The 60,948-nt window shown below is 36.3% G+C and overlaps 2 protein-coding genes across 2 annotated transcripts in view; one reads left to right on the top strand and one right to left on the bottom strand.

Annotated features, from left to right (window-relative positions):
- Nucleotides 1–4,139: 4,139 nt before the first annotated feature.
- MS3_00005319 (uncharacterized protein) lies at nt 4,140–44,860 on the top strand. The gene is made up of 22 exons (XM_051213372.1): nt 4,140–4,462; nt 6,762–6,851; nt 8,918–9,070; nt 10,737–10,823; nt 13,227–13,313; nt 14,470–14,556; nt 16,272–16,358; nt 19,749–19,835; nt 19,960–20,046; nt 20,652–20,738; nt 22,548–22,634; nt 23,630–23,716; nt 24,534–24,620; nt 27,902–27,988; nt 29,009–29,095; nt 30,473–30,559; nt 33,309–33,395; nt 34,123–34,209; nt 35,559–35,639; nt 37,279–37,587; nt 41,867–42,241; nt 44,598–44,860. Exons 2-21 carry the CDS (start codon nt 6,764–6,766, stop codon nt 42,232–42,234), a joined length of 2,304 nt encoding a protein of 767 aa, XP_051072945.1. The 5' UTR covers nt 4,140–4,462; nt 6,762–6,763; the 3' UTR covers nt 42,235–42,241; nt 44,598–44,860.
- Nucleotides 44,861–49,269: 4,409 nt separating this feature from the next.
- The window catches only part of EBNA1BP2 (putative rRNA-processing protein EBP2), a 15,725-nt gene continuing 4,046 nt past the window's right edge, over nt 49,270–60,948 (bottom strand). Inside the window, exons 4-8 of the mRNA XM_012938138.2 lie at nt 58,389–58,546; nt 57,473–57,596; nt 53,836–54,007; nt 51,647–51,785; nt 49,270–49,911 (exon numbers count right to left, since the gene is read on the bottom strand). Coding sequence (XP_012793592.2) covers nt 49,695–49,911; nt 51,647–51,785; nt 53,836–54,007; nt 57,473–57,596; nt 58,389–58,546 — 810 coding nt within the window. The 3' untranslated portion in view covers nt 49,270–49,694. The remainder of the gene's footprint in view (nt 49,912–51,646; nt 51,786–53,835; nt 54,008–57,472; nt 57,597–58,388; nt 58,547–60,948) is intronic.

Here is a 60,948-nt window from a genome sequence, read left to right as displayed (position 1 = left end):
AAAATTTCGACTCCTCGTAAACTGTACCGTTCTTTTCCAGCCGTCCTGCAAAAGAAAAAATAAAATGTAAGTGCACGTCGAAATACACTTGTATGTGCGTAATAACACAAAGCCGGCGAAAAAAATGGAAAATATACTCAAGCACACGTAATAGTGTTAAAAAAATGTTTTTTAATGTTTTTTTGTTTGTTTTTTTTTTAAAAAATAAAAATAAAAATATCTAAGCACATTAAAATTGCTTTTTTTAAATATTATATATCGTAAAAAGAAAGATCGAGATAATATAAAATGTCGAGCAGTGCCTTACGTGCAATAGTCGTTTAAATGTTCTGGAAATCTTACTCTTCTTCCCGAACGCGTCGTTTTGAGTTTATTTTCAGATACATTCAAAGTGTTATCGCTAGTGTTGGTCGTCGGTTGAGGAATTATGAGTGGAGTCGTGTCGTTCGACTGTACCGAAGGAAAATCGACGTAGATAGGATTTCCTTCTAAATACGCTGCTTTGAGGCGATCGATGCTGATGTTATCGTTTGTTCCGCTCTTATCGACTATATAGTACTTAGATTCACGTTGAAGAATTTTGAAAGGTCCTTCGTACGCTGATTCGAATGGTCGTCCACGAATTCTCTTGGAAGTCGAAGTGTCGTTCCATAAACGAGTTGAGCCGCAGTGTATCCAATGTCGGCTTTCACTGCATTGCGGATACCTAGTAAGACGAGTGGAGGAGCGTCGGTCCACTGTGAAACGTTCGCAGCTGATAGTGAAGCTTTTAGTTGTCGGTGAAAACGTTCTACCAACCCGTTTGCTTGTGGATGGTAGGCGGTCGTTCGGAAGCGAGTGATTCCTAAAAGTGTGGTCAGACGACGGAAAAGTTCGGATTCTAACCGACGTCCTCTGTCTGTAGTGATGGTTGAAGGGCAGCCGAAGTTTGCTACCCATCGTTCGACGAAGGTGCGGGCCACTGTTTCAGCAGTGATGTCTTTGATAGGTACTGCTTCTGGCCATCGAGTGAAACGGTCTACGCAGGTTAAGAGATAAGAGTATCCATTTAAATCTGGTAAAGGTCCTACCAAATCCAAATGAACATGGTCGAAACGAGCATCGAGAGTCTTAAATGAGCATAAGGGACATTTATTGTGTCTGATAACCTTAGATTTTTGGCAGCTTACACAGGAGAGTGCCCACTCCCTCACGTCTTTATTCATGCCAGGCCAGCAAAAACGTTCTGCTATAAGCTTGATGGTTGCACGAACACCTGGATGCGAAAGTTCGTGCAATGTGTTGAAGACATTGCGTCGATAATGTTTTGGCACGATTGGGCGATCCCTACCTGTAGATGTGTCACAAAGTAAGGTTTCCTTACTCGTTCCCATTTGTTTGATGCGTAGTTTGAGGGTTGTAGACGATAACTCGTGCTGTAGATCAGTGTCTTCTTTCTGAAGGTGGGCGAGTTTAAGAAGGTCGATTTCTTGGAAACTGTTCAAGGAAGTTATGCGAGACAAAGCGTCTGCGACTACATTGTTTGCTCCAGAGATGTGTTGAATGTCTGAAGTAAGCTGAGAAATGTAGTCCAGTTGTCGAGACTCACGAGGTGAGTACTTGTCTGAAGGAGAGCTTAGAGGGAAGGTGAGTGGTTTATGGTCAGTGGAAAGAGTGAATTCACGACCTTCGATGTAGTAATGAAAATGTCGTACAGCACAATACATAGCTCGGAGTTCCCTACCGAATGTGCCGTACCTCGATTCGGTGTCTAGCAACCGTCTAGAGAAAAATTCCAATGGTTGCCAGGAGTTGTTAACCCATTGTTGTAAGACTCCTCCGATTGCTGAGTCAGATGCGTCTACTGCGATGCTAATGGGTGCTTGAGTGTCCTGATGTGCAAGCATTGTCGCTTTAGCGATGATTTCCTTAATTGTGGAGAATGCTTTTCGTGCGATGTCGCCCAACTTAATGGATTTCGCATTTCCACGAAGTTGGTCGGTTAGAGGTTTCATGAGTAAAGCGCATTTAGGTACGAATCGTCTATAGAAACTTACAAGGCCGTTAAACGTTCGTAATCGCTTGACGGTGATCGGTTCTGAGTAATCCGGAATTGCCGCCACATTGGTCCTAAGGGGGCGAATGCCTTGAGCACCTACAGTGTGTCGTAGGAAGTTTAATGAGTCGGTTCCGAATTGACATTTCTGAACGCTTACAGTAAGGCCATGTTTTTGTAGCCGATCGAAAACAAGATCTGAATGCTTGAGATGTGATTCTCCGTCCGGACTTGCTACTAGACAGTTGTCAACATACGCATGTACGAAGTTAGGACCTCAAAAAATGTCGTCCACGAATCTTTGGAATGTTTGAGCAGCATTTCTTAGACCGAAAGGCATTCGCAAAAATTCATAGATTCCGAAGGGAGTTATGATAGCTGTTTTCGGTATGTCGTCAGTAGCCATAGGGATTTGGTTATACGCTTCAACCAAGTCGATTTTCGAAAAGACAGTTGTACCTTTCAAGGTAGCTGTCAAATCGTGAATGTGAGGCAACAGGTAATGATCGGGAATGGATTTTGCATTCAATCGCCGATAGTCGCCAGTTGGACGCCAATCGTTGCTGTCCTTTTTAGGGACCATGTGCAACGGAGATGCATATGAGCCATTTGACGGTCGTATGATTCCTAAGTCTATCATGTGATCGAACTCGTTTTTCGCCAACCTTAGCTTTTCAGGAGCTAGTCGGCGTGCTTTAGAGAAAACAGGTGGTCCTGTAGTCGTGATGTGATGTGTAACGTTGCTGGTTGCACACGGTAGTTTCGGTTGAGTTTTTTGTATCCCAGGATACTTATCGAGTAGTGGTTGATAGAGTGGGTCTATCATATGCTTAATTGTGACTGGGGATAATCTGCAACCAGAAAAAGAAGTTACGCAAACGGATAAATTAGTGCACGTGTGTCGATCACGCCGTACTCGGAGAAGTCGGTTTCTGCGTAGCAGAACCAAGCTTCGATATTGTCGGGCCAGAAAGGCATCAGTTGAAACGAAGGCGGGGACAAAGTCTTAAGCTTGAGTACTTTGGGTGTCTGTTCAGTCATGATGAAATATAAAGTACGATAATGAACGAGGGGAAAAATATATATATCCAAGAAAAAACACGAAAAAAATCACAATGTTTAAAAAATAAGGCAGTGATATATAAAAATCCCAGAAACGAACAGACCCACAGTTGCAATTAGGTGTACCAGATCACGTCGGTCTCAGCAATGAAGATGACACGGGTATTCAGTGTTTGACAACGCTTTAACCAGCAACACCTTCTAATATAATTTGTTCCCACCAAGAGAAATCAAAAGACAGAGTCGAGGAGATCGGAAGAGTGTATTTGGCGATTAGCAATATATCGGAATTCTCTGATCTAATCTGGCTAGCGATTGCGGTAGATGTTGAGCACAGCGTTACCACAAGTGATCTGGTGCGGATGCATGACCGAGCGCCTTCAGCTAGATGAGTCCACTAAAACATATGGCCAGCATCCAATGTCGAAAACTTAGAGCTATTTATTTTGGGGACTTATTTACCGCTACGACCTTATCTCTTATCATCTCCGTTCGTTTGATATTTTCATATATTTTAATAATTTATATTCCCACCTAATTAATAAATTAATAGATTGATCGATTTATTCGCCTCTTCCACTGCCTCCTCACTGTTTATTTCTGTTGAAAGTTTCAAATCTTGGATACTGCGACCAGTCAGTTGACTGACTTTTAACATGATAGCTGGTAATTTAGGTTATCGAGAACAAATTCATTTATACTGAAAATTCCTTAACAGTCAACTTCACTAAGATTAGTACAGCCGGTAAGTCATACCGCCTAAACTGAAAGGCACCCGTCGACTTGAACTGTAGCTTAACATCAGGAGACGAACACAAAGAAATCAATCAGTTTACATTGTAGTGGTAAATAAAAGTGTTGTCAAACGCTGAACACCTGTTTCATCTTCAATAATAACTCGACACAAAGATATGGGATATCAAACAAACGACTAGAATATCAAAACAATTCATATAATCATTGTTGATGGAAGTCTTTAGAGAAGAACTAAGTCCTCTTGTGACTGCATGCTATGACGATTAATTCACATCAAACGACTACTTTTCATCACAAAAATTTAAAGTTTGAAAGAAACTTGTTGTAAATAGTCAAAGTTCTTAACTATGCACACTTAATAACTCTTGAGAAATTAAATATCTCGAATAATTGTCTAAGTTCCCCCAAATAGATAAAATGATATCTGAATATGGTTTGAAGGACATCAACCGTCCTTGGGCATTTTTCCCGTTTGATTTTTGTGCGTGTTGATACAAATCCTATTGACCTTTTTCTGGGTTTGTTCATTCATTTCTTCAGCCCATCAAATTGTGACGGTAATAGTTCATCATACTTCATGACTGTTTGTCTGGAAATCATCTGAAATCCGTAAGTAGTTCGCAGTAATTTTTTTCTGCTTATTTTCTGTTAACTCCTTCAGCACAACTATAGTCTTGTCTTATGTTTTGTGGAAGCTTATGGCTCTTCATATGTTGCTTAAAAAAGGTGTGTTTGCGGAGGCTAAGTATAAGCTTTTTATCAAGTAGCCCTAATAGATCTAGTAGTGCCTCCAAATGCCCTGGTACGGCCGAGAGGGTGGAGAGTCCTCTCTCCCCATCGAAATGCTCTCACATGGCCACGCGTATATAGCCTCTGCTAGGGAAGTCCTACTCACTGCCTTCTTGTGGCATTACTGTTGTTTACGAAATTGAGAGGACGAAAAGCGAATGTCCGGCGCTTTAACCGGATTCCAAATCAATGGTGCACATGGGCTCCAGTATCCTGCGGGAACAAATGGCGTATGAACCAATTGTTGGTCACTGGCTACCACGGGACTGCGTCTCCTTACGATGCTCCACTGCCTTGTGGATCAGACGTTCAGGTCAAAGGCTCGGGGAGTGGCCCCCTAGAAAAACCACCTGATTCTGTTTGGGCACCCGGGCAGTATCACAGCCCTCACACATATTGAATGAGATTTGTGTGGCACATATGTATTCGTTGCCTCCTTGTACCTGAGTTTACAACAACGTTAACATGCTATTAGGACTCACTGATTTGATTCGGTCCACAGCCTAACATATTCACTAGTACTGTTTTTAAGTTATTAATACTGCGCTAGTATCGCTCATCCTAGACCGGGTGTTATTTGGATGGAGAAAATTACGTATAAATTTTACCAGATTATGAATTATATATTGCATGGGATGACAAGAAGTCCCTGATCTGTTACTTATGTAGATGTAAAGATATATAAAATATATTTATAGTTAACATACTGATTAAAATCCGGCACCAGCGAATGTATCCACAGATCAACTGCTTCTTGTTGCTTAACCAATTCCCCAAATGAGGAACGAAATAACTCACCTAAAGAGTTGGTTGAGACAGGGTAGTTACAGCTGTAAAAAAGCAGCATTTAAATTGTATCACGTACATCATAGTTCTAACTAAGTCCTTCAAGCTTGGGTGTGTTTCAGAACGAAAGGTATCAGTAGTGTTCACTTGGACTCTGTCACTGGAATTTCTAACGCCATTTTAATAGTTAAAATTCTATTTATTCGTTTTCATAGACAGCCTTTACTCATTGTGATAAGTCGCCAGATAATGGAAGCCCCATTATGTTCAGTTTTTACCTCATTAACTGTATCTGACTTTTCGTCAAAACTCGTGTTTAAGTGGACAATTTTTGAAAGTAGTTGTGCTCAAATCACTCAATCTACTTGTTACAACAATTCAGTGGTTACTGTCCTCTTAATATAATTGGAACTACAGCTCAGTAGCTAAAACAGTCGGCCATCACTTGACTGGTGATATGCTCGAGCCCCTCCACTTCGGTTTGTTAACAGTATTTGTTATTGGTGTTTGTTAGTAGTGGTTATTGATAGCAGAACCCCTGAAAGAAAGTGTGGTTCAATCACTCATGTTCAGTGTAGAGCCTGGTACAGATGCATGTTGGGTCAATTTGTCTTACCATGTTAACACAAGATGAACATAACCAGACGAATTACAAGAGCTAGAGGTAATGTAGTGGCTGTGATAGTAGAAAAGACTGAATATTGAGAATACTGTTCGATAAGACAAAGTGGAGAGGTTTGCATAAACAAATACTGAAATGCAGGCTCTAACGTAGTATACGAAATGAACACACCTTTTCTGTTGTGATCGATTGTGAACCATGTTACGAATATTGTCCAAAAAGAATAAATCAAGTCGAGGAATAGGAAGTATAAAGTAAGGGTAAAACGTAAGGTTAAGTGAAAGACAAATAATTTTTGTACGCCACTACAGCTCACTTTGGCCCATGTCACCTAACGTTTCCACGAAGTCTGGACCTCTTACCACAATTCTGATCGGCGGTCAATAACTTCATGCTAATATTTATGGGGAGTTGTGGTGTGGTTGTCTAGTGGTCACAGCACTTGACTTTCGGGCGCTCCCAGGTTCGAACTGAGCTCCACCTACTTCGGTTTGGGCAACCGGCTAGTATCACTGTCCCTCACATTTAGTGTGGTTCATGTGCAAGTACCTAGTAATCAGTTAATTTTTCTAATGATAATGATTATATATATATATATATATATATATATATATATATATATATATATATATATATAACGTTTACTTGTTAATGAAGATCGACTATGTTGTCATTAGCGTGTCACTTTCTGTTTTATTTTTGTTTTCTAAGCGATGTCTGAGGAATCTGAAACAAATGATAGATATATGTCATACTCTCCAGAGGATAATTATCCTACAACCTCTAACAGTAATTCGGATGGTATGTCAGTCCTATGTACTATTATCTTACCGCACCTTTTTGCTTTATTTTACTCAATAATATTGAGTTCGGAGCTTGGGAACGAAAACAGTAGGCCATGTTTAGATAATTGATTTACTGTTATTAATAGGAACATTTTGCATATTGGATCGTTGCTGCTAGTTGTTAATAGAAAGTTTTGCTTAACTTAGACTGTACTTGTTTGGATACTCTTTTGTAAACTATTTTTTGGTACTTGAGGAAGCTGACATCTGACCAAGTAGCTGAATATGCATTATTCATTGAATTCCTTTGTCTGTTGACTGCCTTCTGTAAGACTGAAGTTTAGTTACTGGAAAGCAACTTGTTTCATATTGTCTACATTTTCCTTCCGACGGGATTTATTTGATAATTAAGTTTGGTGATTCAAATCTCTCAATCTACTAACCTTCCATTCATATTTCAAAAAATGCAATCAATTTTTTGAACACCTATAAACAAAAGCAGACGAAATAAAATAGGAACTGCGTTAAATTTATACATAAAACTCTCTGAGTAGGCATATTTTTCATTGGTTCACTGTGAGAAAATCAATAACATTGGAAGTACAAGACTAATGTGAGTGATGGCAACTGTAGTGTGTGACAGAAGCAATAAAAACCGAAAGAAAATAAGTAAAGATAAATTAACGGTTGATATAGATTAGTATAGTGTTACGAATATAGCAACAACTTTTGAAACATTACTTGCTGACCCCGTCGAGAAATCCTGCATCTTCTTATGCCACTGAAATCAACAATTAGTGAATCTATGGATCAATGTCATATTTCAGACACAAATCACATACCTCAACTAACTAATATTAAAAAACACAATGGACGAACACAGAACTAAGTGCTGTGACGCCGGGAAATGATCAGTAGTCGATCAAGAAGGGGGAGAAGTAAACACAAGGAGGGCTCAATTTTGTCACGCTAATATGAAGTCGTTGTTAAAGACAATTCTTATCATTAGTCAGACAACGATAAAAATTCGAGGAGTGTTGATATTCATTTCTCTTATTCTGTAACCCTTCAAATATACAGTGTGAATTGATGTATGGTAATCGTCCTAAGAAGATATTTTAGCAAACTGATTTGATGTCAACTTCATTCAGTATAGTACAAACTATCAATTATCTTCCATCTGTCTATCGAGTGGTTATTGATAAGTTTAATTGATAGATCACATGACAGCATGAAACATCTCCACATGTGTTAAGTTGATGTTTGGTTATGAGATTGGTTGTCTTTCAAATTGTCAGGAACTTCGTCTAGTTGGTGGTGAGCATCAGCTCATTCTGATAAACTTACCGATCAAAGTATTATCTCTATAGTTTCCTAATAATTAGCAGTCAATGAGTAAGGTTCTGTTGTGTCATTTTAAACATGATCTTCAAAAGTTAGTAACTGTTCATCAGTTGACTTTTCTCGATCAACAGCTTGTGTGACAAAAGTAATCTTCAGGCTGTACAAATTTCTCCATAAAATGCAGTTTGCGGTAACCGTTTACATCCAATCGGGCAACTTGCTGCGAAATAGATTTCCCGAAGTTTCCTATGGGACACCGTAACTGATAACGTCAACCAAGAGCACCAGTCACTTAAGGTTTCGGTTTATATTACTAATTGCTTAATTCAAAAGTTTAGACCATTGTGTTTCGCCTCACCATGGGACTTACAGTTCTGTAATTGATCTTGTCTGATATTTTGTATGTGGACAATCCTGCGGAGTTTTAGGCTAAGATGAAATAGCTGTCCAGTGCCCCTTTGATTTTATTGGTTCTTCAGTAGACGTTAGTGGTAATTTCTTGCAAAATATCATTTTCACACTCTTTACATTATCAAAGATTTAATATAAATTGAACTTTACGCCAAAATTAAATAATGAATTTGCAAGTTGTTTACATAGCTAAGGAGTTTTTCTTCATTTATGATAATAACAAAGTTTCTACTGGATACTATTCAGCTGGAAATATTGATTAAATATTTTTGACTTGTTTTTTTTATGTCGATGTAATTTATTAATTTCTTTTTCACAATATTGTAGACCACACAAATCATCATCCTGATGAGATTTCATATAAAGTTGAAACGTCCAGTTCATCACCTCTTGGTAGTTTTACAAATGTCACACGTGAGCTTCCAAAACCTCGTAAACAACGAGTACCAAATAGTGCAATGGATGAAGCTACTTTGATTGGTAGGATCCTAAAATACCTCTCCATTTACAAGTATTTTATTATTTGTTATGTTGCAAAATCGGTATATTCATGAGCTAAGCTACTATTTCCTAACTCTTACTTCAATATGTTGAACGAGACTATTACTATCCTCCTCTTTCCTGCTTCGCTAGTTATAGTAAGAAGTTAAGTTGTTGTTTAGAAGCTTTATTAATCAAGATCCAGTAGAATTCAAAATATATTTACGATAATTATATATAGATGACAATGATTATGATTCAGTAACCGAGTAATCGTGAATAAACACAAATCACAGAAAAAACCCATTGAAATTCCACGAACAGAATTCATGCTGAATAGATTTATCTCTAATCAATATTGATTTTCTTCCTTCTAATTTCTAGTCGACAATTCCACATCCTTAATAAATATGTATATATCTGTGAGTATATTGTTCTTTGAGTGTATTCAGTTTAAATACTAAGTCGACTACTATGTGAATTTCTTGAGGTGAGTTTTAAAAATCAACCAAGATTGCTAGTCATTTTGTATAAAAGTGATACGAAAGAACTCAGTTATTCACTCACTAACTTTTATTTTAAGTACTTTTTCCTATGTGGATTTATATAATTATCTATTAATCTAGTTATATATTTGTGTTATGTAGTCGATAGTTATAATAAAAGCCAAAGCTGGGTACTTCACTTAATTTTTATTTAATAGTCAACTCTCATTTATTTACAAATATGTAAAGGTAATAAGAAGAGTTGAAGCACGAAAAGTTAGATTAACTCTAATTAATCCCATGCTAATCTGAATGGGGCATGAAAAATAATAGTCACAGTGGTCGTTAACATAACATGTGGATTCGACTTTTTCCTGTCCAATTTGCCATACTTCATTTCAGGATAGCCAGAGCGGAGACTACGAAGATAAAAAAAAAGGCAATAGAAGTTAAAGATAATGCCAAACGCAATAAAAAAAGTCAACCATCCGAAACATAATTTAAAAGAAACGAATGAGATCAAAAAATGAAAAGTGTAGAACTACACTAAAGGTTTAGAGGAAGACAGCTGATGAGTACAATTACTCTACTGGAATGAATTTTAGATCTAGTAATTCAAGGTCGTACTCAGTGGTAGATTACGAGTCCCAATATGGAAGTCTGGGTATACCAGGACGCTAGTGAGACTTGCAACCAGTGGCCTGATAAAATTACTGACTGTCGGACTAAGCTATGCAGACTACCTAGTTGAGATTTGCGTGACTTGTAGGTAATGGTTAAAGAGGTTGGGTAATATGACTCAGAATCGATCACAATAGCACAGACGCATTCACAATTTGTCTCCGCCTAGATCTTGTGTTTAAAAATAATCTTGAACTTCCTGTCCCGGATATTCATGTTTCTCGATTCATATTTTCCGTCTAATCTTCTCTACTTTACTGATATTATTAACACTTTTACTACTCCTGTGTTCTTCTCGTTAATTTAATCTCATTGTGCTGATATAGTGTGATAATTTGAACTGACGTACGTATGTGCCAAATTCTACATTGATTATGATTAACTGACTATGGAATTTCCTATTATAAGTGAAATTTACTGTTTTCACGTACATATGATTCCCTTCTCTAATGATAATAATTATTTAATCGTTCATTTGTACTCATTATTTCATATTTCAGCTCTTAGACCATTCAAATGTGATGAATGTGGTAAACGATTGGAAAAGGCTCGAACATTAAGACTACATAAACTATCAGTACATGAAGGTAAGTTGAAAAAAAGGATTTACAAAAATTCGATACACTGACCTTCTTTTCTGAATAAATAGGTCTAAAAGTTGTGTTGGAAAGTATATTGTAGTGAATTATCTTCAAGATAATGACTTACGAAACAAATCTCAACTTTCTATGAATTTCAGAAGACGATATAAAGCGTCGATCACAGTTTGTTGTTTAACAGCGCAGATCATTAAGCCCGAAACACACAAAGTGAATTCGAGCGTAAATGTGAGTGCGAGTGAGCAAGCAAGTATAGGGGCGAACTACGAGTCGAATCGATAAGATTCAAGCACGTATACATAGGATGGTGAATGATTCATCGATCTATTTGAGCCAGTAAGATGGATATGTACGTAGTCTGTAACACGTGATCAAGCATACAGACATGATAATAATCATATAAAGATATAGACAAATTGTTACTGTCCGGATGACACTGTCATATATGTTAATTGTAAGGCTTGACAAAATTAAACAAATATCATTAAGTTTAGGTGAGGTGTTATAACGTCATCAAACTATATAACTCAAGTTACTGCAGGACTACCATCTAAAACAAGGGAGTAAACCATATCTGCAGCTATTTCATCAGTTTGTATGTTTTTCCCCCGACCACATTTCTACCTTGACGTGGTGACCGGACTTACATACCGTAACTTTTCCAATCAAATTATGTTGGCTAAAACACCTATTCAGATCCTGTCGTCCCAGTTATATAGGTTAAAGGACGTTAAGACTGAAAGAATAAATTAGGAAAATGGAATCATACTACTGACTGTACTGCAGTATGATCACAGTAATGTGTCTCTCGGAAAGTCGGCTTCTGTGGCGATTTCTCCTCACAGTAGAAGGGAGGAATCAGAGTACGTTGACCTTTAAAATTTCCCTCTGCTTTCCTCTTGGGTTTTCATACCTAGTGATAAGGCCTTTTGAGTATGGTGCTAACACAGAGAACTACTCGCAAGAGACCTTGGATGATGATCTTCAAATAGTTATCCCTTTGGCTCTGTGGTCGGCCTCCTAGGTAGACGAAACTATTGATAATCCAGTTTCTGCACCAAGCACCTCAAGAACGAGTGTTCTTCCACGGTGTGTGGAGACTGAGAGTGTCAGATGTCAACATATTTCCAACACCGCTTGACTGTACTTGCTAAAAACGACGTTAATTTTATTTCGCCCTTGGTTAGGAATGTAATTGTCTATTTTCCTAGTTTTAAACAAATCATAACCTGACAGTGTCACCAGTAGACCCCAATCCCTATTTATGACTTAGCTGGGCTTACTAGTCGCTTTTTCATCTAGAACCTTTGGAAATCTATTCTAAGTAGGGATTCATAAATAATCATTCACTTGATAATAAATACATCTTTTTGTTATATCCCAATGAGTAGAAAAACTGTATTTCTGACGTTTCGTGACTTAAGGTAAGTAAATAAATGACCAAATTAAATTAAATTGTGTTAATTTAATTCGGTTATTTATTTACTCTGAAGAAGTGGGTTACATTAAGTCACGAAACATCAAAAATACAGTTTTTCTGCTCATTGGGATAGAACAGAAAAATATATTTATTATTAATTTTCTACATAATGCTCAATTTATTTGAAACTATCAAGATCTTTTAGGGACTGAACAATTCAGAATACCTGTTTTGTATAATTTCAAAGTTATGTACATTGTAGAGCCTGATATGTGTGCATCGGGTCAAGTAACACCGCTTCAAAGCTGTTCAGTTGTAAACAAACGTCAATCCGATTCTATGTATTCTCATTTTATTTATCTCGAAAGGTCTCGTAATCTGTTTCATCTCTTTCGAGACTCGACCTTTGATGTAATGCTAAAAGAATAAAAGGTTTTGTCTTCTGATACGAAGTACGATAATACTAGATTGAGTGATAGACTGGGCAAACTAGATCACGTCATACACCGGTTAACAACTCCGCCTAACGGTTGAGAACCAGATTATCGATCAGACACTGATTTTATTCACACAAATACAAGCTGTCAACACGGTGTAACTCAGGTAAGAAATCAGAGTTACAACACAAAACCGTTGTTTGCATGACAAATTATAGACGGGCTCTCTGTTTTCGCTCAGTAACCAGTCACAACTCAGTTTCATCTGACATATAGTACACTTGGTATACCTGCATTCGTGTTGATTTTCCGGTGGAGATTGATACTCAATACTCATAGCTTCAAGCTCCAAAGCTACTGAACTGCGATGATCTGATAGATAACTCTATATTGTGATATTGGTCATCTACGCAAAAAACATTGATAGGTTTTGGATTGAACTTAGAACTTTCGGTCATTGTTGATTGGATATTCACTCTTATTAGTTCATTTACCGAAATTAAGTAAATGTTGATTTTATTTCACATTATTTAGGTCGTAGACCATTTGCCTGTGATATATGCAATGCTTGTTTTACACAAAATGGCCATCTGAAACAACATATTCAAACAGTTCATAAAGGTAATTTATTAAACACAAGTATATTGTTTTACTAATTTTCCATGATAAATAAACCCATTTTTATTAAATTTATTATAGCTAATGTGAAGTTTGTTTCCTCAGTGCGTTTTAGTACACGATTGATGTAATACAACTTAGTCAGTCAGCTACAACGTAGAACCAGGCACATATGTGCATCGGTCCAAGTTGCCATACCTCATTAGCACAACAAGATGAACATCGGATTCATGGAAGTAGTTGATTCAGTGGTGGTAATATATAAAAGAAAGAGTGCATATAAGGATATAGTACAGGAAGAAAGAATTAGCTGGTAGAAAGAAAGATATGAAGCGATTTTAATCTCATAGTTTAAGGGAAAACAAATAGTCGATACACTGACGCCATCGTGATCTATTCTAAGCCATGAACCAGATTTCTTGATATAAAGCCTGCCCAAACTAGAGTCCATGTTTTAGACTTATGACATAATAATATAAAGTCGTATGGTTTGATATGTAAGCTGTTGATTTACCACTAGTTTGTTCAGTTTATCCAGTTTTATAAAGAATATTTACTGCATTCATATCATATTTTGTTTTCCAAAGTTAGGCATTCCATAACTGCTATTGATCCGATAATAAACGATCGTTTTCATACTTTAAAAGGACTTAACACTTTTCATTCGTTTGTACCAGCTCTATCCATAGTTTTAAATCTCTTACGGGCTACAACAAGTGGCAATAGTTAATGCGTTGTTAATACATTTGTAGACTAAAATAATATATTCACAGCTCCAACTTCATTGAAGTGAACAAAACTACTTCTATCCTTTTCTTCCCTGCTTCATTAATTAGCGAGTGAAATTCTAATCGTAATGAAAGCTTTGTTGGCGGTGATCACCAATGATGAAGTTGCATAAGATTACTTATCGTAGGTTGTTTTTTAGTTCATTGATAGGATCGTAAATTGATCTCTTAAGAAAATCAAATACTTTAGTTCATTTAGGTGAAGTATATTGTAATATTCATGTAATTAATGAGCAAACAGGTAAGATTGAGATATTCAACTCATTGATCGAATCTATGAGTGTGTATACTGATTTACATTTTGTTCATTTAATTACTTAAATCGTACGTACTATTGTATACCGAATGACACATTTTCTGTCTCTATTCAGGATTACGACCGTATAGTTGTGATGTTTGTAATAAACGTTTCACTAAAGCCCGTTCATTGAGGCGGCATAATTGTGAAAAAAGTGGTCGTAAGTTGCCTTTTCGTTGTAATATTTTTATTTCATTGTGAGTTTCATTTAGTGTTGAGCATACGCATAAAACAGGGTTACTTGTAATTGTTGCCGTCCGTATGCTTCTAGTAATACTCTTGTTTGATAATAATTCTCTTCATTATTCTTTAGACTCTCATCTATCCATTATAATTCTTTGTTTTCTGTCATCATCTTCCTCATGTACAAACAGTTCTGACAATTTAACCGTAAAAAATATGTTTAACGTTAATGGGCTTTATAATAATGAATCTCTGATGCATTCTTGTCTCAATACTGATCAAAGTCTACTAGCTCGATTAAACTATTGAAGGATATAAGTATGGAACTTGGGGAAATCCGAGAGTTTTTACAATTACATTTTGAGATCAAGTCAAAAGTTTCCAAAATAGAGTTGTACTTGTTCAACAAAAATGCTAATTATTCACAGAAGATTATATTGTTCACACATTGTTAGTCGTAAGATATATGGCAGTTGACCGTACGGTTAATAAACTGAAGTTTAGGCTTACAGTATTTATCCCCTTCTTCAATGACTAACTTGTGTCTATAACAGAAATTGTTACTTTAACTATTCTCAATGAGTTTAATTGAGTTTATTTAAATCATCCATATTGTTATGTATTTATAATCCTTAGAGCTCTTAGAGCTCATGTGATTGAGCCGACTAATAATCTGAAACAGCTGAATATTCAAATCTATTTATCAATTATTTCGCTTATTGTCTATAGAACCAATGACCTTCTCTAGATCAGTCACTCAATAACCATGACCTTAATGTATATCATCAGCTCACGAGTTACTTTTATCCCAGTGTACAATCAAAAGATGAAGCTAACAAACAAAGTCATTCTATTATCTTATTGTTTTAAAAACTCAAATTTGTATACATTAATTACTTAGACAATCTTACAAATAGGAAGTTATAATATATATACAACGGAGCTATAAGTGATATAAAAACGGAGGAATAGGGAAATGACTAATTAAGTTTTTGACTGAGATCACGGATCGATTGATGTTGGATTACTATTGAAAACCTGGAAGCACTGGGACTCCCCAGCAGTGCGCATCCACGATCCCGCACGCGAGACTCGAACCCAGGGACCTAAGTCTCGCGCGCGAACGCTTAACCTCTAGACCACTGAGCCGGCCGGCTTCCAACGGTGTTAACGTCTAACTTCAACCAGTTCACGAAATTGCGCGACCATCTTCCATTGTACTGAGGTAGATGGCTGTCTCTAACAATAATTTAGGAATGATGAAACTTATCATAACAGTTTATGCATTAAATGAAAGTTTATAAAATGTGATAATATTGAAGTACCATAATCTATGTATTTAGTAGTTACACTGTAGTGTATGCCACTTATATCTGGCGACATAAATAGTATATAAGACCAATCGGCTGTAGAAACTCTGGCAACAGGAAGCTAAGAAGCCCAAGTTAAAGAGAATAGAAGTGAAAATAGAAAAGAATTGTGAACTGGAAAAACCATACAGAATGTAAAGGAAAAATGATGGAGATTTTCAAAAATTTACCCTTTCTCAATCTCACTTCGATACAACACCTTTTTTTAAAAAAGCCATTTCTGATGTAACATGTACGTTTCATACTTACCACTAAACTGATACACATCAATAATTCGATGAATTTTTTTCTCTCTCTTTTCCAATACTTCTTCATATTTCAGCATTAAAACCTTTTGTTTGTGATGTATGCGGTCGTGGTTTCTCACATATGCACACAATGAAAACTCATCGTGCTTCAATTCATGAAGGTTTGTTGAATTAAGAATCGCGACTAGTTTATTTCAATTCAATATGAATCATTATTTTTATCAGATCAATTATTTTTACCAATAAATGTGGGTCGTAAAGTAGTGATATGATGCAGATAGATGAATCTTATATCTTCTGTGTTAGATCTTGAGTTCCAGCATTGTTTCATGCTGTTTTCTTTCGCAAATTTATTCCTCCTCTTTGAACTATTTTCTCCAATATTTAGTTTTTATTTTTACCACTGATACTAGTGTTGTTTCAGCTCCTTTGGTAGTTATCTTGTTAAGTTCACCTCATCATGCTGATATAATGTAACAACTAGGGTGGATTTGTATTCCTGTCTCATCTTGTGTTGATTATGATGGACTGACTGAAGTGTGCCCCCAAAATTCCCTGGTACGGCCGAGAGTGGGGAGAGTCAGCTCTCCAAATGCTCTCACATGGATACGTGCATACAACCACTGCCAGGGAAGTCCTGCTCACTACCTTCTCGTGGCATTTCTGTTGTTTACGAAATTGAGAGGACGAAAAGCGAATGTCCAGCTCTTTGACCGGGTTGGTGGACATGGAGAGTCCACCTAGGGGAGTCGGAAAACCCTGATTCCAAACCAATGGTGTACATGGACTCCAGGATTCTGAAGGAACGAATGGCGTATGAACCAATCGTTGGTCACTGGTTACCATGGGACTGTATCTCCTGAAGTTGCACCACTGCCTTGTCGATTAGACCTTTAGGTCGAAGGCTCCGGGTGTGGTCCCTTAAGAAAACCATCTGCTTCGGTTTGGGCACCCGGGCAGTATCCCAATCCTCCCATAAATCGAATGATTTGTGTGATGTACATACATTTGGTGCCTCCGTGTACCAATATTTATGTGTTTAAATAAAATAAAAACTGAAGTTTATTTGGCAATAATAAAAAAATGCTGACCAGTAGTTTTATTATATAACGATCGTTGAATTTACCAACAACACCAAGTTTTATCATCGGAGTATATTTTTCGGGAGCTATACCCACTGACTATAGATACATAGTGTTACACACTTTGTCAATTAGTGACCATACTTGATTTTCAAACTATTGATTCACTCTATCACTTATTATTATTATCTGAACACATAAATATTGGTACAAGGGGGCATCAGATACATATGCGCCACACAAATCTCATTTGATTTGTGTAAGGGCTGTGATACTGCCCGAGTGCCCAAACCGAAGCAGATGGTTTTCTTAAGGGACCACACCCGGAGCCTTCGACCTAAAGGTCTAATCGACAAGGCAGTGGTGCAACTTCAGGAGATACAGTCCCATGGTAACCAGTGACCAACGATTGGTTCATACGCCATTCGTTCCTTCAGAATCCTGGAGTCCATGTGCACCATTGGTTTGGAATCAGGGTTTTCCGACTCCCCTAGGTGGACTCTCCATGTCCACCAACCCGGTTAAAGTGCCGGATATTCACTCTATCACAGATAGCGCTGGTCGAAATTCTCAAATCTCATATAATCACGGTGATGTTTAAAATGAATATGGGTTAATCTCAATGAGATTAAATAATTGTATCCATTCAAAGAGAAATGTAACTACAATTCAAGTAGAAAAAAATGAAATAGATGAATACGAAATGGGAAGTCTAACACTTAAGGGGATGGAAATCATGAATCTATCTCCATTACTGCTCCTGTTTATGAATCATTCCAAACAACATAGTAAACCATACATTACTGTTATATTTTGGCCTGGCAACCAGGTATTATACATCTCTTTACGTAGAAAAATAGCAATCCTCTTGTAGTAAGCATAAATGGAATCAGTCTGATTAACATGGTGTTTAAGATTTTACATCCCGTTTGTTTTATCGTCTAACGCAACTGTAGCTAAAGAATAGCGAGTCCCCTTTCCTGATAAATGCCGAATTTTTAAAACATATCCGTACACCATTCATCTGATTTTTTGATCATTAGCAAACCTATCGACTGTTTATTCATTGTTTACTTTCGATTTTCAAACTGCACAATATTAAACTTAATTATCAGTGTTTTTTGAAATGTAAAGTTCACCAATTGTAATCATTTCTGTGATAGCATTTTTGCTTTCAGATTAATTGATTTCCAATTATATTTGGATATGTCATCTCTCAAATCAGATAGAGTGGTTGCTTAGTGGTTAAACCTTTCGACATTCAATCACTAAGTTGTAGGTTTGGTTCTCGTCCCATGTACTTCGGTTCTGGCAACTGGATAGTATCATTAGTCTTCATACTTAGATTTTGGTTGGAAATCAAACACAGATCTACCTAGTAAATAAGTTGTTAACAAATTCGGTTAATCCGTCAGTTGAACTGTGAAAACGCTAAATTCATCATTTTTTCTCCCTTAAACATCGATAAATCCCTTCGATCTTATTACTTATTACGTTAACAGTAATCATTATTATCAACTCATCAAACACGTACAGATTCATATACTTGGCTTTGAATCATTCTCTAAGTTTGAGGCATAGGGATGCTACCTTGTTACTCAAACCGAAGTAGGTAGGTTGGGTCCGAACTTGAAACTTAGTGATTATAAGCTAAACAGTCTGACTAGTGTGCTACCATCCCACTTCTTTCACGCCAACAGTGTTAGCTTAGTGACGACAATTCACAATCTACCACCACTATATAGTAAGTTCGAAACTCTCTTCATTTACTTCAGTTAAGACAATCAGATAGTATCATTAGTCCTGATGCTTGTTATGAGTATCTGAAAGCCAAGTACATATACATTTTCTTGTTTTTAAATGAGGTGAATTGGAATTAAGCGGATAATTCTCCATAATCAGTTTATCATGGCAGATACATTTAAGCGATGTGAAAACTTATTATTTACTGTGAATAAACTCTGAGGAGCCTATCCAAGTGTTTGCCAAGACAAAAAATCTAATTTATTATAGAACACAATCTATCACTAGTCATATTCAAATGGTATTAGTACTTAGTATCGTTATGTACTTCTCTATATGTTAGAGCTTAGGGTTTTTTATTTATCGTGTCGGTTATCGTTCATTTCTGAAATGTCAAGAGATTGGGAGTAATTGGCACCAGAATACTGCAACTAAGTTTCGTGCTGGTTGGGACTCGTCAGCAAGACACAATTACAATCTCAAAGTCCCTGGTGTTCCCTGTGAGATTCAAACCCGCGTAATCCAGCTTTACAGTCTCAGACATTACCACTAAGCTATCTAGGCCGTTTATTTCTATTGGACAAATAAAAACAGTAAATATAAACCTGATCACCTCATGTGTAGTCGTGTTTTTCCTCTTTTCTATCAGTACAATAGTTCCATTTGTTTTAGCGATTTCAAATAAAAAAACCCACTTTAGATTGTTTTCTTTTATGATTCTATTAGGTTGTCTTCCTTTCGCTTGTGGAATTTGTGGTGCTCGTTTTCGTGAATCTTCTGAATTACAAAAACATAGACGTACATTTCATTCAGGTAAATAAAGTGACCTATTCGTGTATGAAACATCACTACATTTATTGTGTTAATCTAAGTTTGGATTCGCTATTTTCCATACTTTTATTTAATCACCAAATTCTTTTCTTTTGTTTATATTCAGGTGAAATTAGTTATAATTGTGGTGTTTGTGGAATCGCATTCCAACACGCTGCTGATATGCGTCAACATAGAGCTACTGTTCATAATTGTAAGTATTTGAAAAAAAGTTTTTTATTATTCAGTCGTAGACGTTTTTCGCAATCTAGTAAACATATGTCTTCAAGTTGTCTCATCTAATTTCCGCGTAGAATTAACATACTACGATAACGTCACACATAGTGCTAAAGATGGAGGATTTATATTGATCGATCATTAGTCTATTTCCTTTACGTCGATTAGATTCCATCGATTTTGTCGCAATGTGACCACTAGTCCAAATAAGTTGGTATTGCATAAACTATTCTTTTTATCTAAGTTTGTTGAAAGTAGCTAACAGAAAACCCTATTTGATTTTCGTTTCGTACAACTTGGCACTTGTTAGCAAAACTTACCTGAAATACTACAAGAATTAATGTTCTCTGTGGGATGCTAGCCGGCGTTTTATTTTCCAGTGGAGCAGTATTTCTAAGTGGTAACTTCTCAAACAGTGAAAGAGGGTGACCCGGGTTCTATGGGTCCAGGAATCATATTTGTCGTCCATTCGTGTGTTACAGGTACATATTTTCTTTCATTTTCGTAGTCCAATCCGCTCGGTCACTATTTTTTTTTACAAGACCATGTTTTTTTTAATCTATGTTTCCAATGTACAACTAGCTGAAAGACCTCATGTGTGCGATATTTGTGGGAAATGTTTCGGTCAAGCAAGTAAATTACTTCATCATAAATCTGCCGTTCATGAAGGTAAGTAACAGTAGTAGTAAAAGTTATGTTATTGGCTGGTAAGTTTGCTTCTTTAAATGTTTTCTTTTTCCATAATCAATTGACCCACTCTCTATAGATGAGTAAATAGGCACTGATGATGTAGTCGTCAGAAATATGAAAACCACTATTCTTAACCATTTAGTACTTAATTAATGTAAACCTATTCAGAAACCTGATTGTTTCTGCACTTAATTTCCAAAACTGTATTCATTGTCTAATAATTTGGCATATTATGCTAATGTATTAACTTCTAATTCAGATACCAACACTGAACGTCTTCAAATCCTTTAGCCATCATATATAAATAGACTTATTAATTCAACTGACATAATTATAAATATACCCTGCATGAGCCTAGTTTTACATTAGTTTTTAAGATAGACATAATTCAGGCTTTTACATTAAGACCTAAATAGCACAACTATGCCCTGTGGCTCAATGACACAGGTACCAAGAACTTATTAATAATCAATCACTGATTGATTATTAATCTAATAGCTTAAACATTTAATTTTTATTCACTGGCGTTTTAGGCGTTTGTTTTAAATTTCTTGGTTTATTAAATTACTGTCCGTTATGATTTATTTTTCTTATAATTTTTTTTTGAATGGAAGTCGGATTAAAAATTACCTTGTTGATGACCTTCAGTCAGTGATCTTGAGTGCTGTTAGAAGTATGAGGGCGGTTATCACTTCCCGGTCGCCCACACCGTGGAAGCGTTCTTTTGGAGGTACCTGAAAAGGAAATTGGATTAAAAATGTCTTAGTGGCCTGAGAGTGTGACCGCAGTACCCAAGGGAAAACTGCCAAAGGTCGGTCACACACGACCTTTTTGTGAGTAATAATCGTGTTAGCTCCGTAATTGTTGAGACCTCACCACTAAAGAGGGATATTCGTGGGATAAGGTGAGGTGTGTATTTTTAGGGTCAACCTTTTCCAACTCCACCTCTCCTTGTGGGAAGGCAGCACCGCTGTTATTCTGGTTGTCTGAAGGAAACACCTTACTGTCGTCACACCTCTACACAGTCATCAGTACGACTTCTCCCTCAGACGTTGGATTTGCTGCATTTAGTCTTACCGACCTGTTTGGCATGGTAAAACCTTGAGGAACGATTGTTCCAGCCGGTGTAGCTCGATTGACTCATCACGATAGACAAGCCTGACCACCACGTCAAGGTAGCAACAACGATCGGGATGACCTTCAGTAAAACTTAAAATGACTTTGAGAAACTAATGCATTACTTTTTTGATAATCAGAATGTTGTTGATTGAAATGATGGGTTTTTTTACAACGGAACTTGAAAAATAGATTACATTGGGGTTAGGATTAGGAGTTTAGATTAGTATCTCAGTTTAAGGCTAGAATGTAACAGTAATAGTCAAGAATAGAATGGTAGAATGCTGTTATAACCATATAGATAAATATGGGTATCCATACCAATGTTGGACTTGATAGTTTTGAATAAATTGAGCATTGGGTAAAGAGTTAATAATAAATATATTATTTGTTGTATCCTTATGAGTAGAATGCTTGTATTTCTGACGATGTTTCGTGACTTAATATACTCCACTTCTTCAAAGTAAGTAGATAACCAGCATTAAATTAACATAATTTTACTTATTTACTCTGAAGAAGTATAAGTTAATTTTGGGTGTTTTAATCTACATTCCTAATCACTATCACATGTCTACTACTACTTGTCATTCATTTAACATTCATTGGTTTATTTCTGTGTTTTTTTTGTTTCTTCCACTCTACGAAATTATAAAATAAATTATCATCTTTTAGGGAAACGTCCACATTTATGCGATATCTGTGGTGCTCGTTTCACACAAAGTGTTCATCTGAAACAGCATAAAGCATCAGTTCACGAAGGTAAATGCACCCTTTAGTGTTGTTGATTGTATCATGAATTATTATGGCAGTATATATATATATATATATATATATATATATATATATATATATATATATATATGATGTTAGTTGATATGAAGTCCCAATCAGAAGTAGATTAATGAAAGTGTCAAAATGGGTCAATCTCCTAAGGATGGACTGGTATATATATATTTTATTCGGTAGTTCAATACACTTTCTCGCTCAAGTAGTCAGTTTGTGAGGTTAGCGCATAGCATACCGTATATCAATATCAGATTTCGGAAAGCGCACGTCACAACAGTAATCCAGAAAAAGGTTGGTATGCTGCGAATTGGTAGCTGCGACACAGTATTAACAAGTATTTGTGTACATGGCTTAGATGATAACGTATGGTTGTTCAATTCATACCATTTATTATTCCCTCTCATAGTTCACCAATCCAAGTGAATTTCTATGATAAAAATCAATGGATAATGCATTGAACAATGCATATATCTAGCGGATACATTTTTTCAGCTTGACCAACTATTTCATGACAATATCAGAAGACAACACTACTTATAATTGATACAAATTGAAATTTATTAAAGATACAACTCTCTGTAGTCATTTCTGGGTCAATTTAAAAGTACAATAGAAAGTTAATTGAAAAGTTTTACGGTCATTGATCCAACAATGAAATCACCTAAGTAACTGGATTTTTCATATCATTAAGTATTATGAATTAAAATCTGAAGTGAACAATTTTCGACATCATCATTTAATAGTCTAGTGGTTTATTATCTAGTTCAATTCTTTCTTTCAATTATTACATTACATTTACCGACAAGTACCATTAAATGTGTAACTTAAACTTACTACTCTATTTTCACCTACGTTCTGAACTGTTATTACCCATTCTTTTCTCTTTATAATAACAACCAACTATCAGTTTGATAATTGTTAATATTTCCGTTTTTTTTTTCATTTATTTATTGTTGTGGTTAATTCAGGTAAAAAACCTTATCAATGCAATTTTTGCCAGCGAAGATTCACTCAACTTGGACATGTCCGTGTTCATAAGTGTGTTGTAGATCAAGGTAAAGTAGAAGTGTTTTATATATCAACCTCATTGGTATGTTTTTATTTGTCGATTGTTAATCAATCAACAAAAATCAGCGTAAAGATTCTTTATAATGAATCTGTTGTCTGTCCATTGTTTATCTCCTTCCTTCCTAATGTTTTCATGTTTAACATTACACTACTTAATAATACGTAGTAGTTTCAGTTTTGTTAAATCATGTTTACAGTTTTGGCGAACGACACAGAATTGCACTGATATTGTCCAAAGAAATACAAAAAACCCTCATAAAGTGGGAAACTCATGGCTTCAATATAGTCAAACTATCCTTCAAACGAAAAATGGGAGTTATTGCGGTAAATGTCAAAGTGCTACGAACTCACCGATGATATCAACGTTGATAGACCAGTTTTATGTAAGGCTGCAGTCCACCGTATAGAAATCCCAAGGAAGAAAACTTACCATCTTTATGGGAGATCTAAACACTAAAATAAGGATAGACAGTGCTAGATGTGAATTCATCATTTAGTGACATGAACTAGAAGAAAGTAACGAAAATTACGAGAGACTGGTAGGGATTCTGGGATATTCTCCCGAAAGATGATTGAGTGGAATGTCTTCGTTTCTTTCTAAGCTTCCTCGAATTCACCTATGGGCCGTCCTCACAGTTTGAACTTAAAATGATGTTTTATCTTGTTTTTCTTTGAGATTTTTGTCAATGTTTGTTCATGGAAGTTTCTTTTTGTTTGACTAAAAAAACTGTGAGATCTCGGAGATCAAATCAATTTTCTATAAGTTCTTTAGTTATCTTTTCTTGTAATTCTTTCCCTTCAAAGGTTTCAAACGTCACACCTGTGATGTATGCGGTAAACAGTTTACACAGTTAGGTACTTTGAAGAAACATATTGCTGGTGTACATGAAAGTAAGTTGATTAATAATACTTCTAATGTTATTATCCTCGCGGTTTTGAATTTAATATAACAGTTTGCATAGGAGATCTGTTATATTTGAACTCTCTGAATTTGACATTGATGACTTGTTTCAATATTTAAGCCACCTATTTTTTCAACCATCATTACATCTCTACAAATTACCAATTTTTGTTGTTTTTATGTGTCATTCATGTCAGTTAAACATTTAACTTTTTCATACGCTTATATCCATTGATATACGAAGCCCATCACCTTTCAAAGTACAGTAACATTTACTCTGTGACATTTCAACGGTTAATAAAACTCATTAAAAAGAATAAAAATTAAATCAATTCCTTTTTCGTGGATTATCTAGTTCTAACTCTATATCACTAATAAGAATGTCGCGAACTAGAACACAATTGGGAACAACCAAACGTATTTGAATACAAGATGACAGAATATCTTAGTAAAATCTATGAACCATACTTCATTCGCAAAATGTCAATCAATTGTCTCAGAGTTGATTGCACCTTCGTTTCCACACCAATCACTTTCTGTTCTCGTTCTCTTCTCTTTGAGCTTCTTAACCGTCTGTCGCCAGGCATTTCTATTGATGATACATACTACTTATATCTGTCGACATCAGTGGCACACACCACAGGAAAGGTAAATTATCTTTAATTGTTACTAAACCTACACATGTATATAATTGTTGTGTGATCTAAATTCAAGAATCCTGGTTAACAGATTTACATGATGATAATATAATTTCGCTACATAGTTTCAAGACTGGTCATCAGGAAAGTTCAAACAATAGGAAAAGGTGTGCTGATGATGCAATCACATTTATAAGTGTGAAATTGTGTCAATCTAGATACGTGTATTTAAAGTTTGCAATTTTCTTCTACTGTCTTTGTTCTCTTTCAATCGTATGCAGTAATTTCGATTCGTGTAATTGTAGACGATTTCCCTACCGGTTCTCATGCTCTCGTAGACTTGGATTTTATTAATGATTTATTTTTATATTCGACTCACAAACTATATCCTCTTCTTAGTTCTGATCATTACATAATTCGAGTTTTGCCCAAATTATATGGAAAGCTTGGAAAGAATACATATTCTTACTAGATGTGGAGAGATAACTTTAGAAATTATTCAGAGGAAAGCACCCAAAATGTAAAAACCATGTTTCCGTTGACAAACTGAAATTTATTTAAAAGTATTTCATTGGAAGACTCAGTCATTCTTATTTCTCGTTACCTTAAATTCTACTTTATTGTTCGTTGTATCAGTGAAATAGTTTTTATAAGATTCGATTGGTTTCACCTTCCAACAGCTAAAAGGATTATGGAGCGAAAAACAAATCTATTGAAGTTCAGTGGCTAAATGTCCTGATAAGCCAGAGAATTCAAACACTTCAGTTTAATATATTCTCGAAAAACTCAATTCAGTCGAATATACGGTACTTACTTACTTACGCCTGTTACTCCCAATGGAGCATAGGCCGCCGACCAGCATTCTCCAACCCACTCTGTCCTGGGCCTTCTTTTCTAGTTCCATCCAATTCTTGTTCATTTTTCTCATGTCTATTTCCATTTCTCGGCGTAATGTGTTCTTTGGTCTTCGGTACCTATACTTTTATCCAACAGTTGTCTCTCACAGATCACAGTATAACTAACTGTAATTAACTTTCAAAATGTATTATACATCGATAGCTAACAGATTTCTATGTATTAAACTGCATCTAATGTTTTAAAGCATGTTGAAATTCCATTCTTACTAATTATATTTGTATATAATTCATCAATGTTTCGGATGTATTTTATCAGCGTTAATTATATTGCTAAATAATTTCATACAAGTTCTTCGGCTATTGAACAATAAACATTTACTTTTGGTTAGTCGCTCAATTCTTATCTATTTCCTAAAGCCTAGCGTCAAAGTCACTACTCGATTTATACTATATTCTGTCATGTTTCAATATTTATTTGTTTGAGCACATAAATATTGGTACAAAGGGGCACCAAAGAAATATGCGCCACACAAGTCACTTGATTTGTGTGTGGACTGTGATACTGCACGGGTGCCCAGACCGAAGTAGGTGGTTTTCTGAGGGGGCCACACCCGGAGCCTTCGACCTAAAGGTCTAATCAACAAGGCAGTGGAGCAACGTCAGGAGATGCAGTCTCATGGTAGCAGGTGACCAACGATTGGTTCATACGCCATTTGTTTCCTTGGGATCATGGAGCTCGTGTACACCGTTGGTTTAGAATTAGGGTTTTCTAACTCACCTAGGTGGGTCCTACTTATCCACCAACCTGGTTTATGAACCGAACATTCGCTTTTCGTCCTCTCAATTTCATAAACAACAGTTATTCCACGAGAACGTAATGAGTAGGATTTCCCTGGCAGTAGTTGTATGCGCGTAGCCACTTGAGATCATTAGGAGAGGGAGAGCTAACTCTCCCCAGCATCGATCGTCCCAGGGAAATTTTGGGGCGGTTATAGTAAATAGAGCTCATGCTTCATGTATTTTATTCTTGTGTATACATCTAACCACGAAATTTATGTTATTGATCAGTGAAGACTGATGATTTTGACTGTTAATGTACTCGAATTTCAATCCTTGAACTATAAAACTTCACCCAATGTGTCAGTTAAGAGATAACATTGCTAGCCATCATATCGAATTTATGGTTCGCAAAATTCAGTGCACAAATCTGGTTTTGATAAGATTCACTCCTTAATGTATAATATCATTAAGCTTATTGTTATATCTAGAACTTGTGTTCTTGCTATAGCGCGTACAACGTGAGCACACGAATGTTAAAACCATTCAAGTCTCAAGTTAGAAGAAAGAAAGCAAGTAAGGAAAAATCTTATTCCAAACAGTGTGAAATATGGTACAAAACACTCAGGTATTTCTAGTTTTCAGTAAAAGCGAAATCATCATTTCGGTCATCCAATCCGTATGCAGTGGTTTTTAGCATTTGTCCAATCGGATAGCTACACATCGAGATTCCGGAATGTTCTTCCAAAAGATGATTAGATGGAGTGTCTTCGGCTCTTTCAGAGTTTCCTTGAGTTCACTTTGGGTCGTCCCTACATTTATCATTTAATGTTTGTCATTGAAGGAGTTAACCAACTATTGGCGAAATACTTGGGTGATATTGTCCTACTGTTTTACTTTTATTTAACTTACTATCACTATTTATTTTGGTGTCATTAATTCAACCAATTATTTTCTCAATATTTTTCACTGTTTTTTTTGTATTACACTTCTCTACAGAGTTACGTCCTTATCAATGTGAATCTTGTCCTAGTGCATTTGGTACAACTAGTGAATTACGTCGACACAAAGAAAATGTTCATGAGGGTGAGTTTATGTTGTGGTACGCTGTCGATTACTGTTTAAGCTCTGTATTTGTTCTTTCATTAATATGGTTGATGTGTCAACTTGAACCGATCCTCATATGTTTTACGTTTCACGTTGCGTATGATTAACTGACTGACTTTTAGTCAACCATCAAATCCCTTCAATGTATGTATATGTTATCGTGTTGGATATCTCATTTCTTGATGTTTGTATATAAGTATGACTTAACCTTTAAATGATTATGAGAAAGTAGTGACATTTTTATTTGGTCGAAAACAGATTACGAAAGTATTTAGTTTTTTATGGAAACGAATGAATAAGAATCAGAGAGTAATTAATATGATAAACTAACTTTAACTAGTTAGATTTTCTCAATACAACCTCATTATAAATGGTCTTACAAAGCATCTCATTATTTTTTCAATTCATTATGATGATTACATTTTCATTGAAATTGCCAGGTTTACTATTGATAATCCTACATACTTATTTGAACTACTTTTAGACCCTTGATTCTCTCTTCCCATTACTTTAGTCTTATTTGAGTACTTTTTTTTCTATAAATAGACCAATTTTTACAGGAAACAATAATGAATTAACTAGTAAGTTATAGTCAACTAAATTAATGAATATTGGGTTAAATTTTATATTTTCAACTTTGATATTCTCTTCACTTAGTATTAGTTGGCTTGTATCTTCCCATTGAGGTTTAAGACTGCAATTGATCAGTCTGTTTTCGGCATATGTGCATACTCAGTAGCTAAGTGGATAACGCGATGGCGTTTGAAGCGAATGGTACTGGGTTCGAGTCCCAGAGTGAACATCAACTCTGAGATGCAAGTATGTCCAGCTGACGAGTCCCAAATGGGACGAAACCTGCGTCCTGCATTCCACTGCTAGCCACTATCCATCATTGCTTACAAAATGTTTGGTATTCTCTTCTAGCTTCCATAAATTGTATTGTTATCCATTTGATTCTGTTAATTTTAAGATTTTTCCTACATATATATTTATTTCTAGGTAGAAATGCTCGAAAGTGTCGTTATTGCAATGAACTATTCAATACAGTTGATAATTTGAAACAACACATAACTTTGAAACATTCCGGTAGTTATTTCACTTACAAATATATGTATCTATTTAATAGTTGAATTCATGAGTTAATTTAAGCTAGATTACCATGATAAACTTGGAAGCACTGGACGACCGTCCGAGTCCTGCGTGTGGGATCGTGGCTATTCACTGCTGAAGAGTCCCATACTAAAACGAAACGGCCGCCCAGTGCTTCCAGTTTTTTCGTGGTGTGTTCTAACTTGAATCAACTCATGAATTTAACCGTTGAATTACTACAATCTCCACAAACCCCCATTCTGATAATGTGTTTGTATGTATTTGTTTATTTTTATCCTCGTTTGTTTAGCGATATATTTTTAAGATATTACTAACAGATTCATTTAATTATACTGTTGATAAAAGATTGTAATATTTAGTTGTCAATATTTAGAACTGCCATCGATCAGTTTCTGTGTATCCTGAACAGATCGCTTCGACATAACGTCCGTACGCCTTTTTAATATATTTTGCGCTTAACTAGTGGTATAATCCAAAACACGGGTTTCCTCCTTTATGGGACTCGTCATTTGAATGTACCTGCATCCTAGTGTTGATGTTCACATCGTATTCGTTGAGTAATTTAACGTCTATCTTGACTCAGTAGTTCAGTGGATAATGCGTTGGCATTTAGAGCGAAAGGTATTAGGTCTTAGTCTCAGTTTAAAAATTAACACTAGGATGCAACTCACGAGTGTCAAATGGAACAACAATCCTGTCCAGATTCCGCTATTAGTAATATACTGAATATGCAGTTACTTTATGTATATTTTTCTAAATGCCAGTTCTTTGAAAACACTCATGTCATTTAGTGGTATCGTAAAATATTGCGATCTACCATATGAGTTTTGTTGTGTGCTCTGATCCGATTGAGTTGAAATACATGCATAAACCTAACCAGCTATGCAGAATAAAAAGATTAAAAGTGGTAAGAAGCTTCATTTTCAAATTGCGTCTGTGAATGCACTCGTACTTATTACAAATTTATCTTCGTTGTATTATAAATAGACCAACTAAACTACTGATGAGAGAGATGTAAGTTAGTGTTATCGTTTCATTTTAATTTGATTTACTGCTAAAGGAATACACACTAATGAGTCATAGAATTCACTAACGATACTTCTTCGGAACCCAAACTTCTCACCCTTTAACCTTCCTCAGAAGTCAAAAATTGTGTAAATTATTCCTATGTTGTGTTTTTCTTACTTAACTCTCAGGACAAAAACAAATAATGATTACGTTTACATTATTGTAACCAATTCTTATCCATATCATCTAGTTTCTTCACAGATTGATCACTTCAGTCAAGTTCTAAGCTATCATTCAAGTAATAAGTTATGTGTCCTATCATGTTTATTCACTTTTTTTACGTAGAGAGAAAAGAATTCACTTGTGAATTATGTGGTGATCGTTTCAGTCGACAAGTTGCTATGACTCGTCATATGATCACTACACATGCCGGTAATGAAACTTTCTTTGAATTTTTTTTTACATATTATGCATACAGTATTGTTTATTCCAACTGATTAATAGAGATTTATGGGTTTGTACTTTAGTTATACTGACATGATCCTTGTTTTTTATGCCTAAAGTCTAACTGTTATTGGTTTCAGTAATATTATGGACCAACGTTTTGTATCCTTACAGATTAATTTCTAGCAAAGCTTTATTTAATCCAATCATTGTATACTTATAATTATTGACAGAGAAATAAGTATGGAGTTTAACTAAATGATATAATGAAATACTATCCTTGTTGTTCCGTTGTACTATTTAAACTTGAATTAATTTTAATTCGGTTATTTATTCTCTGAAGAAGTGGTTAACACTGAGTTACGAAACGTCAGAAAATCTAATTTTTCTACTCATTGGGATATTACAAATATTTATTTATTTTAACACATATTGGTACAATGAGGCACCAAATATATATGCGCCACATAAATCATTCGGTTTGTGTGAGGCCTGTGATACTGCCCGGGTGCCCAGACCGAAGCAGATGGCTTTCTCAGGGGGCCACTCCCCGAGCCTTCGACCTGAAGGTCTGATCCATAAGGCAGTGGAGCAACGTAAGGAGATGCGGTCCCATGGTAGCCGGTGACCAACGATTGGTTCATACGCCGTTTGTTCCTTTAGGATACTGGAGCCCATGTGCACCATTGGTTTGGAATCAGGGTTTTTCAACTCCCCTAGGTGGACCCTCCATGTCGACCGACTCGATTAAAGCGCTGGACATTCGCTTTTCGTCCTTTCATTTTCGTAAACAACAGTAATGCCACGAGAAGGCAGTGAGTAGGACTTCCCTGGTAGAGGCTATATACGCGTGGCCATGTGAGGGCATTTCGAGAGGGAGAGCGGGCTCTCCCCACTATCGGCCGTACCAGGGCAAATATATAATATCCACAAAACCCTTTCTGATATTAATCAACATATGCTCGTTAGTGATTGGCTTCAAGAGGTATGTCCTAGAGTTCTAGTGAGAAGCAGTGACCAGTGGAGTTCAACTGGGTCCGTTGTGAGATAGTAACTCACTGAAGACAATGATGAGTGTGTCGCTCAATTCGGTGGATTAGTTGAAGTTAGACATTAACACCGTTGGATGCTGGCCAGCTCAATGGTCTAGAGGTTAAGCGCGAGACTGATAGGTCCTGGGTTGGAATCTCACGAGGTGTGATCGTGGATGGGTACTGCTGAGAAGTCTCACAGTAGGACGAGACGGTCGTTCAGTGCTTCCAGGTTTTCAATGGTGTTCTAGCTTAAATTGACTCGTGATCTCAACTATTAGAATTATTACAAATATATTATTTATTTAAAATGATACAATTTTTAAAATATGGGAATAATTTTGACTTGAAAATGATATTTATACTGTTACTTCTTCACCTTATAAAACTTAGGTATTGTGTTTATTACAACATTTAGATGTGTTATGTTCGACTTCGTTAACCATTGTAGATGCATACTACTGATAAGTCAAGACACATTAAAATAGTTCTCTAAAACTGTAACGCAGCTGAGTATGTGAATTGTAACACTATGAATATATATCATCAGTCATAGTCGCTATTTTGATTGATACAAATATGCGCTACTCTATGTTGAGATGAAGTTTATAAGGTGATTAACGAACAAACCGTAATAATTATATTTCAAATTAATGTGAGTGGTGATTCTAGAATATGGAATGCGGTGGGAATGAAAGAACTCAAGATCTATAACGAGATAGAAGGTACATAAATCTACGATATTGTGACGGATTCTTAACTATATTATCAAACGTCTCCAACCACTGATGAGAATTATTACGTGGACCACAACCAGTTGGTACGCACTTACCAACAAGGCTTAGTTGAACAGTCAGTGACTCATCAGTATGGAGTTAGGTAGTTTGTTAAGGTTTTTATTGAGATCATGAATCAATCGATGCTAGATCACCATTTAGAACCTGAAAGCATTGTACTACCGTTTCGACCTAGTATTGGACTCCTCAGCAGTGCGCATCCACGATCCCACACGTGAGTTCCGAACCCAGGACTCTCGGTCTCGCGCGTAAACGCCTAACCTCTAGACCACTGAGCTGGCCAGCATCCAACGGTGTTAAGGTCTATTTTCCAGGCTCTCAATTGTTATCTAACGTCATTTGATTTATGATCTCAATCAAAAAATCAATGACTTCACTGACTGATATGTCTTGTTTTATCTCTTCTTCCAACCTATTCCTACACCAACCAATATAGCAGATGAAAGCACTCAGTGGTTAAGCATACGTAACATACCCCAATCAGGTCCGTCGATGAAAATTCACAATCTCATCAGCAAATTTTCGATCCCTACATAGTATCTGCATCTAAAATCAGCATTGGTCATTCACTCGTTCCGTAAATTTAGAAAAATGCTTTGAAAGCCTACAAATCTTTTACATCAGTCTTAAGATACCAAACGTTTATACACTTGCTTTACAATACGGTGTGAATCACCCGTCCAAATGACTTCATTATTACTTACTTACGCCTGTTACCCCCAATGGAGCATAGGCCACCAACCAGCATTCTCCAACACACTCTGTCCTGGGCCTTCTTTTCTAGTTCTGTCTCCATTTCTTGGCGTAATATGTTCTTTGGCCTTAAGGATCCCATGTGAGGGCCTACCTTGTGATGCAGTTGGGTGCTTTCCTCAATGACTTCATTATACACATATTTTATCATTTTAGATGAGAAACCCAGACAATGTGGTATATGTGGTGTTTCATTCTCATCGCTGGCGGAATGGAAATCTCATTCAACATTGTGTAGTAATGGTAAGAATTCGTTTCAATTTTTTTTAGTTTTGATTGACATTAGTATTTATTTATATTTATTAATTTTTATCCATGTTCATTATTTCGGTTAGTTGTAAATAATCCAGGTTCTAGCGCGGAAATGTGTATTAAGTCAAGTTGTCACGTTTCATATAACCATTTAAAGAGAAAAGAAGAGGTTGAAAGTAAAAACGTCCTGTTAAGAATCTGAAGCATGTCGAGAATAATTAATTATTATCAGAAGGGGTTTTTGTGGATATTAAAGTAATTTAATAGTTGAGTTCATGAGTTAATTGAAGCTAGACCGTCGTACTCTGGGACTCCTCAGCAGTGCGCACCCACGATCCCTCTTTGTGTACCTTTAGCAGCAAGGAGTAGGGTTGTTATGAAGAAGGATTTTATGAGAGAAGTTCCTAATGTCAGAATGAAAGAAAAGAATACTGATCGGATAATAATAAGCAATGATGTAGCCAAGTGATGACTGTTCAGAAGACCAAATTCTTGGCATCAGTCTCCAAATAGTTTATGATCAACCATAAAATCACTAATCCGAAGAATCATTTTTTATGTACTACAAATATTACCATAAACAAGAACCTAATAAAATATAATAGTTGGATAAGTAAACTGATTCCGTAGGTCACTCACTCTTCCCTTTTATATCCAGGGGTTAGTTATACTATCCATTCAGCATTTCTTTAAAATAATAATTTACATTTGATTTTAGATGCATTTAAACACGTATGTCAATTGTGTGGCGATCGTTTTACCACTGTCATTCATTTACGTTATCACAAACGAACTGTACATCAGAGTAAGTTGTTCTTAGTAAAGTGAAACTTTTTATTTGGATATATAAAGAAAGACGAAAAGAATGAAGAAGTAATTGTTTTAATCGATCTTTTGTTTACTATCAATTATGTTTTGGATCGAAATGATTGGCATTAGTCGATCATATGAGCTTGAAGGACTGTTGGAAGTCATGAGTTACTAACCTCTTATTTCATCCTAATTTTAGACTTCTTGAGACATTGCGCACTCAAAACCTTAGATAAAGTCAAGCTTCAAAACTTTTAGATTTCGTGGTGAACTGTCACGTTTTTGCTAATTGTTTCTTGTTTGTTTTTTATTGACTTTGATTTTTCATTAACATAATTCATAGGTGTCTTCGAAGCTCTTATATCCTGGGACCACCGAGTAAGTAATGTAGTTGTTAGGAAACGGGTACTAGGTAAGGATGGCAAATCAATTGATGAGGTAGTGAAACTTGATCAGTTGAGATGACTGGGACATGTGTTACGTTTGCCCAACCACCGACTGCCTCGACGTGCGATGTTTCATGTTGTAGGAGTAGATTGGAAGAAAACTAGGGGCGCCCAGACCAAAACATGGCGCAAATTCATGAAGTCACTAACAAGTGGACTGAGCCATGTTGGTAGGTGTGGACTACCTGGTTGGGATCCGCCAGACGATAACAACCGATGGTTAAAGACTTTAAATGACATGATTCAAAATCTTTTGCAAAGGTTCAGGTGCATCCATTCTTTGTGTTCTTAAAAATTCTGATCTTTTGTATTCTTCATGTCCTTTTTTCTCTCTTTCCAAATTTATTTCACTGGATTATACTCTTTGAATAACATCTTCAAACCTTAATGTTTCCGATCACTGCTTATACTTTTACCACCTCTACCCCTATGAGATTTGAATTGACAATTGTATATTTGTGCTAATATGGTATAGCAACTCGAACTGATGTACGTACGTACGAACTTCTACGTTGTTGATGATTGACTAACTGATAGATATTAACATAATATTTGAGTTACACAAAATCTCTACAAAACCACTATCCCTTATTTGCTTTTTTAAAACTACACCTCAATTCAACTTTATGACGCTTAATGTTTGTATATTAGTGATTCTAAATTTATGAAAAAGCTTTGCAACTAAATTAATTGGTTTTTGTGTTTTTGAATACTGTGAACTAGACTGTTTGATTCTGATACTTTTATTACTTTTCTAGGCAACATTATTATAGTTTACTTTGTAAACAACTAAGCTTCTTAGTTATTTCACAAGAATTAAATCATTTTGTTCTGGTGTCTTTTCACTTGTAATTTGTGTTCCATTTATATGTTGTCCTCAATATTTTACTTTTTGCAGAGACTCGAACATATGACTGTACACAATGTGGACAAAGTTTTCTTCGTCTCAACAGTTTCAAATATCATTGTTGTATAGAAAGTAAGAGTATTAAAATAAAAGAGGTTGAAATTATTCTTTTTTCTGTAATGATAATTAACTTTTGAGGAAACAAATTCACAGTAATATTCAGTGTAACTCGGTTTTGAGGCCCGCAAATGCTCTGGTACGGCCGAGAGTGATGAAAGTTAGCTTTGCCTTTCGAAACGCTCTCACATCGCCACGCGTATACAGTCACTGTCAGGGAAATCCTACTCACTGCCTTCTCGTAGTGCGTTTGTTGTTTGCGAAATTGAGAGGATGAAAAGCGAATGTTCGGTTCATAAACCAGGTTGGTGGATAAGTAGGACCCACCTAGGTGAGTTAGAAAACCCTAATTCTAAACCAACGGTGTACACGAGCTCCATGATCCCAAGGAAACAAATGGCGTATGAACCAATCGTTGGTCACCTGCTACCATGAGACTGCATCTCCTGACGTTGCTCCACTGCCTTGTTGATTAGACCTTTAGGTCGAAGGCTCCGGGTGTGGCCCCCTCAGAAAACCACCTACTTCGGTCTGGGCACCCATGCAGTATCACAGTCCACACACAAATCAAGTGACTTGTGTGGCGCATATTTCTTTGGTGCCCCTTTGTAACAATATTTATGTGTTCAGATAAATAAGTAATTACGGTTTTGAGGCATATTTTCACTGTGTGATGCCTAATAATGTCCACCTCTAGCTTTCTAAAATGTAGCTGATATAATAGACTTACAACCCATAACTCAGTAGCTAAGCATTGAGTCTATCGCTCTTAAACATTTTCTGATGCACTCATCGTATATACCCTCTACACTACTGAACTTTGTCAGTAACTGATTCTCGCTGGGATTCCTGTGATACTTCTTGAAGTTAATCACTAATCAGGCTGCGTGATCACTATTATTAATTGTAGTAACTGTTTGTGAAGATTTATCTATTCATAGTTTTTACATCAGAAATGAAATTTAGCTAGATATTTGTTCTATGCTTTCTTGTTTTTAGTAAATATTTAACTAATTGCAAACCATATTGTGAACTTGTTCTGGTTTTCCTATTTACGAACCATTAGGAGGTTCTTCTAATAGAAAAAGGACCTACACAAACTAGATATTCCAGACGGACGATTGCTACTGAGTCCTGATAGCCGCTGGTTTGTTCAGTGGGATGAAGTTTAAATTCACTTTGTATTATTTACTTGTATCTTCCCATTTTTATTTAGCACTGCAAATGAACAGTCTCTTATTGGCATACATGTACCCTGTGCAGATTGCCTCGATATAACCTTAAGTCACAATTGGAAGATACAAGTAAACAACACCAAGTGAATTTATTTAATGTATGGTTTTGATATTTTACGAAGATATTCTGTAATTTTCTATTGAATAATAAATTGGTCATCCCCATTTGAGTTCTCGTTCACTACTATGGCAACAAATATCAGGTTAGAAATATGAGTCTAAACAAAGTTACCACAGTCTTCTTTATACATTAGAATTTCTGTTTATTATGAGTCTATGAAAGATCTGAAAATTTTAGATCCTTCTTACAGAACTAAATATTAAACTATTCTCTTATAATTTAATTTGATTTTTGATGTTGTTAGGATGTTTATTTGTTCCCTAAGACTAGAATTTATGATTATGTTTTGTTTTCTCAGATAAATCGACCAGTGTGAAAACCGATGATAACTCCGTATCATCATCATCATTATTATCAACCTCAAATCAACTATCTACACTTCAATCACCCGTCACTACTCAAAAATCAACAACATCATCGGATTTGCCTACACCTTTATTAGGTATTGTGCCACCAGGGTCATCAAATAATCCAAATCTTACAGCTATTGCAGTTCTATCAGCTGTAGTCTCAAGTTTTGGTCTATCAGCATTGTCTTCAACTTCTGAATTTACGCCTAATTCACACAAGTCTACCGATAATACAAACAATACAGATCCTAATTGTGGTAAGATTGGATTATTTCAAACGAATTTAAGTATTTATTAGTAGTTATTGTCTTTTTTTAATCTAATCAAATAAACTAGTGTGTATATTGCATAATTTACTGTTTTAATTTCACTTTTAACACCAATTCTAAACAGTTATTTGAAAAGATTTTACTCCAACTTTCTGAACGACTCTTCACGGTGAGACTATAATTTATGGACAAACCAATCAGGGATAAGATAATATGTCACGGATTTTGGCGCGAAATTCACTCATCCATCTGGATAAATTGAGTTTTGACATTATAGCTGATGTCAATTCGTGATGAAAACCCTAAATCTAATTCCTAACCTTAACCATCAACTGTAAATCGTAATTCTAATTCCTCACACTGGTTTATAACCCCCATTCGGTTCTAGATATTAAGTGGACACTCATGGTCACTTTAGCGTCGCTCAGAGGTCGTCCATAAATTATATTCTCACCCGATTCACTCATATTGCATGAATTTTCACAACATAATAGCATCAAATTAACAATTAAATAGTGAATGTTAATGATTATAACGTTCTATTTTTAACTAGTGCCTCGTAGGTTCAAATCCTGCATAAACTATTTCGAATTAGATAGCTGAGTAATATTGTGGTGTATGCTAATTATGTCGACATAAGTAGTACATAACACCAATTAGAAATGGAATGTCCGGCAACAGAATGTTAAGAAGATCGAATCGAAGAAAACGGGAACAAATATTAGTTGTCATGGTGATGGATGTACTTTTCAATCGGAAGCTTGGAAAGTAACAACGTTATTTCTCTGATTTTGTGAATAAGCACCAAAAAGTATTCTTTCAAGTAACTTCCTTACATTAGTCGGTCTCGCGCCAGTAACTATAGCCATCTTACAAATTATATACGTGGGTGGAATAATAGAGTGATTACCTCCACTCACAATATCACAACAGTGTATAGTGTTACTTACTTACGCCTGTTACCTCTCGTGGAGCATAGGCCGCCCACCAGCATTCGACATCAAATTCTGTCCTGGGAAATCCCTACCATTTGCTATTCATCCTTTTGATGTCTGTTTCCGATTCCCGACTCACTGTATTCTTCAGCATTCCTCTTTTCCGTTTCCCTTTAGGGTTCCAAGTTAGCGCTTGTCTCGTCATACAGTTTAATGATTTCCTCAGTGTGTGTCCCGTCCACCTCCAATGTCTTTTCCTAATTTCCTCTTCATCTGGAATCTGATTTCTCTCCCATAGTAGGTTGTTGCTGATGATATCCGACCAACGAACATTCAATATCTCACATAGACAATTGTTTATATATACTTATACTTCTTTGTTGATGGTTGTGATAGCTCTCCAAGTTTCAGCTCCATACAATAGAACCGTCTTAATGTTCACATTGAAGATTCTGACCTTGATATTTGTTGAAAGTTGTTTTGAGTTCCATATGTTCTCCAACTGTGTAAATGCTGTCCTTTCTTTGCCGATTCTGGCCTTTTCGTCAGCATCAGATCCTTCTTGTTCATCGATGATACTTCTGAGATACGTGAACGTCTCCACCTTTTCCAGAGCTTCTCCATCAAATGCGATTTGCTTGGTGTTCTTGGTGTTGTATTTGAGGATCTTGCTTTTTCCTTGTGTATGTTGGGGCCCACTGATGCAGATGCTGCTTCTACACTGTCGTGACCTTCATTTGTTCGTGTGTATGAGATAGGATAGCTATGTCTTCTGCGAAGTCCAAATCGTAGATTTCCATCCAATCTGTCCACTTTATTGCATGCTTTCCCTCAAATATCGAGGTCTTCATAATCCAGTCAACGATCAGAAAAAAAGAAAGGGGGGAGAGTTAGCATCCTTGTCTGACATCGGTATTCACTTGGAATGCATCTGTGAGCTGTCTTCCATACACAACTTTGCATTGTAGTCCGTCGTATAAATTTCGTATGATGTTGGCAATCTTCTCAGGCTCATGATAGTGTCGAGGAAGGTAGCATAAGGTTCTCCTATCCTCACTGTCAAGTGCCTTCTCATAGTCAATGAAGTTGATGTATATTGACGAGTTCAATTCAGTTGATTGCTCAACAATGATCCGTAGTGTCGCGATTTGGTCTGTGCACAACCGACCCTTACGGAACCTAGACTATTGATCTCGAAGCTGTACGTCTACTGAACCTTCCATCCGGTTCAGCAACACTTGAAAACCTTTCCTGGTACCAATAGCAGTGTGTTTCCTCTGTAGTTCTCACATTTGTTGATATCTCCTTTCTTTGGTATCTTGATGAGGTGTCCTTCTTTTCAATCTGTCGACACTTGTTCCTCATCCCAAATCTTCCTGAATACAACGTGGAGTATGTTTGCAGCTACTTCAGTGCCTTAGGTGGTGTGTTGTCTGGTCCTTCTGCTTTTCTACTGTTGATTTGTCTGACGGTGATGCTGATTTCTTCAGTCGTTGATGGAGTGACACCTATAGGAAGGTTTGTGTGTGTTGCTTCGATGTCTGATGGGTTCAGTGGAGCTTGTCTATTTAAGAGTTCCTCAAAGTGTTCCACCCATCTGTTTTTCTTTTCTTGAATTTCATTAATTAGTTTGCCTTCTTTGTCTTTGACTGGTTTCTCTGGTTTACTATATTTCCCTGTCAGTTTCTTCGTCGTGTCACATACTTGTTTTTATATTTCCTTCTCTTGCAGCTTTTTACGCTGTCGTTGCCAGGTCTTCCATGTATATCTGCTTGTCGGCTCTAATGCTCCTTTTCACCTGCTTGTTCGCTTATATGTATTCAGTTTGTGCCTTGTCTTTCTCTCTTCTTGTTCGGCTGTTGTTGATTGCTATCTTCTTGTTCTTCCTTTTTTAAATATTGTCTATGGTTTCCATAGCGATCCATACCTTATGATGTGCTTCTCGAAGCCCAGAACCCCCTGACACATTGAAGTTAGTGTTTCTTTGATCCGTTTCCAGTTGTTTTCATGGTAGTTTCTTCTTTAAGTAGATCTTGTAAAGCTTGTAACCTGTTGTTGAGAGGTATTTTGAACTTGTTGAGTTTGTGTGTATTTCGAAGGGAGGCTGTATTAAACTTTTGTAGTGCTGTTTGTCCAGTTTTCCAAAACTTCTTTAGCTTCAGTTTCATCTTAGAAACCACTAGGTGGTCTTCCACTGACCTGAATTTTTCAGCGATACAAATATGATCTATCTGGTTCTCCGTGATTTAATCCGGTGAGACCCATGTAGCTTTGTGTATGTGTTTGTGTGGGAATATTTTGCCGCTGATAACCAATTTGTTGAATGCACATATATTTGCAAATCTCTTCCCATTTCCGTTGTTATCTCCAACTCCATGTCGTCATATCCGGTATTGTCCATTCCGACTTTGGCCTTTAAGTCTCCCATCAGTATGGTCAGGTAATTTTCCTATGCACTTTGCTATGATTGATTGCGGCCTCGAGTAGAACTGATCTTTATCGTCTTCACTACTACCATTGGTGGGTGCATAATATTGGATAACATTGATTGCGATTCCCTTCTTTGTTTTGAAGGATGCTTTTATGATCCTGGGTCCATAAGATTCCCACCCAACAAATGCATTTCGTGCTTCTTTGAATATCATCAGAGCAACTCCTTGAGTGTGTTGAGCATTTTCCTCTTCATGATCGGAGTACAGCAGCATCTCCCGAATTTATATTCTTCTGTCCAGCTTGTATCCGATGTTTCACTGATTTTGAGCGCTGCCAAGTTGTATCTCACCATTTCCGCGGCATCAGTCTCGTGAATTAGGAAGTATCTCGACTTTCACCACGAGGCGTTATAATTCTTCTGAATGAAGATCGTTCAACTCGGAGGTCAGAGGTTAAATGGTTTAAATCATTTATTCTGTTCAGCGTTTTTTAGCAAGGTCGTTTCTAGGGGTTAAGTTTGCTAACCCCATACCCGGCCCTCCTCCTCTATCTGGGTAACTGGCAGTAACCCTATAAGAGCTGCAGGTAGAGTTCAAAGTAATGTGTCCGACTGTAAACCTCGACTTTTTATGTGTAGTGGTTTCAGTGGGTTATAACTGTTAACTTGGTATCCATGCGAAATGGTTTCTCTGGTTTACCTACTGTATTATCCATTTTTAATATCATCCACTTTAATATAAACAGCAGGATGATTTCAGTAAAATCAGTCACACTCAACATAGAATGTTTGCGACTTATGACTGAAATATTTCCCGAGTATCCATAAATAAGTTAGCAAATAAAGTTGATTTTCTTGCTGATAACCTTGTATTTTCGTTTTTATTTTTTATTGTTTTCAGTGTCTACTGAACAATCTTCCACACTTCCTACTCCTTTACTTGAGTTGGCACAATCACTTCCCAACTTTTTCTTTAAAAGTCCTGCAATCACAACGGCGACATCTTTAGACTCTTCCTCTACTCCTAATGTTATTGTTAGCACTGCCGACCAGACATCTGCAATGAATCATACTACATTGACAAATGCTTTAGCTGTTCTCAACACATTCGCTTCTTCATTCCCTAAAAATGGATTTCATGTGCCAAGTATGCACAGTACTTCCAATATTAAACAATTAACTAGTAGTACCGACTCGAATACAGTTAAGACAGAACCAATCACTACTAGTACTACTATCACTGAAATTGATCCATCTATATTAATTTAATAAAAAGGTAAAATTAAATTCTTGGCTCTTTTCATTCTTTAATCTCCTTAAGTTTAAGTTGATATAACTGTTCGTATTTTGAATTGTAGTTTTAAGAAATAGACTATAATCTTCAGTCCAATTGATTCAGGTTACACATTTTGCTATGACTTCAGGCCGCTAACTAACGTGACAAAACCACCAATCAGAATATCGATTTCTATAACTTTCTCCATTACTCAACCAACGACATACCAACTAGCACTATTAGCATTGATTCACCTTCTAAATCCTTATTGGTCTTCGATTCAGTAACTTTTCTCCTTACCTTGACTGTTGAGTCCAGAACACAGTAAACACCCTCCATTATGCAAATATTATATTTCAAACATACGTAGTTTATACACAGACACGTGACCACATTACATCATAAAACGATAAGTGACAATTATGATATGATCAAGCCAAACAGTGGCTGTGAGTAGGGTAGACTGTAAATAACAAACTGTCAAGAGATTAAGAATAGTAGATCATATAACAATAGTTAATAGGTCAACTGAGAGCTTATGATAAAAGAAATATAAGTATCCATATATATTGCACATGTAAGGCTTCATTATTTACTGGAATATTGTTGGTGCTGGCTTTACACTGAACGGTAATCGGACAAATTGAGACCGTGGTAATTATTAATGGTTAGGAAGTCCTTTGAAACTTTGTCAACTCTCGCTCGTAAGTTTTAAATGAACTAATTCGGAAAAATAACGTCCACCATTTGGTTTAACAAATAAGTCATCTGGTAAGGGTAGTGGATATGAATGATTTGGTAAAACACCATTTAATTCAGTTGAAAAGCCTGTACAGAGACAAATACTTCCGTTTGCGTCCTGAATTACTACAATTTGGGCTGAGTTGTATGACAACGGGACTCTAGTCAGTTTAATTCATTGTCAACTCTATCAATGGGCGCATATGGTACTTGACGTTTTAGACGAAAGATGGACTTCTCATCTTGTCGTAAGTATAATTTTGCAGCATCCCAACTTATTCTGGAACAAGTCTGTATGTTTCCACAAAAGGTCTTCTATCGTCATGGCTTTCTTAATTACACGAACGATGGGCAGACCTCTTTGACTATTTGAACTTTTCATCGTGCATATTTCGCTCAATAGTACACCTCATAGAATTAGTTTGTCTATACAATCTATACCAATAAGGTCCAAATCGTGTATGTTCATTAAATAATTTCCTGTGAAGTAGTTATTTCGGAATTCAACAGAACATTTTGTTTTTCTAACAAGCTTTAATATATCTCCGGATACATCCAGAGTTGTATTCGGTCGGTAATACTTATAGACAACCAATTAAATTTCATATCATTTTAGAGTCTCCCTACTCACAACCACTGTTTGGCTTGATCATATCATAATTGTCACTTATCGTTTTATGATGTAATGTGGTCACGTGTGTCTGTGTATAAACTACGTATGTTTGAAATATAATATTTGCATAATGGAGGGTGTTTACTGTGTTCTGGACTCAACAGTCAAGGTAAGGAGAAAAGTTACTGAATCGAAGATCAATGAGGATTCGGAAGTGAATCAAGGTTAATAGTGCTGGTTAGTGTGTGGTTGGTTGAGTAATGGAGAAAGTTATAGAAAACTACATTCTGATTAGTGCTTTTGTCACATGATATCAGTCAGGAGTTGTAAGATATAACAAAGCAACAACCACTGAATACCTATTAATTCAGATAGTGTGATGTATGCTATTTGTGTGTTTGGACATAAGCAGTATGTAGCACCGATCATAATTGGGATACCTGGTAACAGAAGACTAAGAAGATGTAATTGAGGAAAATAGAAAGGAATTGAGAATCGGAAGAATCATACAGAATATGAATGGCAATTGATGGAACATTTGCAAATGAAGTATTTAATGTATGCTATGATGGATAGTGGTTAGCAGTGGAATCCATTTTGACTTGCATCTCCTAACGTTGCTCCACTACGTTGTGGATCAGACCTTTAGGTCAAAGGCTCCGGCTGTGACCCCCTAAGGAAACCACCTACTTCGGTCTGGGCACCCGCGCAGTATCCCAGCCCTCCCATAAATCGAATGATTTATGTGGCGTATATCTATTTGATACCTTCTTGTACCCATGTTTATGTGTTTAAATCAAATAAATAAAAGCACAGAATGTTTTTAACTAGGTTGTCACTAGTGTATAGACCACAGATCACTTGAAGCACTATTTAAAGTTCTAATCCATGGAATGGAATGTTGAATCCAAGTTTTTATTAAATTCCTTACAACATAATTGAAATTCATAAACCACATTACCAGATGTTGTTGTTTTTTTTCAATCTTTTTATCATATGTAGATATATCCAAGATTTTCACGTATCCTATAGGATCTACTATTCCAGGATCCAGGATCGTTTTCCCAATCAGACACTTATTTGTTCAACATTTATCTACATCATTTTTGTGTTCTTGCTTCTTAAAAAAAGTAACAGATAACTTCTTTACACTTATCCCTTATAATACATTCAGCTTAATTATTAACAAATTGTAATTCAATTCACCATTGTACAAATCTTTGTTTAATCTCTTTGTACATTGAAAATTAAAAGAATTAATGGAATTGCTTTATTTTTGACCCTGAAGCGTATAGACTAACGGTACATGCATAATGTTATAATTTAATCTGTTTGTATATCCTACTAACTATTAACCTTCTTATTGTAGTTCATTTATATGCTAAAACGATCGATAACTCCAAATCATGAAGATCAGATAGATCAGTGCATTGAACTATTTCTGTTGTTATTATCACACTTCAGATATATATTAGTCAATCTAGTCAGCTACAACGTGAGACCAGGAATATATATGCATCGATCCAAGTTGCCATACCTCATTAGCATAATAAGATGAACACCGAATTCATAGAAGTACTTAATTCAATAGTGGTAATATATAAAAGAAACATTGTATATAAGGATATAGTACAGGGGGAAAGAATTAGTTCGTAGAAAGAATCTCATAGTTTAAGGGAAGACATTCATATATACATTCAACACTAGCTCAGCCAGTCGTAGCATGTACATAATTAAGATCTTTTACGATTAGTAAACAATAATTTCTGATTGAGGAATAAAGGAAACATACGATTAGGACATTAGAATAATATAGGTTAACATTTTACTAAATATGCATTGACAATGCCTACGCTGATTTAACGGAGAATAGCATGCAAAGTTTCACATTTTCATTTATTTGCCTAATTATAACACGGAACTACCTAAATAAAAGTAAATGGAGCATTTTCGATATTAGTTGTTGAAAGTCAAGATTGTAGATACACTTTGTTGACGAATATCAACCAGCGAAAAGCCTAAATTTAAGATTTTCTGTCAACAACATTCAGCACCAAAAAGTAGTGCACACTATCGAAAATTTAGTTCGCACATCACAGCTTAGCAGATAGAATTCGATCAGTAATAAGGTCTGGATAAACATGTCATTAGTCATTGGTCAGTTATAAACATCTCAGTTCTATAGTTCAGTCACGGCCCAGACAGCTCGTGGAAAATGTCTCAGATTGTGTTGGTGGTTCAAATCCCACAAAGATCATTAGTTTCTTCGTGGTTTTAGTTGTGATTTGCTGACAAATGCTAGGTAGTAGACAACTTGGTGAAGCAGGCCCTCCTACCAACTACATCCAACCACCTTACATATGGACTATTGTTTATACTCAACTTTAGCAGACAGTCATATGATATTAAGCCATGATGATGTAATGAGAGGATTACGTAATAAGGATAATAACAATAGACTTAATAAGTTATAACGAACTATGATAAAGCAAACGAAACACCGCAAATTGAAAAACAGCCAAGTGATGTTAAAAATCTCATAATCACCCCAGACTTATATGGTCATATACGTCTAATAGGTTTGATCATCCCGCGCTTATATGGATTACCGAAAGTACATAAACCTGGTTTAAAGTTACGAACTATTTTGGATATATCGAATCCCCAAATGGTTGGCTGAAGATGGAAACCAGTTAGAAGGCAAGTATCTAAATATTATGTTCATGATACCTTTCAATTTACCGATACTATTAAAGAAGTTAATATTTCTGGAAAACTCATGTTCTCACTTAACGTTAGTTCACTATTCACTTGTGTACTTACGCCCGTTACTCCCAATGGAGCATAGGCCGCCGACCAGCACTTTCCAACTCACTCTGTCCTGGACCTTCTTTTCTAGTTCCACCCTATTCTTGTTCATTTTTCTCATGTCTATCCTCATTTCCCGGCGTAATGTGTTCTTTGGCCTTGAGGATTCCATGTGAGGGCTTGTCTTGTGACGCAGTTGGGTGCTTTCTTCAATGTGTGTCCTATCCACTTCCAGCGCTTCTTCCTCCGCTGGGATCTGGTTTGTTCTCTCCCACAGTACGTTGTTGCTAATAGTGTCTGACCAACCAACGGATCCGAAGTATTTCGCGTAGACAACTGTTAATAAACACCTGTATTTTCTGGATGATGGCTTTCGTAGTTCTCCAGGTTTCCGCCCCATACAGTAGAACTGTCTTAACATTTGTATTGAAAATCCTGGCCTTGGTGTTGGTTGACAGTTGCTTTGAGTTCCAGATGTTCCTCAGTTGTAAATATGCTGCTCTTGCTTTGCCGATTCGCGCCTTCACATCTGCATCAGACCCACCGTGTTCATCAATGATGCTGCTCAAATATGTAAAGGTCTTTACATCTTCCAAATCTCCGTCAAGTGTGATTCGATTGGTACATGCTGTGTTGTATCGGAGAATCTTGCTTTTCCGTTTGTGTATATTAAGACCTACTGCTGCTTCACTGGTCGTCTTCTCCTGAGTTTGTTGTTGCGTGTGCGATAGAAGAGCCAGATCATCTGCGAAGTCTAGATGTCCATCTATATTCTAGATGTTCACTGTAACCCATGCCTCCCCCCAGATGTTGACGTCTTCATGATCCAGTCGATCACCGGGAGAAAGAGTGAGAGTAGGCAATCTTTATTGAAACCGGTCTTTGCCTCGGACGAGTCTGTTTGGTGTCCTCCATGCATGATTTTGCAGTTTAATCCATCATAGGAATTCCGTATGATATTGACTATCTTTGCAGGTACGCCATAGTATTGAAGAAGCCTCTATAGTGTTGTCCTGTCCGCGCTATCAAATGCTTTTTCGTAGTCAATGAAGTTGATGTAGAGTGATGAGTTTCATTCAATTGATTGTTCCACAATGATCCGTAGAGTTGCGATTTGGTCTGTATACGATCTATCCTTACGGAATCCTGCCTGTTGGTCTCGAAGTCGAGCGTCTATGGAATACTTCATCTTGTTTAACAATACACTGTTGAAGACTTTTCCCGGTAATGAGAGAAGGGTGATGCCCCTGTAATTATCACTTGTGTACCTTTAACTGAAATTACATGCTATTTATGTGAGTATATTGATCATAACAACATAGATATAGGCCTATCAACTGACCACTTGAAAGAACTATTGTTACACTGCACTTTTAATACCCAGTTCTGTTTCAACAATGAAATTATATGGACATAGAGATAGGGACTCTATTGTGTCCAATATTACCAGACTGTTTTATGGCGAAACTCAAAAACAACCAACTTAGTTTGATTCAATATATACGTAAGATTCATGGACGACACATTTTTGACGACAATATTGAATTAACAGTTAGTTTACACTTTAACTCATGCCACGTTAGATAAAGAGACAAGTCAACCAATCTCTTCTCGGTGTGCGTCTGACGGGAAAAATTGGTTGTTCCTCAAAAAGATCCATTTTTAGAAAACAAACATGGAATGGTCAGCTGACCAACTTCTATAGCTGGGTTCCTCTAAGCAGAAAGAGGAATGTCATTCACTCTTTTTTACCGAATACAACGGATGTGTAGTGCGGAATATATTGACGAAGATCTTGCATTCCTCAGAAAAGCGGCTATCCAATTTGCTTCATAGAGAAGAATATGAGTAGATGTAGAGACGAGGAGTCCGGTTTTTTCCATTTCAAAGAAATACCTTTAAATAAATCTGGAATTTAAAGGTAACCGAATATGTGATATAACTAAAAATCGGTTAACGGCAGCGATAAAAATAACATTCTATTCAGCAAAACTGCGAATAACATTCGCTAGTAAGAACTTGTTTTCTGTATCCATAAAAGATAAGTTTTTCCGTCTGGTCACCACCATGTGCATCTACCAATTCACCTGCTCTTGTGAAGCAAGGTAGATTGGCCGTATGCAGCGCTCACTTTCAACTCAGATACCGGAACATGTCCCAATGTGGTTCTAAAAGGGTGATAGGGAAGCAGTTAGACTTCCACTCTTGAACATTTAATCGACTCTAATCATTCTACTGATCCACAGGTTGGTTTTAAGGTTGTGTATGAGATTCATCAAAGTCTACCTAGAATTCTTCGTATCCAACTCTTTAAGATAGCAGAAGCTTTTATTATCCATGATCTCAAGCCAAAAATTCTGCGTACAAAAGAAGTACATCCTATCGTTTGACTTATCTCATATTCGCATGATTTTATTCATTATTGTTCATGATATCACTTCATTTATTTCTCACACCTCTATTACCTTTATCAAACTGTTAAAGTACTAGTTCCAATAAGAACATATGAACAAGGAATAATCATGATGATGTAATAGAAAGATCACAACACTAGATTACGCAAATTATAATGTGAATACAGTAAAATGATTAAAATGTCTTTCAATAGTTGAGATCATGAGTCAATTGAAGCTAGACCACCTTCGAAAACTTGGAAGCACTGGACGGCCATTTCGTCCTATTGTGGGACTCCTCAGCAGTGCGCATCCACGATCCCATTCGGGGGATTAGAAACCAGAACCTAAAATGTTCTCGTTACAATAATTAAAGATTATATATTATTATTTATTAATGACTTATTGTCATTATTCTTATTACGTAATCTAGTATTGTAATTTTTCCTATTACATCATCATGATTATGTCTTGTTCATATGTCCTTATTGGAACTAGTACTTTAACACTTGATATTGTTTTACTTGAATCTTCCCATTGATGTTTTAGGACTGAAATTGATCAGTCTCTTATTGGCATATGTGCATACTGTGCGTATGCCTCGATATTGCTTTAATTTACAAGCATTATAAGCAAAGATGGATAGTGGCTAGCAGTGGAATCCAGGACGCGCGTTTCGGCCTGTTTGGGACTCGTCAGCTGGATGTGCCTGCATCTCAGAGTTGATGTTCACTCTGGGACTCGAACTCAGTACCGTTTGATAATGAATTCATTCAAAAGAGATCCCTTCATTGAACTTCATGTTTTCAATATTTCAAAAGACAAAAGAATAAGTTGAATACACATTTCATTTATATAATTTTTTTTTATAAATGTGAAATATACAAGTTCATATGTTTTAACCACGTTTTTTTGTCATTTTTTTATGTTTTTGTTTTAATTTACGATAATTTAAACGAATTTGTTTAGCTTTATTTGGTGTAGCTTGATGTTTTAATTGACTGAAATCACGTCGTGCTCCAATATTAACTGATTCAGATGTATTACGTTTTTGACGCTTTTTTTGTCCACCATGACCATATTTATTATTTTTATAAACACGTTTTTGATTAATTCTAAAATCAAAAACAAAACGTATAAATATAAAATAATCTAAAAGACAGGAACAGTTGTTTTTTATTGGAAAATATCTTTTCTGCATATCGTCATCACGCCTGTTACTCCTCGTGGAGGGGTATAGGCGGTCCACCGGCATTCTCCATCCAACCCTGTCATGGGCGATTCTTTCCAGTTGTTATCCATTCTTTTCATATCTGCTTCTATTTTCCGACGTAATATGTTTTTTGGCCTTCCTCTTTTCCGCTTTCCTTCAGGATTCTAAGTTAGCGCTTGTCTCGTGATGCAGTTTGGTGATTTCCGTAATGTATATCCTATCCACTTCCAACGTTTTCTAATTTCCTGTTCAGCTGGAAGCTGGTTTGTTCTCTCCTCCCCCAAAATGCTGTTGATGATGGTATATGGCCAATGTATGTTGAGTATCTTGCGAAGTCTTTCGTTGGTTATACGAGTGTAAAAATATGACTCTGATCCTCATCCTCTTGAAAAAACAGTCATCAACATTCAGACAAATAACTGCATTTACTTGTGAGCAACTACTCTCTTATAGTACATTTTTCAGTATGAGTTTGTGGAGATTGTTGAGTTTTTGATTAAGATCATGAACCAATCGATGTTAGAGCACCATTTTTCACTGGTTAACGAAAATGTACTCTCTTACCACCAGTTGGTATACCTATTATCTATCTGGTCATACTGAACAGGTCATTGTTCATAATCGTTTGTGCAGAGAGTTGACTGTTGTTGCTGAACTTGTCAAGTTGAATGTGTCTTTATTTAACCTAAACTAGTAATTATTCTCAGAATGGGTTTTGTGGAGATTTTTTTTACAAATTTCACAGGTTGAAATCATGAGTCACTTGAAGCTAGACCACCATGGATGGGCACTGCTGAGGAGTCCCATACTAGGACGAAACGGCCGTCCAGTGCTTCCAGGTTTTCCATAGTGGTCTAGCTTCAATTGAATCATAATAATTATTCATTATAGGACCACTTACGGGATATATATATACATAACCTTCCGGTAAATGAAGCACCATTTGACTGGTATATATCGTTACCATTGTTTATATTGTCTGTTGTGGTACCTAACGCTGGTAAGTGATATTTGTCCATGGTAATGGCACATTGTAATAATCGATAACAGGTAAACATGGGAATTTTGTTTAGATTTAGAGAATATTTTTACATTTTAAATAGTTATTATGCACCAGCAATAACCGTTATCTTTAATTTTCTAATTTGTCCTGATAGATTATGTCAGCAGAAAGATAAGAATTAAATAGTTGAATTCATGAATCAATTGAAGCCGGGTGCATACTGCTGAGGAGCCCCACAATAGGACGAAACGGTCGTGCAGTGCTTCCGAGTTTTTCATGGTGGTCTAGTTTTAATGAACTCATGGATTCAACTGGACGGCCGTTTCGTTCTGTCGTGGGACTCCTCAGCAGTACCCATCCACGATCCCGCCTCGCAAGATTCGAACCCAGGGCCTCTCAGTCTCGCGCGCGAGCGCTTAATAATTAGACCACTGAGCTGGCCGGCATCCAACGGTGTTAATATATAAACCTCAACGAATCTACAAAATTGAGTGACACATCCATCATTGTCCTCAGTGAGTTACTATCTCACAACCGATCCAGTTGAACTCCACTAGTCACTGTTATCTTTCTGCTAACATAATCTAACATGATAAAGAAAAAAAATCTTAAGATAAAGAAAACACTTGTTTACTTTCGCCGATTTGCATAATCTTTTGCTGTATGAAAACTCTTTGATGATGATGTTTTCATGTTGGACTTATCATTTTTCGGTTCATAATCTTTCTTAAATTCATTTAATATTTGTTCTAGTTTTTCTTCACGATTAATTCCTATCATTATAAATAAACAATGAGGATATTAATGAAAATAAAACGGTTCATAAAAAGTACTATGTATATGCAAATGTGAAGAAAAAAGATAACTTTTAAAAGATAAGTTCATATAGTCGGTTACTGCCATCTAGATATTTCAACAAGTTATCTGTTTCTTTGTTTGTTTTAACAGATCATTATGTCAATTATATGTATAAACTATTCAGGTGCGTTTCTGAAAAGTTTACATTTCGCTGTACCAGTTTATTTATTTGAACACATAAACATGGGTATAAGAAGGTACCAAATAGATATACGCCACACAAATCATTCGATTTATGTAAGCGCTAGGATACTGACCGGGTGCCCAAACCGAAGCAGGTGGTTTTTTGAGGGGGTCACACCCAGAGTCTTCGACCTAAAGGTCTAATCCACAAGGTAGTGGAGCAGCGTCAGGAGATACAGTCTCATGGTAGCCGGTCGTCAACAATAGGTTCATACGCCATTTGTTTCCTTAGGATCGTGGAGCGCATGTACACCATTGGTTTAGAATCGGGGCCTTCCAACTCCCCTAGGTGGACTCTCCGTGATCACCAACCCGTTTAGAGCGTCGGGCATTCGCTTTTCGTCCTCCAAATTTCGTAAAAGTGAAAGTGGGGGATAGGACTTCTGTGGTAGTGGTTGTATGCACGTGGCTATGTGAGAGCATGTCGAGAGGGAGAGTTGACTCTCCCCAGGGCATTCGGGGGCTGGATTCGAACCCACGTCCTTTCCGACTGGTGCCTCAAAACAGCGCCTTGGACCTCTCGGCCAGTCCATCTACGCTGTACCAGTTACCAAAGACCCAACCAGAGACATCGTGGTTGTTGGCAATGTACAGAGAAAAGAATATACATTATTTCGATGTCGATTGACTGGACTGCTAACATCTAATTGGCAATCATCACTCAATATTTATGGTCAGAATTGATCAAGAAATAAGAAATAGGAAATTTGTTAAAATACTTTGTGCTGAGAATCCTATATTGTACCAAAATATAATACTGAATAAAGCCACTAATAATAAATAAATACAATTATTACGATGTATCTGACGATGGGATTGAAGAGCGCTTCGATGAATACATATGTACCACAGTCGGAGAGTTTTCTGTCGACATGGTTATTAAAAAACCTTCTGTTCACAATAGAGGTCTATGAAATTTTATAATGGAGTTCTGAATAATCTAAATATCTGTTAGCTAGTATGTAACATTCTTGTTCATTTGAGACAGTCAATGAATTTAACAAAGAATAAAGTAACAAAGCACAGACTTTAATAAGCTCGAATCTACTAGAAGTAAGCCATAATATTGTTGTTCAAAACATCGGTCAAAGCTTCGCAATTAAACTATTTAAATCACAGAACTCGAAATCTGCACAGTTAAGTTAATCAGTCATAAAGATGATATAGTTCATATAATCACAGTCAAAAAAATAAGTTTGCATAAACAATTGACAATTTAACCAGTTGAAGTGACCATATGAAAAACGATTTAGTTTGTAAGTTGTAATTGTCACAGATTGGTCTTACTTAGGGTAATACTAAAATCCAGGGGGCTCTGAATAGCCGTTTGGTCTTAGTATGTGACTCCTTAGTGATCCATACATACAACATCTACCAGGAATTAAACCTAAGCATTTCGGATCTCATGGCAAAAGCTTGACGATTACGAACACTACGTCAACGCCCGAATGAAAAATTTCAGATATAGCGTGACAACTACTCATTGTTATTAATGACAACTGAACTCCACCACTTGTGAGTGCACAGTCGAGGAGCCTCATATTACGACGAAACAGCTATCAATCAAGTGAGAAGTATAAGCGAGTAAAGTATATATCTGTTATAATTGGAGAAATCGGCTCCGTCTGAACCGTTGTAATTGGGTAGCCAATTGTTATATTTGCATCCCCATTATTACTTGTACTTAGAAACGAGAAACCACTGTAATTCCTCGTCCCTATGGCTTATACTAGAAGAAAATTGATAAAAAGACAATAACACTAAAAACAATGTTTTTTTTACCAGTTTTTTTCCATGTATTCTTTACAGCTTCCGTTAGTTTACGTTTTTCTTCTTTACGTGTTTGATTAACAGTCTGTTGAACTTGTTTACCAAATTTACGTCGTTCTCTTATTTGTCTAGCACGTTCACGTAATGCTAATTTTTGTTTAGTTTCAATTAGATATTTTTTAACCTATTCAATTAAACACAAATTAATATGCAAAATTTAAAGAAATATCTAAAGGTTTTTATGAATGGTTGATCAGTCAGCCAGTCAATTACAACGTAGGACCAGGCAAATATAATGCATCGGTCAAAGTTGCCATACCTCGTTAGCACAACAACATGAACACTGAACTCATAGAATTAGTTAACTCAGTAGTGGTAATATATAAAAGAAAGATTGAGCATAAGGATACAATACAGGAAGAAAGAATTAATTGGTAGAAAGAAAGATATGAAGCGATTTTAATCTCTTAGTTTAAGGGAAGACAAAGAGTGTATACACCGACGCCATTGTGATCGATTCTGAGCCATGTCACACAGTCTACAACCATTAGTTACGATAGTTACGCGGACCCCAATTAAGTAGTCTGCATCTACTAACATGGCTCAGACTAGAAGTTAGTGACTTCAAGCACTGATGCCACGTTTTAGTTTGGCCGGCCCTAACTTTCTTCCAACCATCCCCAACACCGGTTAGCATTGAACGTCGTGGTAATCGGTGTTCAGGCATACGCAACACGTGGCCCAACCATCTCAGTCGATGAAGATTAACAACCTCATCAAGCGATTTACCATCATTCCCTAATACTCTGCGTCTAACTTCACTATCACTTATTCGGTGATCCCGGAAGACACAAGCAATATTTCTAAGGCATCTGGGATCAAATACTAGTAGCTTATGAGTATCTTCTATTCTTAATGGCCACGTTTCGCAGCCGTAAAGTAGAACAGAACGAACTGCCGCGCAGTATACCCGTCCCTTGATTGATAGACGGATATCTCGCCTTCACCATAGGTGACAAAATCAAAAGAATTTTCTGAATCCGTACAGAGATTTCGTCAGACACCAACCCATTTGGGCTGATCAGACTTCCAAGATAAGTGAAGTTGTCGACGCGTTCGACAATGATCAATCAAAATCTAAACAAGATGGGATTTAAAATAACATGGCTTATTCAATAAACAAGCAAACTGAGATAGTCCAATTTTACGTGGTATTCGCGGAAAACTGCCAGGGAATTAAAGATATGCTGGAAGGTTGTTTATAGAGATGAAAAAAATAGAGGAAATAACTCTTCTAAGTGTTTAAAGTATTTTAGTGAGGATTGTAAGATGAGAAACCAGGATGACTATCAATCTCTTGAATTTATGGAGACATCAAACATGAGCAGTTTTTTTATGCCGTTCAATCAACAATTTACTGTTTGTACGACTAACAAATGAAAAGAATTAGGGAAATCCATTGTGCATTCTGTCTTAGCGAAATATTTAGGATTGAAAAAAAATGTGAAAAAGTTAACGAAGCAGTCAAAGTCTGGCTTCCAAACACTTTTAGGAATATATCTAAAATGAAGAATTTCACATATTTGCTAAACAGACTACGCATTAATGTGTTAAGGAAAAGATTTGTAACTCTAAAGTAAAAAAAATTCAATCATATTAACTAAGCTTGACGACCTCAAACAAACTGCAATACGATATTACCTAACCTTTAATTTAGTTTATATCACTATGAATAAACACCACTGAATTAAATCATGAAGCAGTAGATGCTTCATTAGATTAACATCGAGCGTTAGTATGGTAAATGTTATCCCTAACCTCAATTGTAGCATTATTCATCAAAAAATTTATAAACATTCAATTACAACAATAGGATATAAGATTAGTAGTTATTGGTATAGCACAATCGCAAACGCTGCATAGTTGAGAAGACAATGTGTAGTAATGCACTCAGGTGTTTACAGTCCATTACAATTATAGTCTACCTCAGTCTCGTAAAACCAGTAATTGAAATACAATCAGGGGTCGTTCTAAACAGGAGACATCTATCAATCGCTATAGCCTAAACAAACTGATATGATGAACGAAGATTTACTCGATTGAAGTGTCAATGGCCTATGGTATTGATTTCTTTTTCAATCATCTATGATATCTAGACATATTTTAAAGAGCTATCATATTATTTATGCCTGTTGGTCCCAGACGGTTTTTTTGTAATATTGTACATCTATGCTTACTCGGTGAATCCTTCATTAATTAGCGTCAAGTACTATTCAATTTAGTGTATATAAATTTGACCATAAATCGATGTAAGTCATACAAATATAACTGTATTCGGAAGTTATTTGGTTTATCTTGAGCATCAAATAAATTTTTATTTACCATGTCTTTATTGTGATTTGTATATTTCGATTAACGGGTTCAAGTAGTTAGTAATAAGATGCCAGCAGTTAGAACGCAATAAAACAAACAAAGTATCAGCATCAATTGAATGCACTCGAGCCAGGGTAAACGATTCTGAACCATGTCAGCCAACGTCTCCCCAACCAAGTAGTCAACCCCTGTTGGCATGTCTCAATCAAATTGCCATTGACTTTATGGACTGATGCCACGCCTAAGTTTGGCCAGCCCTAGATTTCTTGCAGTCTACCACTACATCAGACAACATCGCCGGTCGATGTGTGGTAGATGGGCATACCAACACATGTATTAACCACCTTAGTTGGTGAAAATTCACTACCTCATTGATTGATTTGTCGAATTTATCTAGTACCCTATCCCAAACCTTGCCGTCGTTTCATCCACTCACATAAACCAACCGTTCATTTACTAATAAACCACAAACACTTTATCCTTAAACATCATCACCCAGTACAACATCCACAGATCAATATTTATAAAATCAACCTATTTCATAATTATCTATTAAAAAACACCAACAATATGCATACGAACCAGTCAGTCATACACCAATCACTTAACTATGCACATCCAATTAGAATAAATTAATACATGGAACATAATTTGATATGAATAACCCAATGTTAGACACCACTGTTTTTCTGTCGATTAGTACTTGAATAAAAATTGGTGACTCAATGATTATAGAAGGGATGGGACAGCAAATTAAAAAAGATCACAAATTTACGAACTAAACTGTTCTGATTTCAGTGGAGGTTTCATAAGTGAATGTTTAAATTTGGATCAACTTCAGAACACTAGATGACGAATGCACACATTCACATACAAACCTGGGAAAATTGACTTTTTGCCAATCAATATGTGATTTAGAAGAAATTATGTTTGAAACCGAAAAAAAAACAGAGTAAATATCTGACCGGTGATGTCGACAGTCTACTTAAGCACTTTGTTTCATAGCGAAACACACGTGTTAGGACAAGCTAATCCGTTATAATAAAAATTTGATATCTATTATTGACAAAATATCCAACTAATTAATGATATGACCAGTTCCTCCCAACAACATACTTGACTTGAACTAAGGATGTGTTTCGTGATCAAAACTATCAAGATTTATAAGATTCATTTAAATTTGGTGTAAGATATTCTGTCCACAGACGAAATCCAACAGTACAGCTGTATGTCGTCTACTTTATGTTATTTGCGAAATGGCAACAATTAAACTAACCTTTGTCATGTGATCATCTGTTTTGACCATTTCTGCAAAGTAATCAGATGGACGTTTAGTCGGTACATCTAAAGCGTGTAACTGAGGTATAGCTATAAGCACCGCTGCCTGAGCTACACAGTAACTAAACAAAAGAGATAAGGGGATATATGAAGGCTATGAAACATTTGAAAAGTTACAATCACATTTTAATTAAAAAGGGAGAACTAAGAGAAAGTATGAGAAGTACCTATCGAGTGTAATGCTATCTAGGTGTATTTATTTACTGGAATTATAGGTTAATAATTGTATTAAAATACAGACCATCAATAGTGCAGTGTTAAATATGTTAACCGTATAAAAAATTGAAAATACAAGAGAAAAGACTGGAGATTATTAGGATGGAATGGAGTGATACTGAATATATGTATACAACTAACGTCCTTCAACAGCAAACATGAAAATTAATGTCTTTCGAGAGAATTAATTGACAATGCTGATTTTACTTATCTGAGAATGTGAATGTAAACTCAAGAGATATTGGCTTGTGGTTGATCTTATATGGTATTTCCGAAGATTTGTGAGCGTCATTTTAAAAATAAGCACTTCAGTGGATTACATACAATCAAGAATTACAAGTCACATATGTATGTGTTTAAACACAAAACAACAAATGGAATTTCGACAATGTTCTTTGGAGCACCTGTGTCGATTCTGTTCTTTGGTGCTAGTGTATTTAATTACATCAATGGACAATGAGTAACGTTGCAGAGTTATCCTCAAGCCTTGATGTGATATTGTTGCTTCATTGTTGGTATGAAACCAGCCGAATTATTGACATAAATAATAAGTAACTTAAACCTAAGACAGTGAATCTTAAAGATGTAATTTTAAGTTCAAAATGAAAATGTTTGTTCGTAAACTACATAGAACTTACAAAAAGTTTTCACGTTTAAAATCATCATCTGGGTCGATATGTTGTAAGTCATCCAAATCTAAATCTTTTTGAGCTGGAGCTGCCATACATGTGACATCTAATCGCTCGATCCATGGAAGATTTTTTCGAATACTATTGAGAGTATTCATTAGAGCTGACTGTCCAAGTACAAAAGAGGTTTGCAAGAAAAATAAAATTATACTAACAAATTAAATAATCATTATTGTTCGTCGTAATGAGAAGTAAAATCTTGAAATAATCACCCAATAATCTAAATTAGAAAAAAGATCTTGTGTTCAGTCACAATCTGTCTGGAAGTCAGATACATTAACCAGTTTTCTTGGAATGAATTGCATGGAACAGATTGAAAATTTGAAATCATTTGATATAGAGAAAAGTAAACAAGATGTGAAGCGTGGAATTTACAAAAAAAACACCTAGGGGAGTTAGAAAAACCTTATTCCAAACCACTGATGCACATGGGGTCCAGCATCCTGAGGAAACAAAAGGTATATGGGCCAATTATTGGTAACTGATTACAATGAGACCGCATTTCCTCACGTTGGTCTATTGACTTGTGGATCAGATCTTTAGGTCGAAGGCCTTAGGTGTGACCCTCTAAGAAAACCACCTGCTTCAACCTGGGCACCCGGGCAGTATCACAGCCCACACACAAACTAAGTGACTTGTATGGCGCATATGTATTCGGTGCTCCTTTGTACCAATACTTATGTGCTCAAATAAATAAACTCCGAAGTTTTTTTCCTTAGTTCATGCCAATAGATAACCAAAGAAAAGTAAGGCCAGCAATATCAACTGAATATTAACTTTCAAAATTGAAGAGGTTCGGAAAACGACCCGAAAACACTGGTTGGAGGATTCATTAGTACTATATCAAGATATCAAGAGACAAATAACTGCGAATCGAAAGACCATTAGTAAACAAGTAAACCGAAGAATAGGTAAAGCATAGCAATATAATCTTAAATGCTTGAAAAACAAAAATTAGGTATTTTGTAGCAACCCTAGAGGTTTTACGTTGAATCACCTAGATTTTAGTCACTTGTATTGGCTACTGGTTTGACCCCAAAACAAATATGTGCTCTAACCAACAGTCCTAGTCCTATTGCATTAGTGCTCTTCCAGTCTACTATTGTGTTAGGGAGTGGTTCATAACATGAATAAGTCCAAAACATATTCCGATTTGGTTAGTAAGGGTCTTACACGTAACCAGTCGGTATACTTCAGTTGCTTTTCCACACATGCATCCATATTACTCATGATAAGACAGAGGGTATCTAGTAGAATTTGAGTCGTCATAAAATAATCAATACCATTGAGTTTCCTAATCAATTTTCAGAAGATTGCTACATTAATCTTCAACAAAGTTTAAAAACCGGAGGATAATAAATAGTTAGTGAACTTACACTGTAATGACAAAAAAAGAGTAATACGAAAATCTCTGACCAAGGGTTTGAACCACTCGAGAATTAATTTAGTGCTACAAGTCTCCCAAATATCGTTTAAAGGTCTAGCGATACATTTGTTTCAAGTTCATATAATTATGAGTCTAAATACTTCACAATGGTCTCCCTGACTGTCCGGATTTTCGAAATAGGTAAACTGCGTCTGTTTATAAAACAGCTCCGTTTGTCCTCAAAAAAAGGTATCCACTAAAATATTTGCCACGAATAGAATAAAACAGGTATTTTACTAAATTGGGCCCTTACACAAACCGATCGCTATGTCGGAAGAGCTACCTTTGCTGCCTGATTACTCATGACGTTAAAGAAACATTCCTGTTGGGTGTATTTACAGTAGTATGATGACGAATTATTGTTTCATTGCGCGCTAATTAAATAGGACAGTGGTATCTTTTCTCGCTGAGTAAATTTTATTGGTATGATCGTTTATTACGTATCAAGACTATTGTTCTCAGTCTAATTGAATTTATTTTAGTTAAAGTATTCGACTAGAGTATCGTTTACTGTTTCGCAATTAGTTTATTGTCGGTACTCTTGAGTACCTTATTTTCTACTGTATCTGTTAGTAGTTTGGTCCTAACAATCTACAGTTCTCCACTTTTTTGTTCATAGATCATTTTTGTCTCTGAGGATTATTGCATCTCCCTCTCTTTTTGAAAAGGACCCCTTTTTAATGACCGGACAGTGCAAAAAAAGCAGTTGCCAACGCCAGGTCGTCGTTATCCTGTTGAAAGCGGCATGCAGTGCGATGAGTGCAAAGGTTGGTACCACGAGGTTTGCACGAATTTAACGCCTGCAGCTTTCAAAAGGTTCAGTAAAAAGGGTTGCGTTTGGCTTTGTCAACAGTGCTGTTCGGATGCAAACAGCTTGTTAACCAAGGCCATCTCACTGGTAGATGCTGCGAAGAAGTATTTCAGCAAGCGTAGTCGGGACACATCAAACAGCACTCGCCCGGTCGACGCGCAAATTGATATGAAGCAAACTCAGGCGAGTTCGAAAATAGGTGACTCACACCGATCAAAGAAGGAAAAACAGTCTCCAAAGAGGTCTGTCTTAAACAAAAACTGAAGAAAAGA

This window comes from Schistosoma haematobium, chromosome 1, assembly GCF_000699445.3.
Source record: "Schistosoma haematobium chromosome 1, whole genome shotgun sequence".
Taxonomy (NCBI): Eukaryota; Metazoa; Platyhelminthes; class Trematoda; order Strigeidida; family Schistosomatidae; genus Schistosoma; species Schistosoma haematobium.
The sequence above is the reverse complement of the archived record's forward strand: the minus strand, read 5'-3'. Positions and strand labels throughout refer to the sequence as shown.

Excerpts from the sequence above, each read along its gene's own strand:
- MS3_00005319 (XM_051213372.1), top strand. The coding sequence starts at position 6,764 with ATGTCTGAGGAATCTGAAACAAATGATAGATATATGTCATACTCTCCA. Across the intron at positions 34,210-35,558 it reads CAAACGAACTGTACATCAGA|AGACTCGAACATATGACTGT; the intron begins GTAAGTTGTTCT and ends TACTTTTTGCAG. Across the intron at positions 35,640-37,278 it reads ATATCATTGTTGTATAGAAA|ATAAATCGACCAGTGTGAAA; the intron begins GTAAGAGTATTA and ends TTGTTTTCTCAG.